General features: G+C 38.2%; 1 protein-coding gene across 2 annotated transcripts; it reads right to left on the reverse strand.

Moving 5' to 3' along the window:
• Nucleotides 1-15,072: 15,072 nt before the first annotated feature.
• On the reverse strand, nucleotides 15,073-44,104 carry SPTLC1 (serine palmitoyltransferase long chain base subunit 1). 2 transcript variants are annotated; one of them, XM_070935669.1, is made up of 15 exons: nucleotides 44,025-44,104; nucleotides 42,949-43,056; nucleotides 41,570-41,664; nucleotides 37,693-37,786; nucleotides 35,720-35,792; nucleotides 32,004-32,136; nucleotides 30,169-30,298; nucleotides 29,439-29,528; nucleotides 27,258-27,365; nucleotides 26,092-26,187; nucleotides 23,839-23,935; nucleotides 21,077-21,131; nucleotides 18,070-18,187; nucleotides 17,701-17,774; nucleotides 15,073-16,517 (listed from the first exon to the last, which is right to left on the reverse strand). In XM_070935669.1, exons 1-15 carry the CDS (start codon nucleotides 44,085-44,087, stop codon nucleotides 16,424-16,426), a joined length of 1,428 nt encoding a protein of 475 aa, XP_070791770.1. In that variant the 5' UTR covers nucleotides 44,088-44,104; the 3' UTR covers nucleotides 15,073-16,423. The 2 variants fall into 2 exon arrangements, with proteins under 2 accessions (XP_070791770.1, XP_070791771.1); XM_070935670.1 differs by lacking the exons at nucleotides 15,073-16,517; nucleotides 17,701-17,774; nucleotides 18,070-18,187; ... (3 more) ...; nucleotides 30,169-30,298; nucleotides 32,004-32,136 and having other exon boundaries at nucleotides 27,280-27,365.
• Between the last annotated feature and the right edge of the window lie 27,985 nt (nucleotides 44,105-72,089).

Genomic DNA, 72,089 nt, shown 5'->3' on the forward strand with positions numbered 1-72,089 from the left:
ATAATGATAATTGATGCATACTCAACTTTATTTTATTTATTTATTTGATTTTTTTGATTTGATTTGTATACCGCCCTTCTCCAGCAGGACTCAGGGCGGTGAACAGCCGAGATAAAACAGAGCATACAAAATTTAAAAAACAGTTTAAAAGGTAATTAAATAATTTCGGCCCACAATTTAAAACAACCCAATTAAAACCAATTTCAAATTAAAACCGAAACGGATGGGATGGGTACCTTTATCTTGTAGCTCAATCAAAAGTTGCCGTCCTTCCATTTTTTTTTCTTGTTGAAATAGTGTGCAAGTACCCATACAGTATCTTATTTCTGAAAAATTGCCAATTGCCCTGTAACCTGTTTCACATTTTCACTGAGGTTTTTTTTTTTCCTATCGGTTAAGGAGAGGTCAACAGAACTGATCTCCTTATGTCTTCTTCAGTCATCTGGAAAATGAAACAAACTATACCTGTGGCACGTGGAGCCGTCTCTGTGGGCACCTGAGCCGACGCCCAGATCAGCTCCACCGCGCATGCCCATGCACTTCCCGCTGGCCAGCTGATTTTCAGGTCTCTGCTGGGAGATGCACATGCCCCCCCACCCGCTTTTGGTTCTAGGAGGCTTCAGGGAGGTCTGCTAGCACAAAAATGGGGGTCGCATGCACGGGGGTGGGGGGAGCATGGGGGTCATGCATGCATGCATGGGGGGGCTGCGGGGGGCATTGCATTATGGGTGTCGGCACACAGGTGCACCTGCTTTTGGGACCCGAGGAAAAAAAGATTCGCCATCACTGAACTATACCCACAATTGACAGGGCAAGCTATAGTACTGTATATAAACACCATTCTCTTCTAGCACTGAAGATGTTACCTAGTAGGGTAATGAATTGCCTGCAAGCAAACAAACAACAAATCTCAAAGAGCACCAAGTCCTCCACAAGGAAACAATTGGCAAGTCCACTAAGGAGTTTTGGAGCCCTTGAAATATTGACCAAGTTGATTCTAAATAGTATTGCATTTTTACTATGTGTCTCTTCTCTGAAAGTTCTGTAATCTGGTTCAGGAAGGTATTATTCAGGTCTTCTTATTGCTTGGCTGTTTCTTTCATTCACACATTGTTTTTGTCTCCTTTGCATTCTCACTTAAATGATCTCAACTACACCTTTAGACTCAAATACTTAAAACTCAATATATTTATCTAGTTTCGTTCACTCAACACTGGCTTATTTGTTTGTTTGAAGTATACTTGTTGGTTGCCTTCAAGTTTCTAACCAATTCTTTCAGATCAACTGAGTTTGAGTTTATGAAAAATCAATTGTTCTTGTAATTGGGAATTTTGTGGGCTGTTCTGTAATTTAGTCTCTAATTTTTTGATTGCTTGAAGTTGGGCTTGTTGGGCATATTTTTCTTTGTTCTTTTTTGCAACATAGGATATTATAATTCCCCGTATAACAGCTTTCATAGTATCCCATAAGTTTGGGGTCGTTGTATATTGGTTATTATTTTCTTTAAATTAAAAATTTAATTCTTCCTAAATTTTCTTAATCAATTCGTCATCTTTCAATAATTGAGAATGCACTTTTTCAATTATAAGATTGTTTGGAGTTGTGTGTGAAAACTCTTTCCTAACCATTATAAATCCCTTTCCACCACCAAGCTACCTAAAAATTTACCAAAGGTTTATTTTAGAGAATGCATAGATACATAAGTTTGCATCTAAAAGTTGGCCCACCTGCAAAAACACAGAATATGCAGAGCATAATAAGAAAAGGAGCTCAGTACTACCTGCTATAGTTAGCAGGGAGCCCTGTAAGATCTTAAACTGGAAAGCAATTCAACATAGGATCTCCTCTCTCTATGTGCTCCACTTGAGATATGTCTGAAAAATTGGACCTAAGAAATTTGGTCGTGCAATTCTGCTAATGGGAATTGTAACAAGAGACAAGAGATATTTTGCCAACTCCTGCTTTGGTTCACAGGAGAGATAATAGTCTAACTTGCCTTACAGTGATGCTAAGTTGCAACTCTCACTTCATACACTGTTCTGGACTGACAGCTGTTCTGGAGGAGTCAAAAAATTCATTACAGGTAGTTTTAGACTTATTCGTACTTTTCGGAGTATAAGATGCTCTGGAGTATAAGACATATTAGTTTTTGGGGAGGAAAACAAGAAAAAAAAATTCTGCCTCTGCCTACCAGATCCATCGGTATTCATTTGGCTAGCGTCCTTGCAGCAAATAGCAAACAGCCTGGTCAGCTTCAGTACATTATTGCAGCCTGATTCAGCACAAGCAGCTGATTGGCGGGTGGATCGGCCTCCCGGAATACCCCCAATCAGCTGTTCCAGGCTGCAGGAATCGCACAGAGGCCAAAAATACATGGAGGCCAAAAACGCAAGGCACGGAGGTGGTGATGTGCTGTGGCGATCGCAGCCTGGAATAGGTCTAAAACAGCAGGCGGAGGCCAAAAAAGTGACGCATGGAGGCTGAAAACAGGCCAAGGGTATGGGCCAGTGGGTGGGTGGGACTACATTTGGTGTATAAGGCGCACCCAAATTTGCACCCTCTTTTGGGGGGGAAGTGCGTCTTATACTCTGAAAATTACGCTATAACAGTTCATTTAATGATTGTTTGAAGTTATAACTGCACTGAAAAAAGTGACTTATGACTGTTTTTCACATTTATGACAGTTGAAGCATCCTTATGGTCACATGAGCAAAATTCAGACACTTGGCAAGTGACTCATATTTATGATGGCTGCAGTGTCCCAGGCACATGAGATCACCTTTTGTGACCATGACTTATGATCATTGTTCACATTTACAACCTTTGTAGTATCCCTATGATCATGTGATCAAAATTCAGATATTTGTCAAGTGGTTCATACTTACTGTATCACCATTGCTGTGTCCCAAGGTCATGTGATCATCCTTTCCAACCTTTTGAGAAGCAAAATCAATGGGAAAGCCAGATTCATTTAACAACCGTGTTACAAACTTATCAACTGCAGTGATTCGCTTAACAATTGTGGCAAGAAATATCGTAAAATGGGGCAAAACTCACTTGACAAATGTCTCACTTAACAGAAATTTTGGGCTCAGTTGTGGTCATAAGTCGAGGACTACTTGTACTTTGCTGCTTTGAGCTGTTTCAAGTCTGGAAAACTAAGAAAGTTTTGTAGATGAATTCTGCTGCCATTGTTGTTGTTAGTTGTGAAGTCGTGTCCGACCCATCATGACCCCATGGACAACTTTCCTCCAGGCCTTCCCGTCCTCTACCATCCCCCAGAGACCATTTAAGCTCATGCTGACTGCTTCAGTGAATCCATTCAGCCACCTCATTCTCTGCTATCTCCTTCTTCTTTTGCCTTCAATCGTTCCCAGCATTAGGCTCTTCTCCAGTGAATCCTTCCTTCTCATTAAGTGGCCAAAGTATTTCAGTTTCATCTTCAGGATCTGGATATCTAAAGAGCAGTCAGGGTTGATCTCCTCTAGGACTGACCAGTTTGATCGCCTTGCAGTCCAAGGGACTCGCAGGAGTCTTCTCCAGCACCATAGTTCAAAGGCCTCAATTCTTTGATGCTCAGCCTTCCTCATGGTCCAACATTCACAGCCATACATTGCAACTGGGAAAACCATAGCCTTGACTATACACACTTTTGTTGGCAAGGTGACATCTCTGCTTTTTAGTATGCTGTCTAGATTTGCCATAGCTTTCCACCCCAAGAGCAAGCGTCTTATAATTTCTTGGCTGTAGTCCCCATGTGCGGTGATCTTGGAGCCCAGGAAAATAAAATATGTCACTACCTCTGTTGCCATACAACTGTATATATCAGATCCAACCTTTTTAATTAACACAACCAGCATTCTTTGTTCATGCCGGATGGAGAAGTTGGGGGAAGGGAAGTCAGGTAAGGCAAGTTTATGGCCACTGCATAATCAAATCTCTACTCCTTTTTAATGTGTGAAACATGTTTAAAAAAGAGTCAGAGTTTCAATCATGATACTGCAGGTGCCATCTTGATGTCTTTTAAAATTTTCTGTCTTCCCACTGTATACTTTTTGTTGCATTGTAGCAGTCCTGATCTTGGGGTTTATGAAAATGAGGCTCAACTTGGCTGTTTTTCTGCAATCTCCAGACTCCTGCTTTATACTCATATGTTGCTTGTAGAGGGAAATGCTCTGTATACATATACATAGATGCCTGACACAGAGGAAAAAAGATTTTGAGAAAGTTAGTGTTTAATTTCACTGTGACGAGGTGTAATTTAACATGTCAGCCTTTTGGCTGAAAGAGAGAGTTAGCAAGCCTGTTTCAAGAGTCAGAAAAATATTTTAGGTCTTAGGCCAAGTGGAGAATGAAATTGTTAAGGTTGTTTCCTCACAAAACACACTGCGGGGGGAAGGGGGTATCTCTCTCTCAGTTCAGCCGAAATATAAGCAGACTGGCTGCTAAAACAGCATGAAAATCGTTTTCCCTTGAACAATTTTCTGTAATCTATTTTGGGTTAGAAAATAGCACCTGTGCACTACTGACCAAATGAGCATATTTAACCTACTGCCAGTGATTTCATTGATATTTGGTAAAGCCTAGGGCAGATTGTTTCTGTTTCCTGTGCTCCTGAATGTACTAAATGTTATTTAAATACATTCCAGAACTGCACATTGCAAGAACAAACCCCCTGGAAAGGGATGAAGTGAGGAGAAGACATGGCCAAGAGACAGATTATTCCATGGAGCTCTGGAACTAATGTTCCAGCAGGATAGAATATGCACATGTGATCTCTTCTCACAGAGATCACCAGAGCTGAACTGATTCCAAGGAAGCATGTCCGTACAGTAGATCCATGCCCAAACTGTGGGCATGTGATTCCTGACACATTTTATTAAGCCAGGCTTGCTTAACCATAGCTTTTTGAATAAACGACTGCTGGCTCAGTTCATAAACACTAAACCACAAATCCTTGTTTTCTATCCAAAGGATTGGATGAATGTAGCCTACTAAACCAAAACTGAACAAGCCATAGAAGGCTTATCACAGTACTAGATTCTGTTAGGTATCTAAAGATGTGGATACCCACATACACACACACTTTACACTCAAACACATTTGGGTTAGGGATACCAGATCAAGGCTGCAAAAATATTCCATGCAGCAAGGATGAAGAAAGCTCAAGAAACAGGATAGAAAGGTTGAACTTCTCCAGAATTACAAGAAAAGGTACAGAATGAGGAAATAAGAAAAGATGGCAGAGGAAAGGGAAGATCAGTTCAAGAATATGTGCCAAGCACTAATTATTGTGACAGTTCCTCAACACAACAATATCTGCTTTCAACAAGACTTCAAGGAAGAAATAGCAAGGCAAAATGTACAGTGTGAATGATATAATATTTCTGCTGATGTTGTACCATGACTAAAGTCTACCCTTATGCTTAGTGACATTTCTATTCTCTGGAGAAACCACCATTTTCTGCTGCATGAAGGGAAAGGCCATAATAAACTATGTGCAACCTCTACCTAAGGAACCGCTCAATCTATATAACAATGATGAACTTACTGCAAATGAGTTCAAGAAGAACATCAGACAAAATAACTGCCTCTTTCAAATGACATTGTTTGGTGCCAAAGAAGGTCTTCCAATGAGGAACAAATGGAATCCTATGATTATACAAGGGGAATTCCATCATCACATTGAACAGTTAATGCCAGATCCTAACCAGTAAGCCAAATTTATTCAAATTTACTTCATGGATCCTCAAGACATCTTAGAATTGAGAATCAATATATTCTACAATGATGGAATTCAACATGAGATTGTTGAATTATTGGAGAAACTATTACAACGAAACCCCTATATTGAGTCCCTTCAGCCTGCAAAAGAACAAATTTTGAGACATGCCAGAAGTTTCCATTGTTATTGATCCTGACCAGAGAACAGCATTTGAACATGAGAAAAGATTTAATGCACAAATCGCTAACGAACTCACCATCATTGAAGCGTAGCCACATATATGTTCATTATATATGTGGCAAAAATGAGGCCTTTGGGGATGTGGTAATTTTTGTCAGCTTCTACTAATTGTGAAATGAGGAAATGTGGATGTGCAGAATTCATGCAACCAAAAAATCATACTTATGGAAATGCTTTGTCAAGTTTCAATTAAAGAGAAATATGTGATTGAGGGAGGGAGAAGGAAGATATCCTGAATTCTTATTGGATGTTGGAAAAAACAAAATTCAGAAAAATCAAAATGATGAAATAGAAATATCTGAGGATATGGTTCTGCAGCAAGAACTATGGTAAAATATGTACATTTCATCTAGCCAACATTTAACAATCCTGAAGAACTGTTCTCAAAGAACTCCATCTCAGTTTCTCTCAATAAAATGGAAAGAAAAATCAATTCCACATGCAGTAGATGCTTCTCTGGAATGCTGAAAGAATATTGTTCCTGCCACTGCTGCCAATGAAGGAACTAACACTACTTATTTTCCAGCAGAATTCTTTGATTCAATTGAACTCTCTGGATTGCTACCACTTAAGATAAGATCTCCCATATTTTAATGAGGAACTTGGATCTTCCAAGGCTTGAAATGGAACACAGACAATACAAGATTAACTCCATGAAAATCTCATTGATTCTATAGAGATATTGCAATTTTATATTCCAAATTTGTTCAGGATAATTAATATTAGAATAATTATGTCTACTATTTGTTGATTTAAAGAACACTGTAGAGTAAAAATCCAAAGCTGGTAAAGTAAATCTTGAATTTTAGATACTACTAAATCTATGAAAGCAAGGTAAAGGTAAAAGTTTTCCTGTCCAGTAATGTCCGGCTCTAGGGCACTGTGCTCATCTCCGTTTCTTGGCCAAGGAAGCCAGCATTGTCCGAAGAAAATTTCCATGGTCATGTGGCCAGATATGCCAAGGTGCATAGAATCCTGTTACCTTCCCATCGAAATGGTACCTATTTATCTACTTGCATTTGGTGGGCAGCAACTGGGAAATGAATAGGAACTCACCCAGTTGCACGGGGCTGAGGTCTCAAATCCAGGCTGTCAGCTTTCCAGCTGACAAGCTCAGCGTCTTTAACTACTAAGCTATTACATCCCTGTAAAAGCAAAAGGTATTTTAACTTAATATATTGCCATTCCTCAGTTTCTGATAATCCAAATTTGCTTGCAAAGGATTTAAAAACGTGATTGGCAATTAAGCTGATCTAAAATACTAATACTGCTACTCGCTCATAAATTCCAAAATAAGGCTTTACAGCAATCACATAACTGGGATTTCCATGCTATCTGTTGTTCATGTGAAGACATACTTCCATCCTTTCAACTTCCATCCTTTCAACTACACGTTGCAGCTCTTTATCTTGGAAATACAGCTCAATCTTTAAATAATTTGATGCGAAAAGTATCTAATTGTGCTCTGGATGGTTTCTGAACCTGATCACTTGGATTTAATCCGAACATAAAGTGGAAGGTCAGGAAAATTAAAGTCCCCATAATCCTATCGTAGCCATATTTGAGTAAAAGAAATCTTTCAACAAAGAAAAGAAATCTTTCAACAAAGAATCTATAATGGGATAGCGCAGACTCTAGGGGGATATCCTTCCCATTTAAAAAAATCCTTAATAATTAAACAATCTAATTGAAATACCTTACAGATATCCATTTCAATCAGCCTTGGAAAATAATGAGCCTCTCTAAATCAATTAGTGATGCTTCTTTTCTTTTCCAAATTCATGGAATCCTAACCCTAATCCAAGTGGATTTCCATTCCAATAGGATTTTTTTCATTTATTTATCCAGTCAAGGAGAACAAGGGGAATTTGAAATGAAAGAGCTTTCCTAAGGTCTTTTGTGCAAGATTTATCTGAGCCTATAAACTGACTGGGGATTTTAACTATATATTGATATTAAGAATAGTAAATGTTGATAGTCATTTATTATAAGAGCTGTGGTGGTACAATGGTTAGAGTGCAGTACTGCAGGCTAATTCTGCTGATTACCAGCTGCCAGCAGTTTGGCAGATCAAATCTCACCACGCTCAAGGTTGACTCAGACTTCCATCCTTCCGAGGTGGGTAAAATGAGGACCCAGATTGTTGGGTTGCAATAGGCTGACTCTGTAAACCGCTTAGAGAGGGTTCTAAAGCACTGTGAAGCGGTATATAAGTCTAAGTGCTATTGCTATTGCTATTATGAATAGTAATGTAAGAAATACATCGTTTGATAGACTTACAGTACATTTTTACAATTCACAAATGGAGAACTCTTCGCTGGAGTAATTATTCTAGGGTATTTACAAAAATTCAACCTGTCTCAGAACTGTTAGTGAGCAGCTGGTATATGACATTCTTCATTCTCAGGTTGGATCAAGATAAAGGCAATGTCATGGGAGTATGGAAAAATATTGTCATGATATACTAGGGCCGTGGTAGGGGTAAGTGGGGAAAGGCCCATCAGTTTATATTTCTCCATGTTGTGAGAAAACGAAACATATACCACATATATGCATATGCTCACCTGAACAGACATCTCCATTTTCTGTTGCAACGAACACATTACATCCATATGTGCTGAAGGCATATGCAGGATATTTCTTTTGCTGCTGTAGTACATTTTATAAAGCTTCTAAGGCTGCAACCTTGGTGTGCAGTAGCAGCCAGATATCAGCAAATGCCAACACTCCATAGGTCCTTTTGAAGTAATAAACTCCAGATGGAAAGAGATGGTGGGAGGAGAACAATAAAGACAGTCCAATATTCATCAGTGACCAGGATCACATTTCAAAAGTGCGAAAAAGAAATATACTTAGTAAACTTCCACTTCTAACATATTTTTATGAATTGAGAAAGATAGATTTCACCTTTAAGAATCACACGTTGTTTTCCAAATGTTTCTGTTGGTTTAATTTTCGGTCTTCGAGGTGGTAAAGATATGGAAGTAATTGGTTACTATCTATTTGCATAAAGACTGTTTTAGCACCAGCTTATCTCAGCAGAACAGCACTTCTTCAAACATTTTCTCTCGAAAATTCCGTTGCAAATACATAATTCAAGCACAAAATAGGGAATCTGTGGACATATTTACCTCCAGGTATCCTTTTTGAAGGCAGGTGGTCCTACTTAAGATCCTTTCAAAGCCCTGTTATTTTCTCAGAACACCATTGGAGCTAAAGGTCCTAAAGGCAATCTTTGAAATAAAGATGTTAGAGGCTGGCACTGTCCTTTTAACCTACCAGATGCACATTATTTACCTTTGAAATAAACTGATTAATGTATAATATTATTTTAGTCAGATAGGATAAGAACATCAGGAACCAGCCATACAGGGTGACTGGGATACCACATTGTCTACTCCTACACTGTCCTAGCCCATTTAAACATATGTTTTACGGTTCAGCACTATGTGGAAATCTGGCAGTGCCTATCTCAATTCCGCTTGAACTGAGGCTTTATAAAGGGTAGTAGCAATAATGACGAGGAGCAGGAGGAAGAGCCGCAACCAAGACAATGGTCGGACAAAAGAAATATGCATCCAAGACAGAAACATAATTTGAGAAACCTCTCAAGACTTCACCCTCCCGGTGAAGAATTGAAGAATTGGCACAAAAAAATTAAAAGTGCAAAACAAAATTTCTTTAAAAATGCAAGTAAGCCTGGAAGATGGTTGGCATATAAACTGACAAAAGAGAGAGAAAATTGATACATCAACTAATTGATGAGAAAGGGACTTTTTACTATCAGAATGAGGAGAAAAAAACTATTATAGAAGAGTACTATGAGAAATTGTATGACAAGGAGGAAATTTTGGAAAATAAAATACAACAATATTTGGTACAATCTGAACTCCCTAAGGTACCTGATACAGTTAAAGATATGCTGAATGAATGGATAACCATGATGGAATTTGACAGAAGTGATTAAGAGACAAAAAAAATAATAAAATACCAGAGCCCGATGGGCTACCAGAAGAATTTTACAAACAACTAGAAGAGGAATTAAGCCCAGTGATATTGGAAGTTTATAATGAAGTACTACTAGAAGCAAAAATACCAAATTCATGGATGGAAGCAAATATCACTCTTATACCAAAAGATGATTCAGATTTAACCCAGATAAAGAACTACAGGCCAATATCTTTACTGAATGCAAACTATAAAATATATGCTTTGATAGTAGCAGAAAGATTAAGTACTTGAGCAAATTTATACACCCAGATCAGAACGGATTTCTGCCAAAGAGACAGACTAAAAACAATGAGAATGATTCTAAATACATTGGAGTATTATAAAATGTACCCTGTAAAACAAATGGCATTGATGTTTTTAGACGCACAGAAAGCATTTGATAATGTTAATCGGCCATTTATATTATTACAACTAAAATATATGGACTTTGGGCAGAGATTTATTAATATGATTAAAGCAATATACTGTAAACAATCAGCCAAGGTGATAGCAAATAGAGACATGACAGAGAACTTTGATATTAAGAAACGCACTAGACAGGGATGTCCACTGTCCCCTCTGCTATTTACAGTGTATTGACTTTGGAAGTGTTAACCAGGAACATTCAGCAAGATGAAGAAATAAAAGGAATGGAAATAAAAAAGAGAAATACAAGCTACAGGCATTTGCAGATAACTAGAAGATTCCCTTAGAAACTGGATCGAAGCTAATTAGAAAAATAGAAGAATATGGGGAAGTAGCAGGATTGAAAATAAACAAGGATAAGACAAAAGATTTTAGTTAAGAATCTTACAGATACACAAAAAAAGTGTTGATGGAATGAATTAATAGACAGATCGTTAAAAAAGTACTTAGGAATACAATTAACAGCAAAATGTGCAACAATTAAAGAGGATAGTTATATGGAACTGATGAGGCAAATTAAACTAGACCTGGAGAAATGGAAAGATCCGTAACTGTCATTAACAGGAAGAATAGCTACTATAAAAATGAATATCTTACCAAGACTGTTATATATATTCCAAACAATATTAATAAAACTGGAGAAAAAATATTTTGAAGAATTAAATAAAATGATATCAAGATACATTTGGTTAAGGAAAAAAGCAAGAATAGTTTGAAAATGTTGCAGCAGGACAAAAAAAGAGGGGGCTTTGGGCTACCAGACTGGGAATTGTACTATCAGGCCTCGATACTCACATGGGTGAAAGAATGGATCAGCCTGAGACATACAAGATTATTAACCTTAGAAAGTCATGACCTCCAGCTAGGTTGGCACGCTTTCTTATGGTATGGGAAGAATAAGATACATAGTTATTTTCAAAGACACTATGTTAGGAATGCATTGTTATTAGTTTGGTTTAAAATAAAAAAACAACACTATTTGAAAATACCAGTCTGGCTTTCCATGATGGAAGTATTGGTACATCCTAATGTTATTAACATGGAAAAAATTGTAAGATACCATGATATTTTAAATGAAAAAGGGGAATTAAAACCAAGCAGGACATTGCATGGTAGCCACACATGCAGATACAATCTCGTTACAAGAAAGATGCTAAAACTTACGGTTTTAACAAAGAGTTAACAGAACTAGACCAGATATTAACTGGAACAGATGAAAAACTGATAAAGAAATTATATTGGTATTTATTAAGTATTAAACTTGAAAGTGAACAGGTAAAGGAGACAATGATTGCTTGGGCTAAAAAATTTGGACATGCAATAGAATTAGATAAATTCTAATTTATCTAATTAGAACTTTGGGATAGAAATATTAAATTGACTATATAAACTGCATATAAAGAAAATTTGTATAAAATGTTTTATAGATGGCATTTTGCACCGGCAAGACTGATAAAAATGTATAAAAATAGATCCGCTAAATGCTGGGAGTGTAATCATCTGTTTCATATTATATGCGGCGGACACGCCCAAAAGCTAAAAAATATTGGACGAAAATACATACTTGGTTGGAAAAAATGATAAAGCAGCATATAGATTTGAAACCAGAGACATTTTTGTTGAGCATTCTACCGGAAAAATATGATAAAAGGATTTTATATCTGGTTTTACATATACTAACCGCAGCCAGAATTGTATTTGCACAGCAATGGAAAAAGGATGAGATTCCGTCAGATGAGAATGTAATTAAGAAAATACTAGAATGCGCAGAAATGGATAGATTAACGTTTACTATTAAGAATAAAGAAGAAACTGAATATTTTTTGATATGAGATGTATTTTATCAATGGCTAGACAATTGGAACAGAAATTAGAAAAGAGGACACATAAAAAGAGGAAATGTTAAAGTTGAGAGTTGTTAAAGAAGATAATGTTAAGTATTATTATTATTATATTACATTATCAATATTATTGTGAAGAATACTATAACAAATATGTGGATTATGACTTCTTCTTTTTTTTTATTGCAAAAGTTTTACAATTACATTTTCACCCCTTTCCCCCCCCTCAACCCACCCCAACCTTCCCAACCTCCCTAACCCTCCCTAACCCTCTGTGGTTTTTTACAAAATAGATAAAATTTACAGAGTGAATTCTTGGGTGGCCAGACAAAGACAATTGCCTAGAGATGTGGTCATATATTTTACGGACAGAGCAATAAGAAATGATATCCTGCAAAAATCTTTTCATACTTCTGTGCAAGTGGGGGGCTCACAAATTGGAATTTACAAAGAACTACCACCTAAAATGCTGAAAACCAGAAAAGATTTTGGCTGTCTTATTAAAGAATTGCAAAATCAACAGATACCATTTCGGTGGGATGCCCCAACTGGTATAATTTTGAGATACAAGGGAGAAAGACATCGTTTGAACACTGTGGAGAAGGCGGAGCATTTTTACACTGTTATTTTTAAAGAAAGAACACCATCTCCACGTACATCCACAGTTCTGGAGATTAAGGAGAGTGATAAGAAGCAACTTCAACAAGAACCGCAAGAACAGTCTAAGCAGGAACCAGAGGAAACGCAGGGCGCTGAAGGAGGTTTTCTGGATGAGCCTTTGTTGGAATCTTCTCCAATCTTGGACCCGGTTCGGATGGTTGAAGTTAAGGATCAGCGTATAACTCGAGCAAAATCTAAGCAACTTAAAGAAAAGCAACAACAGGAAAGACAAGATAAAAAGGGAGCTAAGAGTACTACACAAGAGACTGGAGCCATGGGGGGAGCAAGACCGAAGATTCCGGAAGACATTCGGTTATTCTGCTCTTTGCTCCAGAAAGATAAAGATGACGATTAAGTGTTTATCTTGGAATGTCAATGGGTTGAATTCAGCACAGAAAAGGAAGAAATTATTTGCATATTTGAAACAATTTAATAATGATATAATTTGTTTACAAGAAACGCATATCACAACTCAAGACCAAAAATATTTGATAAATTCCAAATTAGGAACACATTTTATATCTTCAACTTTGCAAAAAAAGAATGGTGTGGTTATTTATGTAAATAAAAAATTAACAGCTAAAGTTATAGAAGCAGATGAAGATGGTAGATTTATAGCAATTGAATTGCTTACAGCAAATGGCCAAATTCTTCTGGTTGGAATTTATGCTCCCAATCAACAACTGGATTATGATTTCTTAAAACAACTGTACCCAGATCAGTTTGATGGAAATTGAATTTTTATGTTATATAAAGAAAATAAATAAAACATGGGGTGGGGGGAGACTTCACCCTTCCTAGTTACCTTGAAGATGGAGGATAGTGGTGCATTCAGACTTTCAACATTGATTGCAGCCTTTTGAGGTAGACCAGATTGGGAAACCCATGTTATGAATCTTGATGCTACTTTTATTATAAGATTACATACAGGATCTCTCTTTATCTTCCAGAAAAATAAGCAGAAGGTGCTCTTACTCCAGGTATATTCTCTGCTGTCATTTCTCAATATATGCTGAAGCATTCTTTTTAGGAATGTTGCTTTTTGTTTTTCCCACTTTCTCTTTAAAATTCTTTTGATATCTAGATATCTGTCTTTATTGCTATTAAAAGGGAATCTCTCATTACAATCTTCCCCGCATGCAAAACTGAACATTACACCGCTACTCTTGTGGTTTAGCATTAGCCAATTCTGCATTTCAGGATTTTGAGCAGAAAGAAAAACACTTTTTTCCTTAGCACTGTAGTGTTTTCTTGTTAATGGCTTTGGAGGATTTCCTTTACAATTTTTAGTATTTCAACAACCCTTTCCCCTCAGGTGTGTATTCTATTTCATTCCATTCTATCACATAAAACATTACTGTTTCTTTTATTAAAACCCTTCATCACCCTTCCCAGAAGGCTGATTAATGCGATTCAGATTCATAAATCTAAGTACTATTGATATAACATGTTTGATTTCCCTGAGCTGGATTGAGGCAGATGATTTTTTTTGTGTCACAATAAAGACTATTAGGGTTGGTTCTAATTGCAGTCTCAGATTATGCTCCCATACTATTCTGTAACTTTCACCTTTAAACAATGGTTTATAGTGCAAATATTTCCAGACAATATATGCAGGTAATATACTAGTGGCTTAAGAGATACTAGAAACACCAAATCAGGTGCTACACACTCAAGTGTGATACATAAAAATTAATTCTTCTCATGTTCTATATTGCCAAATAACGCCTGGAGGAGGTCCATTTTAGTATATTAAATTTGCATATCATAAAATTTTGATTTGGTCCATTTTAGTGTATTCAATTTGCATATCATAAATTTGCCTTTTACAGTAAGTGTCAAGTACCAAGAAGTCTTTAAGAACACTTGGTACTGTAATTATTTATCTTTACAACTTAATTAGCTTATTGAAGATAATAGGAGTTGGGATTCAATTACTACATATATTGATATTTATCTGCTGGGTTGGGGGGACAATGTGGAAGAGGAAGTTTGACAATATCATCTAATTAGGTAGCAAAATTGAAACCAATAGTTCAACTATTGATTTAAAATAACTGTCAAAAGGATAAATTTGTGGCAGAAAGTGCTCCAAATCAGATTCAGCTATTTTTTTAAATCAGAAACAATTTTGGTAATTGATGCACACAATTGGGTACAACATAACAAAGACTTCAGAAATAACTGAAATACTGGATCAAATATATGCTTTTATTAAAAAAATATGTCCAAATATAGCACTGGAATCCATTTAGCAGCAACCAAAGAAGGCACAAGGGTAAAGAATCCAACCTGGACATATTAGAAAATCTTAAACATAGTCTTAATCATGACTTTGGAACTCTACTTGTGGCAATTCACATTACATATATCACAACATCTCAGCTACCTTGAAGGTTACAAGAATATTGGCATATTGTAATTTCTTCGGTATAACTGACTGTTGTTTTACTGTAATCTCTTGCAAATCTATGCCAAAGACTTTGTGATCTCAAGCAATTACATTCTAGGTATGAAGTTTGGAAATACTTTAGTACAGATGATATGAACTCCATGCAATGACATGTACAAATTTCTAATTGGTTAAAATTTTTAGCAATAAGTATATATAACATAGATACCTTTACTAAACTAATTTATCCAGTGATTAAAGCACCTACCAAATTACTGTTGTATTCTCTTTGTGCCCTATTTTTATTCTTGCTGCCAAACACCGGCTCAAACTGTATTTCATGAAGACATCAACCTTGTGTAAAACTCTTTTAATATACAAACTCACACTCCACCTGAAGTGTAAATAGGTAACTTTATGTCCATATTATGGCTTTAAATGACTGCACATTATCAGTAGTTGGGGCACTGGTGTAAACGTTAAGTACATGGTAAATAAAGGTAAATGGCAATTCATAATGGTACTGGAATGAAAAGAGATATGCAATTTAAATTGAACAAAAAATTTTAAAAAGCTAATGTTTTCAAGAAATTGAGAAGTGGAATGATCTAAACAAAAATTCACATACAAGGGTAATAAAAGCTCCTTAAATACTTAATTCCATAGGATCCCATAATATCATGTTAAGTATCTATTTTGACAACAGGTTGTGTTTTGTTTTGTTTTTGAAAAATGTTCAAAACAGTATATTTTACTAAGAATGATTAAATTAAGAGTATTCTGTAAACTTTCATATCCTTTTTTCATGTACTTTAACTTATTTCAAAAAAAATTGTTAGGCATTTAGAAAACTAGGGAAAGAAAGACTTTTGAGAACGGAGACATCATCTTGCTCAAGTGAAATATCAGCGTAACAATGATCCCCAATTTAAACAATCTAAAAATAGAGCTAAAGTTTTATATAGTGTATGTTCAGTGTTCCAGTATTTGTATATCTGTTTTTGTGTGTGAAATGACCCGATAAAGTCCAAGTTTCAGTTCCATCAGATGATAATCCAAATAATTTAAATCTCTGAAGTGCAAGTCATCACACTGTGAAAACACCAGCATCCTAGTGTTGTGTGAGACAGAAATCGAAGCAATCCAACCTCAGTGTAGTATAGATTCTGCAGCTTCTCTGATAAGGGAGGCAGCTTTGTCCAATTCCTGCTCTGTTTGTTCAACCGTCACTACCACCCTTATGCTGGAAGGGACAAAAACAGTCAATTGACATCTATTTGCTGTTCAGTTTTTTAAAAAAATAGCTTTACAATATCTACAGATTAGTATAATTAGACCTGTACATATTAAATGAAGTTAAAAGCTGTAATTAGATTTATTACATCAATTGTAATGGCTACTGATTTTTTTCCTAATGCAATCAACAATGTGGTTATTTTCCAAGCCCCACAAGTTATTTGAGAGATTATATTTGTCTGTACCCTCAAACTCATGCAAATCTGCACGTCTTTTAAAATCAATCCTTAAGACTATCTTAATTCTATCAAGACTTTCTAAGGCAGGGCTGTCAAACTCGCGGTGTCAAACATTGTCATCACGTGATATATCATGAGTTTTTCCCCCTTCGCTAAATCGGCGGTGGGCGTGGCCAGCGTGTGACGCATCTGGCCCATGGGGCCGCGAGTTTGACAGGCATGGAGTAGCAACAAACAAGAGACTCTAGCCTAAGAATGTAGATTGTTTCCTCCATAGAGGTTCTATTTCCAGTTTAAGATTTCTCTCTTTTAATAATTTGTGTTTTTGTATTGTTATAGATATTGACATTTAAAGATTGGATAATCATTTGTCTGAGATGGTATAAAGAACCTTGCCTTGGGCAGGGGGTTGGACTAGAAGACCTTCCAACTTTATGATTCTTTGTTAGATTGGATGGGTTTGTTTTATTTGTACACTTTGTAGATATTTTACCTGTAATTATAATAATGCAAATTGTTGTAACTGTTACTATATTCACTGGACTGTGCTAGTTGCTTTGTCTGTTTCTATTGGGAGAAAGGTAGATTTAAAAATGGATTAAATAAAAATATACATAAACGGGACAGTCAATCTGTAAAGGACTGCTACTTGAAACAGATAATACTGTGATTGGCTAATGGAGTGACTCAGTATCAACCATAGCTTAACACATTTCATGATTCCATCAAGTTTGAGGGAGCTTCAAATAAAAAATCTTGTTTCTTATTTTTACATTCCATTGTTCAGCCAGTGAATAAAAAAAGAACCCTGTAATTGTCTTATATTTAATGGCAATCTAGAAACATAGTAGAAATATTTAAACTGTATAAATTCCAGTACAATCTGCCACAACTATACCATGTAACTGGACTTGAAAAATTTTATTTTAATAGAATGAAGTAGTTACTAACCTGGGTGGAGGAAGATATTTTTCTTCTTTTTCCAAATAGCGAGCCTGAGTTAAAGCAATACCTCTGTTCATACACTGGAAAAAAGACACAGAACCAGTTATCCAACCAAGTATATGAAATGCCCATTAACGTTTTTATTATGAAATACTGGCAATATAATGTGAAGTTTATTGAAACAAACCAGTATTGTGAAACAAAGCAATGTTGACATAATCTTGGTTTGTTGTCCTCTCTTTGTAAATATACTAGCAGTAATTGAAGACAGATGAACCTTAGTTTAAGACTCATGACAAAGCACAAAACTATTGGATCATGTTTCCTGCTCAAGTTCAGTTTTGAAGGATTCAACATTTTTTAAAGAAATCTTACATATTCTACAATTTTTTTCAGTAGCCTCATGTCACTTTCTCGAGATCCAGTACTTTCTTCTAACTGGAGATGTAATGCTGGGGAAAACGACTGTCCAACTAGTCGTAGACCAGGAATCCTACAAAAAGCAACCACATTAAATCAAACACAGGATTATAAATATAACTGAAAAAAACTTGGGTTTTGTTTTTTTTTGTTAAAATTATTGCTGTTACAGTGAACTGAATATAGCACACTGCTTGGTTTCGTGCAAGGCTGCAAAGCAGGAATTACATAATCAAGTCCACACTTCACCCCAAGGCACATGACCTGATCACTAAGATCACTACCCACAATCTTCCATAAGAGTAGAAACAAGCAGCATGTAATAAAGCAGGTTGTTAGTGTTAGCTACAGATAACCATGAACAGTTATTCTATCTAGCCTGCCTGATCTACTTTTCTGTTCCTGTTCAAGTTAGCTGTATCAGTATTTTTCTACATGTACTTGTTAAGCGTCAAAAGGAAAACATTCCTAGATTAGATGAATGGTAATTTTCCTAGGATACCATCTAATTCTAGGTATTCTAAGGGGCATACCATGCTACTTTTGGACATGCTCCATGAAGCAGTATAATTAGGCATTGTTCCTGCAGTTATCTCTTCTCCCACTGCTATACAAGCTATTGCTCTAGCTTAAGACAGACAAGTTGAAAGCCTTGACCTCACTGGACCACTTAAGAGTTGTATATGCCAAAAATATGCTTCTAAGCTAAAATGAGCAGAAAAAAAGGCATTTTCTAAAATGTATTTTTACTGCTACCAATTATTCACAAAAGCATTGCCAACACAGAACTGCTAATCTAATTAACTGAATTAAATCAATGAAATCAAAATTGAGAGCAAGTGGACAACGTCTTAAATGGATTATATAAAGTCAATGCAAAGGTTTGCATGAAGAGACTTGAGCACATTATTTTAGAAAGGGGCTGGGATACCTGTAGAAAATTTTATTTCCAAAGACAACAGAATAAAAAAAGCTACCAATGTATATTTATTGCGATTTTTCAATATAGCAGTCATTTGTTATGAGAGCTATTTATTAATAGAAAGCCATTATCAAGAGAGAACCAGCATCTACATTAAGACTGTAATGTAAGATCACAATGTAAGCATGGTAATATTATCTAAAATTTAGGCAATTTTGAGCCTAAAATATATTTTATTATTCAGATTTTTATAGAAGGTAAATTTCTTGATTGTTTACATATTACAATAGTATATAAAAGTATACTATATAAAGAAGAATAATTCAATAGCAGCATGGAAGCCAAGGAGCTCATAATAAGTATGTAATCAAGAGATCAGTTTGTATTAATATAGGAAGTTATAATCCCAATGGAGTGCTGTTGAAAATTATAGAAATTATAAACCTTTCCAAATTGCTACTTGGTTCAATAGATGTGATTATTTTTGATAATGAGAAAACAACAGGTCCAGAATTAAAATAACACATATGCTTAATTACTAACAAACAAGACCGTATTTTATCATGGGCCAGAGTTACCAGTACACAGCAAGATGAAAATTATGAAATCAATATACTATTCTCGGCAGCATGCATATTGTTGAATTCAGTCAGACATTTCTAACAAAACAGTCTGTTAAAATATTTCAGAAACTAAAATAATGGTTGTAAAAGGAACAGCTGGAGTAATGTGAGAAGACACCTTTGAACCTCAGCCAAATCAAAGCTTTGACATTTTCAGGTTTTGGCCAAACAACACTCTGTAATAAACATAGTCTGAATTTCTAGAGGCTGCTATACAAACCTCAAGTTGATTTCTATGTTACTTTCGTCAGTTACTTAAAATAAACTGTCATCTGACTCAAGTACACATCTCGTCAGAAAAGAATAAGCAAAGCAAAGACAGACACAGGCCCTTTCAGACAAAAGGTCAATCAATTAGAGTGCGTGAGAGAACAGCAGTTAGCTTTTTATAAGCAAGCTGATCATATTCTAATGCAGCAGTTCTCAAAGTGTGGTCTGGAAACCCAGGAAATCCCTAAGAGCCTGTCAAGAAGTCAAATAAATACATATTTTATCGTTTCTCAGTTTTAATTTCTAATACAGTATAGATCGATAGATGTAATCCACATAAATCCTCGATCACTTTTAAGAAATTTAAGAAAGGAGTCTTGAGGCCAAAATGTTTGAGAAACACGGTTGTAAAGGAACACAGTGGAAATCCACACTGTGGATTTTTACGCAATGAAAACATACGTGAGACAAAAAATGTATCAAAAAATTGGGGTTAAAATAGAGATATGCCAAATGATTTATGCCCAGATTGTTCTGTGCATGGTACAGCTAGTTTTGTGGGTGGTTAATGCTGGAACATGCATATTTAGTCTGGATGTGAAACAAAGCAGGAGTGTGTTGTTTTGGATATAAACTGCAACCCCCTTAATTCCAGGAAGAAGTGTCTGGAGAAAAGTAAAAGTGAGAAAAGCCAAGAGTATTTTGGTAACTGAGAAGAGGCAGGATAGCACAAAAGAAAAAGCTACTGGGAAGTGAGGTGAAGCTAAGATGATAAGTTCTATCAGGCTGGAACATCAGTGGCTGATGAGAAACAGGAAAGGGGAAAATGAAGATAAGAGGATATTTGGGAAGATGGAGGATATGGCCATTTAATAGGATATGGTGGAACATATATCTGAGGGGAGAGCTCCACTATCCCATAAAAATCATGAGAACATCCTTCCAGGTATGATTTCAAACATAATTGGGAGCAAAAAAAAAAATATTACAGGTGTTGTTCCTATCCTACAGTAAACTGTTTTCAACTCAAAATATTTTTGAGGTTTTTTAAAAACTACACCGCTATAGCTATAGTAAAAAGCAGTTGTTTACACTAAAATAGCTTAAATATAGAGGTAAAAACAGTAAATGTTTCTTTTACTGTAATCTCTTTAAAAGTCATTTTTCTCTTTCAAGTTTTAAATAAGATGACAATGAATTTACTTACCCTTGTAAAGCTTTGTATATTTGCTTACATTTTTGTCTTAAAACCTGAAAAATGCCTAAACAAAAAATAAACAAAAAAAAATCCTTGAATATCAGTTTAATTAGTTAAGCATGACATACCAATTTAAATAGCTATTTAAGACTGCATTGCAATTTGTCCATTCTTTCTGTCTTTTACCTTTCCAAAGTCACAAGAGAAAATATACCATTTTACATCTCTTTTCTGCCCTTGCGTCTGCCCTATGGAACATTCTTCCCTCTGAAATGAGATCAGCCCCATCCCTTTGGATATTCTGAAAAGCCCTCTGTACTATGACTTGTTTAGATGGCTCTGCTGTTGAGGGAGACATTTTTGTTTTCCCTCTTCCACGGTTATGATATTTATTAGTATGGTTTTTTTTATATTTTAGAGTTTTGTTTCTGTTGTTTTTATCTGATTGTTGTGCACTTCCCAGAGTTGCTTTCTGTAAGATGAATGACTTTATAAATTTAATTACTTTAAATATAAGCTAAAAATAAAATAAAATTTAGTTTTGTTCTATCCATGCCAACTATTTTTGGAATATGACTTCCAGTTTAAGGCTTAAAGACCAAATGTGACCCTCTTCTTAGACATTCTCTGTTCTTGCTCTAGAATCAAGCATTTTCTCCTTGCAGGAAGAGAGTGGTTTGTAGTTTCAAAGGAAAAATGGTCTCTCTATGAACCTTTTAACTGCACATCTTCCATTCCATTCTCATTTCCCCCATATTCATTTAATAATAGCCACAACACCTAATTTTGTATGATGCCATCCTAAGAGTTTTTAATGTTATTAATTTTATGTACAATATTTCAACTTTTTGTCATAGATTCTAATGCTGGATTTGATTTTTTTAAAAATCACTTTGAGCATAGTGGTTTGATTTTTTAACTATAGTTCCAAAATAATTTCCTAGCCAATTTCTTTTCATAGATGCCTTTCTTTAACAAATCTGAAAGTTAAGCATAGATATAAAATACTGATGGCAGTGAATCCTCTAAAGCTCTTCTATCCATTGTGCAGCTGAGACTACACTTAGTGCTGCAAATCTTTTAGATCTGAAAGCTGAACTTTTAAAAATCATTATTTTGACAAACAAGGAGTGCTTGGGATGCGATGATGATAATATAATGATAGGATTGGTGCCTATTGTACTACAGCAAGGGTGTCAAACTCGCGACCTGCAGGCTAGATGCATCATGCGCTGAGCACACCTCCAGGTTTAGCAAAGAGGGGAAAAAGTTGTGATAGGTCACATGACAACGCTGTGATGATGCGAGTTTGACGCCCTGTACTAGAGAGACAGGACTTCAACATGAAAATGGAATCTTTAAAAAGGAAGAAAGGATGCCAACTGGGCCCTATATAAACACTGTTTGGGTAAGAAGAATTGAGAGAAAACTAGTCAGACCCATTTATTTGTGAAGGGTGATATCTGCCAAGAGCAAGAATTAAAGACACATGAGAACAATTCCCAAGACATTATCAAATCTGGGGAAAAATGATCTCTTCTGGCTGATGCATTTTTTAAAATCAAACTTTACAAATTATAGAAATAAATTCAATATTCTGGGTATGTGTGTGCAGGTCATATCTCATCCATCCTTCATTCCCAGAAAGGGAATGAATACAGGTAGTCCTCGGCTTACAACAGTTTGTTTTGTGACAGTATGAAGTTACAATAGCACTGGAAAAAGTAACTTATGACTGTTTTTTACATTTAACAACCGTTACAGCATCCCCATGGTCATGTGATCAAAATTCAAGACGCTTGGCGACTGACTCATATTTATGATAGTTACAGTGTTCTGGGGTCATGTAATCCCCTTTTGCAACCTTCTGACAGGTAATGTCAATGGGGAAGCCAGATTCACTTAACAACCATGTTACTAACTTAACTTCAGTGATCCACTTAACAACTGTGGCAAGAAGGGTCGTAAAATGGGGCAAAACTCACTTAACAAATGTCTCACTTAGCAACAGAAATTTTGTGCTCAATTTTGGCTCAATTGTGGTTGTAAATCAAGGACTACCCTGTTTCTCCCAAAATAAGACATCCCCTGATAATAAGCTCAATTGGGCTTTTGAGCGCATGGCAATAAGGCCAAGTGCTTATTTCAGGGTTCAAAAAAATATAAGACTGGGTCTGTACGACAGATCAATAACAGGTCACATAAGTGACTTTCACAGGGGAGTTCTTATTTCTGGAAACATGAGTGTGAGTTCCAAAATGCTGAGACAATCTGGAGTTCTATTTAACAAAGATGGGTAACACTCTGACTATTGTGAAGAGTTTGAGTACCACATTTTAATAAGGAGTTAGAGAAAATGGTCCAGGTTCAAAGACAGGGTGATGCAGATGTTCATAGAACTAAAAATTAACCTCTATGAAGAAAGACAAAGTATTTGGGTATATTTAATCTTGGCAAATTATCGAGTGGAGGACATAATTGTATTTTTCACATATCACTGTTCTTCTCTCTTCTATGGTGCAGTGCATGAAATGAAGCTCTTTGAACATTTCTTAAAGTCAGTTAAAGTGCTAGGAAGTCTTTTTTATGTAAACATGTATCATCTGTAAACTCTGTTACAACATTATGCATTCCTCACTGCAATTAACATAGACTAAGTGAATATAAGTTTGTGTGTATGAAATATAGACATCATTCTGAAAACTCTCAGTTCATGTACTTTTCTAAATGTAACTTGATTCTCTAAAATTATTAAATTCTAGAAAAATTACCTGGATTTTCTTGCATGATATTGAGAGCTTCAATGGCGGCAGCAGCTAGGAGGGGAGGCAGAGAGGCTGAAAAGCAATAGCCTTGACCAGACAGCCTCTGAGAACAAAAGAAATAATATTAAAGGAGCAAATTTCCAAGTATTATCTATATACAGAACATACTGGTAAATATACAACTATTTGTTTAATTGAAAGGAAGAAAAATCTAAATTTAAGAACATTTTATCCAAAAAAGACAGCAATCAGTTAATTATGTATTTTATCTAATTTGGCTCTTGCTAGTTTAAGCAACATATACATAATAATAATAAAAAAAAATGTCTTCCGTTCAATCATGTCTAATTCTCAGTGATTGCCAGGACAAGTTCCTCTAGATTTCTTGGCAAGTTTTTTCAGAAGCATCCCAGAGATGCTTTTTTCAAGAGGCAACTGGATTTTCTTGTTTTTCTCTGAGGATGTTTCATTTCTCATCCAAGAAGCGTCTTCAGTTCTGGATGAGAAGAGAAACTTCTTCAAAGAAAAACAAGTCCAGTTGCCTCTTGAAAAAAAGCACCTTTGGGACAACCATGACCTGGATGACTGAGAATCCCCATAGACATTTTTCAGAAGTGGTTTGTCATTGCCTCCTTCCTAAAACTGAAAGAGAGTGACCAGTCTAAGGTCACCCAGCTGGCTTTATGCCTAAAGAGGAACTAGAACTCACAGTCTCCTGGTTTCCAGCCTGAACCACTGCACTAAACTGGCTCTTATATAACTGCATTAACACTTAATAAATCTAACTTAACTTTTCTATTTCAAAGCTATTTGAGAAAACAATATTTCTCTTTGTAAATACAACAGTTAATATATAGCTGTGTCTACATTCTTATTGGCAGTATCTGCATGGGCTGATGGTCTGATTAATTCAAACTGCATCTTTGCCAACACTGGCAAAAACTACATGCATAACATGACCTGATGGATCACTTTCAAACATGCCAAAATAATCTTGATGTGCAATATTTAAAAATTCTATGCAGTTACAACCATATTCTACACAGACAACCTCCTTGTCATTGCAAAGGGACTATAACGAGCCTAATATCTATGATAATTGAGGTCATTAGATCAGAAAAGAAACAGAACAATTATCTGTTATTCTAATATCCTTCTAGTGATATTTTCTCCCCACCCGTCACCTGTCAGCTACAACATGTCAAGGCAAATTCATTCTTGGCAAGGAAGGTGAATCTATTCTTCAGTACCAAATAAAAGCTACTTCTCAGCATCTGATATTAATACAGTATTTCCCCAAAGTTCAATGCCTGCCAACAATTGATATAATTCTGAATTGACAACATGCAGAGCAAGCAATTTGTAGCAAATATGTGCAAGACTGACAGGATGTGTATTCATGTTCATCTAAAACTTCTATCTGGAATAAGCCTCCTCAAAAAGGTTATCTTAGGAGAAAACATCTAATAGTTTCTCATTTGTATGAAGTGCAGGTAGTCCTTGACTTCGTTTAGTGACTGTCCCAAATTACAATGGCACTGAAAAAGACTTATAACCGTTTTTCACAAGACTGCTGCAACATCCCCCTAGTCATATGATCAAAATCCAGCCACTTGGCAAGTGGCATGCCTTTATGATGGTTGCAATGTCCTAGGCTCATGTGATCGCTTTTATGACTTTCTGACAAGAAACTTCAATGTGGAAGCCAGTTTCACTTAACAACTGTGTTACTGACTTAACAACTGCAATGATTCGCTTAACAACTCTGGCAAAAAAGGTTATAAAATGGGGCAAAACTCACTTAACTGTTTTGCTTACCAATGGAAATTTTGGGTTCAATTGTAGTTGTAAGTCAAGGACTACCTGCAAAGGAGTTCAAGCTAAATGATGCTGCTTTTCAATGGAGGCCCCTGGGGCAACCTTCTAGCAGGCTAGCCACCTTCCTAATTCATGAAAATATTAAAACAGCTATTTTATGGAGCGCTTACAATGCAGAATCAGCCATTAGGTATTTATGTGGCTCAACATGACAATATATGTTTTCTGGGTTTTTTAATTGATTACACATGTTTTTATTTAGATTTACCATAATCCCATTATTTTTTATAGATCTTGTGAACCACCAAGGGTCTTATTTGATTGCAGTGTGGTATAATTGTTATAATCAATAAATAGGCATACAAATAAATACCTGTATTGGCTACAGAGCTCCATAAAAAGATAACTGTCATAATTTGTCTTTCAAGGTCTTTCACATACCTGGTGGTCAATAACAAAGGTTCGTCCACAGCAAAATCCTCCAATAGAAGCCAGGGAATTTTCCATATTTGCACTTATAAGATCAATGTCATCAATCTAACACAAGAAATGCCAATTGCTTAATGTTAAAAAGTGAAACATAGTTACAGTCATACAGCTGTAAGAAAATAAATCCTAACTCTCCAATGGGTCATTACCAATAAGTAATACTAAAAATACTTAATGAATGAGAGTACATTACAAGAAAGAAAAATACAGTTCACATTTCTGTTACCACATGTATCCATTTGAAGTTTCTTATTCTACCATCAAGTTCTAAAATAGCTAAGTGTAGTTGAGACTATTCTAACCTGTTTATTTTCCTCTCTCCTTTAAAAAAGATTATATATAGAAAAATCAGAGACAATGAACAAAAACATGTTCATTAGTACAAGACTGAGGAAAATTCACAAGTTCAGTGTTTTTATTCTGTCCCACAATTGGACAACATTTGTTTTATGAACTGTTTAAACATAACATATTGTAAACCATGGGTTCCACAATGTCAGTTAAACAGCATGAGGTAACAGGATTTTCTGGCAACTTGTAGTGTGCCATTTCTTACTATTGCAGAGCGTAGAATAATTTAAAGTTATCTGTCAGTTTGGGGTGCAGTATAGCGATAATGCCAGCTTAATAACTGTACTCCAGATTGCCCAGGTGAGGTTGCTGATGTTGACCTAATATTTGGAGGCTGTTCAGGTCTGAATGTGATGAGCAGACTTTGACTGAAACCTGGCAAGACTGAGTATATGTGGCTGTTAGACTCCTTGGGTTGAGGACATTTTCATTGCTCAACTTTTGGATCCTTCTGAAATGCAGTCCCCTAAAGGATTTCCACTCTGTGCATGGAGTGGGGGCTGAAATCCATCAGTGGGCTGCAGGAATGTTTGAGAGGGCAGGCAGCTCCTTTGCTCTGTCTGCATAACAATTGGGAAGACTGCCTAACAACCACAATCAGAGTGCAGGATGGAGGTCATTGAGCAACAAACAAGACTACCATCTACATGTTATACCGTTCTTTATTTTCTTTGAAGATATTACCATAAAAAGATACCAGATCAAAACTTTACCTTCTGGTTGCTAGCATTAAGTTCTAATATCATTTACATATGACATAGACTTACACTTATTCCAAAATGTTCTGTAACTCCTCGTCCATGTTCTCCCAATACTCCAAAGGAGAAACTTTCTTCCAAAAACAATCTCACTTTGTATTTATACTTTAACTTTACCTGCAGATTATGTATTAACAAATGACACAAAGCAATGCATGGTTAATGAATGCTCAGGAAGGAATGATTTATCAAAATAGCAGTAGCATTTAGGCTTATATACCGCCTGATAGTACTTTACAGTACTCTACCGGTGGTTTACAATGTGGAAGCATGATTTGCCTATTGCTCCCAACAATCTGGGTCCTCATTTTATCAACCTCGGAAGATGGAAGGCTGAGTCAACCTTGAGCCCCGTCAGGATCGAATTGCAGGCTGCGTTTGCCTGCAATACTGCATTTTAACTATTGCACCACCAGGGTTCCTCAAAATATTCTACTGTTGACTATCTTCAGCTCAACACTCAACATGTCCCAAAGGTGCTTTTTTCAAAAGGTAATTGGACTTCCTTGGTTTTGCTTCTCATCCAGTTAGAAGTAAAGAAGCTTCTTGTATGAGAAGTGAAATGGTTTCAAAGGGAAAAAAAATAAGAAAGTCTAGTTGCCTTTTGAAAAAAACCACTTTGGGACAACTATGATCTGGATGATTGTGAATCTTCCTAGACACTCAATCTTCATGCATTTTAGTTGCTACATGTAGATTTCCACTGATTATGTGCCGATAGATTGAATGTCATCTAGAACCATTTTTTTGTTTGTAAAATAATATCAAAATTACTTGCTTAGTAAGTAAGACAAATTGCCTTTTGTGTTGTTTATACTTTTAATTGTTCTATTTTGCAAGTTACCTTGAGGATTGAGAGGACATCCTTCAAAATGCAGATACATTTTAACATATTTTCTCACTAACATGTCATGTAATGGAAAAAAAGTAGCATTTTGAGTAGCTAACCATAGGAAATGTTTTTAAAAGCACCATTTATAGCCAACATCTTCAATATAAAATGACCCCAGGAATGCAGACCTTTCAATGTTTATATTCTATGAAGAAATATTCCTTTGCCAAGAAACTGAATTTATTTATATTACATAAACTTGACAATTGTGAAAGCATTTTCTTAATTAGTGGAATCTGCTGCTGCTTCAAGATGGTGGAAATTGTACTAGGCTACAGAGGCTACTGACACATTCTCCCATTACTATACAACCCTTAGTGAAATCATCCTTTCAAGTGTCGCAGTAGCTCTGATTTTAAACCTGATTTTTCAAAATCAGAAGTAGATTTTCTAATTATGAATGATTTGATGCTGAATTCTTTGACTTTTCTTCAGTGGAACACTTAGCATATGATTCAGTGGTGGGTTGCCCCCGGTTCGCACTGGTAGTAAAACCGGCACGAGGCTCTGCCCACCGACCCCAACGTCATCAAAATGCTTCTGCGCATGCACAGAAGAGTGTGCGCGCGAGCGAAGCAAGCGCACGCGCGTGGCCCCTCTGCGAACCGGTAGTAAAGGTAAGTAGAACCCATCCCTGATATGGTTGTAGAATAGGTTTACTACTTTGCCTACAAGAGTAGCAAGTCCAGGGACTGACCCTCATAATCCACAGAATGGGACAACTTGCCACAACTCGCTATGGCCACCTTGCCATAGCCAACACACTGTGGGACAATTTGTGACAACCAACTGGCTGCGAGCCAACTCACCACAGAACAATTTAACAATTCAATGATTTATAATGAATAAATAATATTTTAATTTTTGTCATTCTCATTTCATTTTGTCCCTCCTTTTGCATCCGTTATTTAATTATTCTATTTCACCATTTCTTTGATGTTAGTGTAACTCTTGTCCCTGGCAAGTCGGCTGTGGCAAATTGTCATAGACCCATAATCCCAGCCTTTAAATTATGGCAAACATCTGAACTTTAAATAATGTTTTCCAACAGAAGAGAATGAAATACAGCAGAACCAGGACAAGAAATATTATCTTCTGACTTGCCATTACCAAATCTCTTTTTCAGCCCTCTGCATCAGCCACCATCTTATTGGCAGCAGCATCAAAGCTGGGAAAGGGAAGACCACACTTAATATCTATTTATAGAAGATTGATTCCATTTTTAGTAGATTGATTTCCATTTTTTAGGTTTACAGTCTGTAAAAGTTAGTTAGATATTAAAAGAAGGAATTACTTACCAATGCTGGCAGAGGACAAATATCCCCAGTATTAATAAACAACCCCTCTACTACGATAAATTTTCGTGTTACACGGGCTTTTCGAGGGTTCTGCAGAAAAACAAACAATTTAGTATAAATATATATAAATTTTTATGAAAAACAACTTTTTAGCTTACTTTTCAAATGTTATCATAAGCAGATAGAATGTTGAAAATCAACTTGTTTACTTTATCAGAAGTGCAATAAGCATATTTGTATCTGAGAAAATGCTCTATATATACAGTAAAACACTCCTTTAACATTAAAATGGTTACTGTGTTTTTTTCTTGATCTTGTAAAACAAATATTGATGGAGTTTTATTTCAATAAACATTTTACCCAGAGGAGGAACATGGTACAAAGAATTGATATCGACTATTTTTCTCAGGACCAAAACAATTTACTGAGCATTTTTACACTGCATTATCAATGGCACTTTGGCTGAGCACATGCATTCACGTATAAAATAAAAGGAAAACTGCATCCAATTCTACTGGCAGATTTTTCTCCTGTTTTTTATGCTAGTGCCTTTTCCAAGTAACGCAATCACCAAATTAAATACACTACCTAAATGTAGTGTATGTTCAAATGTTACCATTCAGGATGGTTACCATTGGAAAATAAATAATGAAAAATGAAGTTATTCAAATATGCTATCTAGTTAAAAATGTTGTTTGTTATACACTAATTTTTTTCCAAAACCCAATACCTTTTGATCTTCAATCTCTTGCTCTTGTAGTAGATGCTCAAGATCAGCCATATCATTATGCTTAAAAAACTTAATGTTACTTCTGGATGCCTGTAACCCTTTCTGAACAGCAAAGCAGGCTGCTTCATCACTGTAAATACACAATAAATTCTCTCAGTTCACTCATGGTTAGGCTAACTCTTAAAAGATTAATGTTTCCCCACAATGCATGCTTTGTCTAACTATTTTCTATACTTGCATTCCTACTTTTAATTGAACTATGTTCAGGTGTTAAAAAATTATGAAGTATTGTTATATTTTTCCAAGCCATGTAGGTAAGTTTTCCTTCTTAAAGGAAAACTTTTGCCCATGTTGGCATGTTAGAGAGGCAAATCAGAGTGTGATCTAGTTGGTTAAAAAAAGGAAAACCTAGAGCTTATGGTTTCAAGAATTGTTAAGGAAACAGTTTTAAAATTCCTTTTATAAAACCATATTTTTTCCAAGTTTTTGATGTGATATATGATATTGTACCTCATATCATGAGCGGGCATGCTATGGGTTATGCTATTTAGGGAGCTAAATTTGGTGGGCCTTACACAGCAGGCCTTTTCATCTGTGGAACATTCTTCTCCCTGACGTGAGAGTGGGACCTCACAAACAGTAAATTAAATGTATACTTTAAAAATTATTTTTAGTCTCCTACCTTGCTGACTATGAGCAAGGATGAATTATTGTTACTGGGTAATTCTTGCATCATTCAATGCAATGAACTGCACCAAGGGTCACATTCTGCCTCCAAAGCCCCTAAGGGTAGTCCCTCAAACTTTCCCCAAATATAGCTACAGAACTGAAATTCTAACAAAGACAAATTAAATCTATTAGAAGTAATCTTTTGAACTTTAATGAATTTTAATTACAGTGAAATAAATCAAACTTACTTTTTGTCCTTTCCTTATTAATATTTTACCATGCCTTTGGGCCTAATTTTTTTTGCAATTTAATTCTAATTTTAATCAACTTTACTGCTAATTTTAATTGATTCATTGATATTATATTGGATTTTAGTTATATAGGTATTATGTTTTATTGTAATCTCCTGAGTCTATTGCCTTTGATAGGGTTTGAAGGGGAAAAATGATTATTTGACTGGCTTCAATACTTTTGGAATGAGGTTCCCTTCAACATTCAAATGTTGCCCTTGGGCCCAGCAAAGTGTGTGCGCTCTTAGGTTTCAGAAATCAGAAAATAATACAAAAGCTGCAATCCTAAACACCTTGAGAACAAATTTGATTGAACTCAGTTGTATTTACTTTTGAAAATGTGCTAAGATTATAGTTACAGACTTGGGACAAACATAAGTAATTTAAAAAAAAATCCTAGATGAAATTGTCTGATATTAATTTATTTTAATCACTCTTGTCAACTGCACTTTTTCCTTGGCTATATCCTATGGGAATACTGACAAAGCATTTGAACAGCTGTTAGTAATTTTTAAAAGAGTATTTTGAAACAGCAATCTATTCTAAGAAGTAGTCATTTTAAAAGTATTCCATAAATGATTAAAATTGTAGTTTAACAAGCATCTGAAAACATCAAGGCACTGCTTTGAAACTGACAAGATCAAATGAGTTCTTAAATAAAACTTAAATAATTTAAATGAGCTTTGAAAAATTATCCATAATTTCACTAAAACCTTTTTTCCAATGAAAAGGTTTATTAAATAACCATATGCTAATTAATACATTCAGTAATCTTACTTGATCATAAAAATTAATGTTTAAACATTTAATCTTTAACAACTAGAATTCTTTGTAGATTTTGTTTTGGTCTTTTTAATATCAGGAATGTGTACATACACAAACAAAATGTCGCCCCGTTTTGAATAGGCAGGAATAGCACTGGCAATTGTAGCAAATCCATAGGAATATAGGATAGCTTCCTCCGTCTTCATAAATCTGGCAAGTCGCTCCTCCAGTTCCAAATGCACATCTATTTAGGAAGTGTAGTTCACACATTTATGAGCAGAATTTTGGTTTTAAACTCTCACAAATACTATATTAAAGATTATTGACACAATGAAAAACCCATTCAAGTTTCAAAGTTCTTTAGTATTGGAAATGCTAAAGATATGCTTTGGGATAATATTGGAAATATTATCCCAAAGATAGTTTTCAAAACTGAAGAAGCTTCTTGGATGAGAAGTGAAACATCTTCAAGGAAAAAACAAAGAAAATCCAGTTGCCTTTTGAAAAGCACATTTAGGGCAACCATGACCTGGATGACTGAGAATCTTTATAGATTATTTATTTCCTACAGAAAGTAGAGGAACATATACTCACTAATCCAATTCTTCAACTTCGCAGCAAAGTCCTGATCACCTTTTACAATAACTAGAGCATTCACTGTGTGAACATTCTGTTAAGTGCTGTCTCTATTACAAAAATGTTTTCTGCAAACGTTTCTATATTTAGAGGAAGCCTATGTGCATATTATTACTAATGCAAGGTCCAGGCTTTGTTGAAGTCACCTATATATGCAGCTATATTTATGAAGGCCTTCTTTAAATATTCCCCCATGCAACAATAGCATAATTATTTATTTATTTTTATTTATTTATTGAATTTATATTGCTGCCTATACGCCCATGGCTATTCAAGGCGACTTACAGAATATAAAACCTCATTTAAAACAATAAAACTAATACAAAGAATCAAATAAAGTAATATAATGTAATATAATAAAATCAACCCCCACCTCCTGCCCCGGTGACAGCAGACCATGATCCAGACCATTCACATACTATGAGTCACAGTTAACAAAATGCTTAACAAGGCTAAAATTCACTGTTCTGTTTTTGTCCCTTAAACTCCACCACTAATAAAATAAACTCCAGGACTGCAAATACATATATAAGAAATAAAGTTTCATGTATCAACCAGAACAATACCCAAAATTCGAGATGCGTACGTATCATTGATTTCTGTAAGGAAGTAGTTTTATTTTCACTTCCTTTCCTAATGATTCCTAATAGGAAGAGGATTTTCCCCTTACAGTCATTAACCTATTTACAATAAAGCTAAGACCTTTTTTTTAGTTAAAGACAGTCCGGACCCCAGAGCATGTGAGAAGTTTGATGAGACTTTTGTTTGTATGTACTGCAAGGAATGTGGGACATGAACATGCCAGCCAATTTCTTCAAATACGTGGAGGGGCTTGAACTTTAGGATTTCTTTACACTTGGCAACTGCATCGGGGCAAATAGGCCTGAATGAGGCATGCAATATATATCTGGAAGAGGTATCCTGTGTTAACAAATCCAAGTGACTTCAGAAATCCAAAACAATCACTGTTGTTTCTGCACCTTTTTCAGATGCTCAAAATAAATATACAATCCTTTATTTCAGTTCCAATTTGGATTGTAAACATTTCTAAAAAATATCTGCTATTACATATCAAGGAAAAATCTGCACACTTCATATTCCACTATGGAACTAACTTATGGAACAAGGACCCATCAGAAGTTGAAAAGATGACAATTTACATTTAAGAGATTAGATAATTTCTCACCTCAGAAGGCACGTAAGTCATTCCATACTGAAACTATATAGTTTTAAAGTTATCTATACAGCCCAGAATGCAATCATGTTGAACATAGTTAAAAATCAAGTTTCATCCCAAATTTTAACCTCAACAAGTGAATTCAAATGAGTTTTACTACCACCTGATTTGACAAAATCAACTTCTTAATGACTTCACAAACACATCCAAATAATTTTCTTGGCAAAAATATGGAAGTGATTACTCCTGCCATTTTCTAGGATTTTTTCCCCACCCTCATGACTATCCCTGATATTCTTCATAAAGTTCTATCTACGAATTAATGAGATCTGAACCTTGCTAGCTTTCAGAGATCAGTTAAGGTCCATTAGTTATGAACACTTATCATGGCAGTTCTTAAACAATCAATAAACAATCAATTCATATGTAGTGCCAAAATACTATAAGGTGAATAACTCCAATGTAAGACCTGAATGAGATTGGAGGCAAAAGGAGAAGCATAATGAAATGGTTAGATACTGTCATTGACGCAATGAAGAAGAATTTGGGCAAACCTTGAGAGACAGGGGAGAACAGGGGAGCCTGCCATGCTATGGTCATGGGATCGCAAAGAATCAGACACAACTTAGTGACCGAACAACAAGACCTGAACATTTCTGCATGACATAATGAAAACCATTTTAATCATGTATAAAAACATTCGCAAGACTTATACTTCCAGAGAATCAGTCCATGAAGATAAAGTGAATGCTTAGTCCATAGTATTATCTTTAAAGAGATGTACAGTGGATTTTATGATTAAGCATAGATTGGGATTTTCATATTCGGATTTCAATTACAAAAATCTTATGTTTTAGGCCTAAATTAAAATACCATGATCATCAGAAATATATATTATTTTAAAGTATTTGCATTATTGTGTAAAAAACTAATTTAAAGCCAGTCAGTAGACTGCCCTCTTGTGGTCTCTCTGAACACAACACTGCAATATTAGAGATTTCAATCTTCAACACATTTAAATCTCCCTATATAACACTTCCCCAGCCATGGAAATTAAACAAAAAGCAAATAAATCTTCATCAAGATCATAAGGAGGGCATAATTAAATTTCAGCATGCTATCCAGCATTTTTTGGCTAAACAGCAGGATGCAGAAAGTTACATGTCAACTGATGGTGGAATGTGTATGAATCATTAATCTTTTTAAAAAGCCTCGATAAAGTCTCTCTCTCTCCACCCATCAACTGCTCTTGAATAAACTTAGAAATCATAGGAGAAGAGTGCATGCCCTTTTTATGGACTGATAACTGGCTAAAGAAAATAACAATTAGGAATAAAAAAAACCCAGTTTAGTGTTGTGGTTAAGGTCTTGGCCTTGAAACCAGAAGACTGTCAGGTCTAGGACTCCCTTAGGCATGAAGCCAGTTGGGTGACTTTGGGCCAGTCACTCTCTCTCAGCCCAATACATCTCAAATGATTACATGGTTGTTGTTAAGGACAAAATAGGAGGCAGGAGTATTAGGCATACTCATCACCTTTAGTTGGTCAAAATATATAAAAAGGATAACATCATCATCATTACCATCATCATCCCAGGTCCTTGGGAAGACTCGATAGTGGCTAAAATATCAAATCCAGTCTAAACTTCAGGCTGATTGTGTGACCAACTATAGTAATAAATAGGAATAGGTATAAATGGACAATTTTCTAAATGGAGGGAGGTTAATTAGTTAATTAAGCTTCTATGCTGCCTGACTTAAGAATCTGAATAAGGACCAATGCTTATTAGTTTGCTCAGAAAAGATCCTGAACTTAGAAAAAGCAGCCAACTGCCCAAGTTTACAAATACATAAATTATTCAGCTTGGTTAAAAACCAAGATTATTGTAAAGAACTTCAGAAGCATCTCTTTAAACTGTATGAACAATTTAACAGCTTCAATTCTTTCTTGTAAAGTTAAAATCAAGGTAGTTATTATTACGTTCAAATCTATATTGAAAAAGATGCAATACTTACCAAAAGTGCCATAAAATCCTCTAGGGCCACATGTGCCAACACCATATTTTGCCAGAGATGCCTGCGCTGCATTCTTTAAAGAGGTATAAGAAGAAAATCATATTACATGTAATCATATTGTAGAATAAAATCATTACCACATTGATCTCATACATTACATTGTTTCTTTCATAACACCACTATTATGCTATGCAACTTCTCTCTGCATTGCCCAAAGAGTACAGTAATCTCCTGGGGCTCATACAAGGTAATATGTGAAACCAGAGAGACTTTATTTTCATTCTGACATCCTATCACAGTGATGGCAAACCTTTTCGGCACCAAGTGCCCAAACCGGAACATGCATACATGTGTACGCGCCAGAGAACCGGAAATGCTGGCCGGCATTTTTTAGCCAGTTTTGGAACCGTTTTCAGGCCATTTCCAGGCTGTTTTTCAGGCCATTTTTCAGGTCATTTTCACACTGTTTTTTGGGCCATTTACAGGCTGTTTTCAGGTGCTCCAGCATCCACAAAGACCAGCTGGCTGGCATCCATGTGCACACCGGAAACCAGAAGAGCATGAATGCCCACAGCGCACGTGACCACAGATAGGGCTCTTTGTGCTAACTCTGGCACACGTGCCATAGGTTTGCCATCACGGTCCTATCATCTCACATAATGGATGGAATTTTGACAATCTTAAGAAAAAGATGATGGTGAAGAGATAATATTCTTTGCTGTGATTCTGAGAGAAGTAAAAATTTATCTGACAAAGAGAAAAGGTAATAGTACTACAAATTAAACAAATGAAATAATTTGGCATGAAACTGAAGTGAAATTGCTAGATGTATTTTTAAAAATTGTGAAGGGTATTCTAATATTGAAGAGTAGAATTAAAATGCTGATGAAAAGGAAATGTTTGAGAACACTAAAATGATAAGGTTGCAGGTATAGAAGATGTAACTGATGACATATGCAGTAATATACAACTTATAATTTATGTATGTAAAGAATAAATGTTTTGCCTGATGCCTTAAAGAGTATCATTTTCATTCTTTCATTTTTTCCAGTCTTTCTCATACTATCTACATATGTAGACAACTAAATAAACATTTGCAAAATGGATGGATAAAGCTAATATTCGCTCCTAATATTTTTAAAGTATATTTTTTTTCCAAAACAGGTTGTATTTGTGAATACCTTCCATTTTAAAGGTCTTTCAACTACCAACTTGCTAGAGTTAAGAATATTGTTCAATACAAACATCTGAATATTAAAGGATGAAGACTGAATGAATCTCCAACACAATGAAATCCCATTTTTAGGTATTCACCACTGTATTTTCTGTTTACATTTTTTTAAAAATTACAATTGCATTATTTTATGTATGAATCAATATAGAGACACAGCAGAAGCAAGGCGGGTTTGAAAAGACAAGACATATAAAGAGGTACAGTGAATGATGTTGGTATAACTTTAATTAAACAGTTTAATTACATCATAAAATATAATTAAACTGTTGGTTTAATTACATTTTTTTTCTTTTATCTTCTATATTTAAATTTTTTTTGTTTACTACATCTAACTCCTTTTCTCCACTTCATATATTGCTTGTCCAACAGGGACTAACATGGTGATTATATATGTATACAGGCATGCATGCTATGGACATTCTCACTGCCACAGGGCTGCTGGACTATTTTGAAAATGAGACTTGATTTACCATAATCTAAATGGTGATGTGCACTCTAATTTCTCTTTAGTTCAGCACAATACTTCCTATTACTACAAATCATCCTTGTTTTTTCTGGGCATGTGCACTCTAGAGACCCTCTTGTAAATGAATGTAATACTAAGAGAAATCAACACAGATTTTATACAAGAAGAAATACTAGTCACAATTACATTCTAAAAGATTATAACCATCCATGGGTCATTCAAATAGTTCTTTTGACACAAAGGCTACATACTGAGATCTATGGAGGTACTTACTTTAAGTCTTTCATTATCCAAAAGCCCAAGAAAATTAAATGATGCAAAGTTTATGCATTCCTTGTCATTCACGATAATGTTGTGAGTTGGAGGCCTTAAAGTATGAAGAAAAAAAAAAAGGAAAGTGAACAAATTTGGAAGACTAGCACAGATTTAGAAGCTCAAAGTATTGTTGAATACAGAAAACAATGGTAGTATTCTCCAATCTGGTATTGTATCTAAATGTGGGGATACTGTTTGATGTAGAGATTTATATCTTAGTTAAGAATACTTGTTCCTTATGCTATTAATACAACTTTGTTCTAATGAATCACTTATCTATTGTTGAATTCCAAAGGAACCTCTTCATTGCTGATAGTGATACTTTATACTTTTCTTGGAATACTTCTCAGAATTTTGGGAACATATTTCATTTTTTTATTTTTTTTGAAAGAGAAGTATTTTAGTTGAGCAACAATAATGCTATCAGAAAATATATATCAAAATTACATCCTAAGGAAAAGTTTTCCTGCCACTTAAGAAAATTCAGCGTGTTTAAAAATTTGTTTCACTGCTTAATTCAAGGATTAAGGGAAGAATTAATTTTAATTAAATCTCTAAAGAATCAATTCAAGCTAAGATGTTAAATAGAGTCAGTCAAATAAACTAGAGAGAGAACTCATTCTAAAGCAGTCATCTAGCAAGAGACTGTGACAAGAAGCAGTCTTACGAATATTCCACATTAATTTATTAAAGTGCCATTCAATACATATTGCCACACATTATGGATTAGATCCCAAGGAAAAAAATTCATCCCTGCCAGTCAGTTTTGACAGTCACAAGAATCACTGAAATTGGACATACTTGTGCTCAGAAGAAAGTTTATAAGGCAATGCTTTTGCCTAACATTGCAACATCTCTTTTCATTATTTACATAGAAGCTTGCTGAACCAATCCAGCATGCACTTGCCTGCAGATATTTAAATGTGATTTTTCCCCCATCTGGATTTTATGGAACCTTCAGAGTTCTACAAGAACCTGAATGTCTTCCATTAGAATAGGGCTGCACACAGATTTTAGGTTGAGAGCCATATATTACCTTGAATATTGTAAAAAAAGTAAAGCCAGAAAGGAAGAAATGAATGATCAAGAGAAAAATAAAATGTGATGTATCTTGCATTTACTCTTAACTAATGTAAAGTAAAAATTATCCATGGGCATTTAATATTTGTCCCCTTCAATCACATCAAAAAGCATATGGCAACTGATTGGAAGTTCTGGTTATACATGGAGTTTTATGTTATTCATCTCCACATTTAGTTGATGAACATTAGCATGTCAAAAAATTATACAACATAAATCATAACCCAACTTCCTTAATATTAAAAACATATAATAGTACAGCAACTTCTCTTAAAACATAAACCACAATTTTACTAGCCCAGCACTTATTTTGAACTCTTCTTTTAAATAGAAGTCATTTTTGGTGCAATAGCTTCAAATAACAGCACATCAAAAAGTTCTTCCAAATGAAAGGAAGATCAGATGCACAATAGCCAAATTTCAAGCCACCTATCAACTGCTATTAACAGCTTACTTTCTCTAAACCAGCATGTTTCATTATTTATAATGGTTGACTATTTTTCATTGACATATTTCTTTCCAGATTATGTTCAGGATGAGGTTCTTAATATTCCTAAGTAGCATTTTAGAAGTTCTAGAAGCTGCATTTCCAACACATGTTAAATATTTTATTATTTTCTTGTTTGGTTTCTATTATTTTTACATTAAGTTGAAAGATAATTTCATTTCACTTAGTGTTTTAGTGTTTTTTGATGTTTGTCAGTTATCTTTTATTTTGAAATACAACAAAAATAAACTAAATTTTAAGTTTGGTCTATTTCACTATTCAAATCATTCATGAACGTTTAGGTACACCAATCTCATTAAAGATGTTTGGAAGATCGCAATGCTTGAATTCCTGTGTCATAAAATATGTCCATGAATTTTATTCTCTATAACTGAAAAAGATTATAGTATGACTGAAAAATATCACTAATTCAGCAAAGCAATTTATAAAGGTATGCCATATAAGTGCAGAATTCTTCAAAATAATATAATTTTGTCATGCTGTCATTTGTTTAAGATCATTTATACACTGTTTTAAAGAATGTACATAAAGAACATGATGCAATCCTGCATCAAAAGGCACTTTTTCTGCTAGAGTAAATCTAGCCACATACTGTACTCAGAAATAAAACATGTCATAATTAATATTAATATTGTATTCATCATGCTGATGTATTCCATGCATATCATTTACTATATAAAATGGCATTCTCAAAAATACTTTGGCATTTATTTTAAACAGTGACTAAACCATGAATTGCTCAGAAATTTTTCAGACTTAAACATAAGGAAATACAAATATAATATGGTATCCTTATATAAAGAATGTGAAGAGATAAATGTTACTTAGAACAGAAAGAGTGCTTAGAGGTATACTGAAATTCCTGTGACTTTTTAAACTTCTGGCACAGTCAACAAGCATCCTCAACATTTAATGTTTAAAGGAATAATACTTCCTATGCTTAGTTATGCTGAAGCTCCATTAATTCAATTGGATTAAGTTCTGAACTAGGAAGCATAGCATTTAAGCATTTTTTTCAGAAATTAGATTCGATTTAAGTGGGCATATATAAAATTGAAAGAAAAAAAAGAGGACAAATTAAATATTTGATGCCTATGGTAGAGAATTAATTAGTTTAAGAAAAGAGCAGCAGTTAAAATCCCCCTTTATTATAGAAATTATCCTTTTAAACATTACTGTAAATAGATTTTCCCTTTTCCATATTTATTAGAAAAAAAACAGGAAGTTACCAGTCATATTGTTAATTCATCTAGCCCAATATAGTCTACGTTGACTGACAGCATCTTCCCAAGACTGTAGTAGTTTTTGCAGTGTTATGTGCAAATTCTGAATCTCAGATGTCCTGCAGGCAAAGCACAGGCTTTACCACTCAATTAACAGGGAAGCGTTGAAGTAAGGATGGAACAGAAAATACCATTCATGAGTATCTAAAATTACCTGTCTTATCCTGAGATTTAATACCCTTTAAATGGCTAATGTCTGTTATTACTGAAAATTTTAATAAATTAAGTAAACCTGGAATTACTAGTTCTAATGTTTGAATAAATTAATAACAGGAACATGTAAATTGTTTTATGCACTCAGTGTCCACAACAGCTGATTCCAGGTGACCAAAACAGATCCAAAATATATGAATTTTAGGCAGAAGTGTTTCAGAGGATTGGCATCCAATTGGCCCACTTGATCTCCCTTAAAGGGACATACTAGAAAGGAAGATTGAGAGGGGAGCAGGCAGCTAGGCACCATGTTTGAAGCAAGGCATAATCGATTAGAAAGATTGTGGAACATACTAGGGTGGTCTTGCTTGCCCTGTGAGATCCCTGTGTTTGGTTTTAGTTTAACCAAACCACAGCCTACCTCTAACAATTTAGCTCAACTTCTGAGACAATCTGTTCAACTCCAAAGAAAACAGATTTTTTTCATTTCATCAGGGCTTCTAAGGACCATCAGGCATGCTTATTTTATCTGTTAAGCAGAGTGATAAAAATGAAGTAGTTTACTATGCCTACTTGGTATCTTACAATTCAAGTCTACCATTAGAATTTAAATTTGTGCTGAACCTAGTTCTCTGAACTTGCAAAACAACAATCCATAATTATTCTACAAAGTAATCAAGCTCACAATCCTAAACACATCTGCTAGTAGTATATATACTTTCAAACGCAGTCGTATTTCATGAAACATGTTAAAAAAAACAACAACCCTGGGCTGTAAGTATAATATGAAATTATGATAATCCAAATTTACCCTTTAACAATATTGTAGTTCAGTGCTGGGTGATCTTTTGGTACTGGAGGAACAAGAGGTTCTGGCTGCCATTCTTCAATCAACTCTTCCTTTTCCTATTACAAATAGAAACAGAAGTACTGAGCAATGTATTATTCAATTGATAGATATATCCTGACTTTCCTCCCCCAGGTCAAGATGACATATATAGCAGACCCGCCTTTAATTTTCCTTTATAACAACAATCCTATGAAGGAAGTTGGCCTGAGAGAGAATGACTACTTGTCGGGTGAGAAGAATCAGGATCACATGTTAAATTCCAGCTGAGCCAATTTATTGCTCATGCATATATACAAGACTCTACTAACAGCACTAAACTGACACTAGATAAGGGTTAATGGAATTCAAGGGGGGCTGCACTTAGATTGCTTGCGAGAATGTAATAACTCCAGGCTGATTCCTCTCGACACTGTCCTCATGCTTTGCCTCTTCTTCTCCTACATTACTGTAGTCCAAAGTCACGCTCTGAGCATCTATAGCTCAGAACTTGAACTTTGGTTTCTCTTGTCCTACTCCAACAATTTAACCCCAATTTATTATGAAAAGAATGAAAAGTTGGGTCTAACCAGTTGAGATACACACACACAATTTGTAAGAACTAAAAAAGATTAAGCTAATGAGATTGAAATCGTGTTCATTTTAAATCTACTAAAGGTAGTTTTATGTCATTTGCTTACCGGTAAATCAAATTCTCCTTTACATAATTCATAGTTTTCCTAAGAATATTAGGAACACTGACTGGTTGTTACATCAATTACAAAAACTTCTTTTTGCACAACTTTTACACAACTTCAGAACCCATTAGTAAGTTAACTAGCCAGTATGCTTTTGAACAGAACTAAATATCTTCTACAGCAGTCTTTGATGAACATACTAAACAACACATAAAATTGTAACATTAAAATCCAACTATGCCTAGAAACTATAAAATAAATAATTATACTATAAAAAGGAGATAATCCTCCTTTTTAGATGCTTGGCACTGACTGGTCAATGATACATGCATCTCTGTTTATATCCCCAGGGCTTCTTGCAGCAATTATAATAAATGTACCTTTCTTTGGCATTACTCATATTTCAATTTGTTTTTCAATTGAATTGTTCAGCTTATATATTATTTTAAAGGTCGAAATAATTCTGAAGTGATTTATCTTGGTCTAATTATTTTACATTTTAAAAACTTGGCATTTTAACAGGGGTGTGTAGACGTTCTACAGCCACTACATATATGTTTGTGTATCTGTATGAATGGGTGAGGGGTGGGGGGGGGAGGGAGGGAGGGAGAGGGAGAGGGAGGGAGGGAGGGAGAGAGAGAGAGGGAGAATTTTAGAAATTCAGACCTTAGGTGTAAGATCAGATCGCTCCTGAAGTTTGTATGTTTTAGAGAAAAGCAGTCTGATTATCCATAGGATCAGAATACCTTCTAAAATAAGATGGTACGCTGGAGCCTAGAAATTAAACAACAAAAGAGAAATAATTAATGAACAACCAAAGTTATTTCAAAAAATACACATAACAGGCAATTTCTGCAATGCCGAAGCTCTATTTGAAACACAACTTATATGACTATGCAAGAATGAGTTTTGAGACAGAATATGACTGAGAAAAATTCAATAGGGATACTGAAAAAGGACTGCATCTATTTTTATGCATGTCTCACTGGGATGCAAAAACGTCTATAACTTTGAAGCTGCAAACTAAACTGCCTATAATTGGAACTCTAATTTGAGGCTGATAAAACTAATATGATTTTAAATTTTGAATCATAGAATTAGGACCCTATGATCCTGATGGATTTTATTTCAGGCTGGAAGGGCAGAAGATAAAACTTCCTAGACATTTATCAAAATCTAACCCCAGAAACGGACGATACCGAACATCAAAACTGCAATAAGTGGGTAAATAAATCTTCCTGTTCGCGTCATTTGTTGGGGTCACGTATAGTGTAGTGCAGGGGTCCCCAAACTTGGCAGCCTTAAGACTTGTGGACTTCAACTCCCAGAATTCTCCAGCCAGCATAGCTGGCTGGAGAATTCTGGGAGTTGAAGTCCACAAGTCTTAAAGCTGCCAAGTTTGAAGATCTCTGGTGTCATGAATCCCCACAATACATTTCCCCGCGCCATACATAAGCCAACATCACGATGCCTTCGCCTCCCAGCCCAAGTCCCTTTCTTTCTTTTTTTTTTTTACTCCATCCCTCCTTAACAGGGACTCGACCATCTTCCCTTCCTATAAATCCCGAACCTTTTGTCAGCCACAGCCTTTATTTTGGGCGCGGGGGGGGGGAGGGGGAGAAGAGAAAGGTGACATGCAATTCCGCCTGAGCTTTCGGTCTCCCCCTCAATGCGGGCGGGGGGGGGGAGGGGCTGAAGATGACCTTCCCAAACCCCTCAGTGCAGCCATCTTAGCCGCTCACCTCATAGAAGGCCTGGACCATCTCCACCAGCACCCACTGTTGCCCCATAGGCTCCGCCGCCATCGCCCTCAGTTCCTTCCGGGTAGGAGGCGGAGGGTAACGTCGCCAAGCGTGAACAGGAGGAGGAGGAGGAGGAGCCGTGACGTAGAGCGCGCGAGAGCAGGCGGGGACGGTTGGAGCTGGTCTTGCCGGCTTTTTTTTTTTTTTTTTTTTTTAAAATCAGCGAGAATGAGGCGGCGGTTCTCGTTGCGCGCGAGCGTGGAAAATGATGGTTTCTCAATCTTAACATGCATGGAGGAGGGCGGATATCGATGCCCAATAATAATGTTTCCTTGGATTAAGCATGCCTAGATGTCAAATGTTCTTTTTTTTTCTGACAAAGGAGAAGCTTTTCCCTCCCCCCCTTTCGTTGTACCGAAAAACGAGGCTTGTTTTCCCCCACGATGGTCTTGTGCAGGTAGTCCTCGACTTACGACAGTTCATTTAGTGACCAAAGTTTCAACGGCCCTGAAAAAGGTGACTTACTATGACCGTTTTTCAGAGTTACAACCTTGGTTAGCATTCCCCGTGATCATGGGATCAAAATTCAGATGCTTGGCCATTGGTTCACACTTACGACCGTTGTGGTGGGATGGCTTTTTACAACCTTCTTGACAAGCAAAGCAGAGGTGGGCTTCAGCAGGTTCTGACCAGTTCTGGAAAACCGGTAGTGGAAATTTTGAGTAGTTCGGAGAACCGGTAAATACCACCTCTGACTGGCCCTGCTCCCATCTATTCTCTGCCTCCCGAGTCCCAGCTGATCCGGAGGAAATGGGGATTTTGCAGTAACCTTCCCTTGGTGTGGGGAGGGAATGGAGATTTTACAGTATCCTTCCCCTGCCACGTCCACCAAGCCACACCCTCAGAACCGGTAGTAAAATTTTTTGAAACCCACCACTGAAGCGAGAGTCAATGGGGAAATGAGATTCACTTAACAATCGGGTTACTAACTTATCAACTGCAATGATTCACTTAACAACTGTGGCAAGCAAGGTCATAAAATGGGGCAAAACTCACTTAACAGATGTCTCACTTAACAATAGAAATTGTGGACTCAAATCTGGTCGAAAGGTGAGGACTACCTGTACTCAGCTCTAATGGGATTTCCCAGACTCTCCTCCCCAGACAACACTTAAGTCAACAGCCCAGAGTTGTTGGGAACCGGCATACATGTTTAATTAAATACCTTTGTGACTAGTCTAGCAATGTTCAGACAGGTGTCTCCGAAGTATTAAACCGTTTGAAAAGTACCTTAGCCTCAAATAAAGATCATGATGTCCTGCATACAGTAGAAGTTGAAATGTTTCCCAAGTTTTCTCCAAATGACTTAGTATGACTGGATGAATTTTTTTTTCTTTTAATAAATAGGAAAGTACTGTTTTAAAGTGGTGATTCCGCCCATAATCTTGTACATCCCTAGTAAGCATCTTACTTGGCAGTAGGCAGTAGGTATTATTTTCATTAATATAAACAAGACCAATTTAGAAACCCCATAGTTAAAATGTCATTCTCACTTTCAGCATTGACTTTGATTAATTTGCAAATACATGTTGCAACCATTTATCTAAACAACAATGATTAGGGTTTTGTTTTTTCTTTTAACATAAAAACAGAATGTGGCCTCATCATTGTTTGGTCACTTGGTTCACCTATGCACCATTTCCATGTCAGATGAGAGCTAAAATTTGGAAGCTTTAGCTGGTTCAAAGTGCAATAACAAGTGCAGTCTTTGAGGCCCCTAGAATAGCCCATATTATACCTCTGCTGCACGAGCTACCATTCTGCTTCTGAACTGGGTGCAGTTCAAGGTGTTGGTTAAGACCAAGGGTGAAATCCAGCAAGTCCTGACAGGTACTGGAGAACCGGTAGCGGAAATTTTGAGTAGTTCATACAACCAGCAAATACCACCTCTGGCTGGCTCCAGAGTGGGGTGGGAATGGAGATTTTGCAATATCCTTCTCCCAGGAGTGGGGAGGGATTGGGGATTTTGCAGTATCCTTCCCCTGCCACACCCACCAAGCCACGCCCACAAAACCGGTAGTAAAAAAATTTGGATTTCACCACTGGTTAAGACCTGTAAAGCCCTTAACGGCATAGGTCCAGATGAATGACTCATCCCACTAGGACAGCAGAGAGGGCTCAATGCGGATCTTGTTGGTCAAAAAATTCTGACTATCAGGATCCCGAAAAAGGGCCTTCTCTGCACCTATCCTTGGAACATCTTATCCTCCAAGGTGAGATTTGCCTCTATCCTCCTATCCTTCCACAAGAGCCCGAAGATCTGACTGCTGGTTGGCCTGGGGACCCAATGAAGGTGGCTACTACCATAGGTTGATAGCAAACCCCATCTTCACCCTCGCTGCCTGCTTCCTCACTCGCCCACCTTTTTTTCCCTCATATCGTCGTATAATTGGTGTTTTGTTTTTGCTTATTCTATTGTTCTATTACTTTACCACTGTTACATTTTACATGTCATTTTCCCATTTTTGTTCCCTAGAATAATCCCACAGTGAGATAGATGGCAAATAAATTTAACAATAATAATAATAAATACATGGTAAATATAAGTGTAAACCTCATACATAAAACATTTGGCAATTTATGAGATACTCTCATTTCAGCCACTCATAATAACACCAGATGTGTGTGGAAGGAGGGGCTGAAATAATGATGCATTTTGCCGAGGGCAAAGCAAGTAATGAAACAGGACTGCAGTTTGTGGCTTCAGAACAGCCACACCCTTCCATGCCTGGTTTTATAAGTAATATTTAAATAAATCTGGTTATCATTAAAAGAATACCTTCAGAATGTTCACATTCATCTGTTTAAAAGGAATAGTGCCAGGGCAGAAGCAAACTGATGCTGCTTTGGTCTACTTTGTGGAAACAAAATCAGTTGTTCCTGAATTGCATAGCATAAGATTCGGATGCCCCTGCAGCAAAACTGATTTCTATCTGAATAGCAAGAGTGACAGTGAAGAATATTGGTATAAAATGGATGGCATAAATAACATGAGTGAGGAATTTCACCCAGTAAAGAGATCCTATACCCATTCATCAATGCAGCATCTCACTTATAGAGACACTGTGTATAGTATTGCTATTCTCAAGCTGCAGTTTAGCTGGGAAGATATGACACACATCGCATTCCCTCCAGCAATCCAACTTATTATCTGGGATGAGCGTTCAGGATTGCACAGTGTTAGGAGTGCTTATTGGACTATATTTATGATATCACTCGTTGTTGTTCAGCCTGCCTTCCCAAACAGTTTGGCTAAAACGAACATAAACAGAAAAGGCATTGTGTCAAGAGTTGTTATTCTGTCTAGTGAGACTACATTCTGCCCTAAATATTCCTGCTTTTCAATGACTGGGTTCTAAGTAGGTACCCTTCCAGGTTTCTTTCCTTTTTTGGTTGATTTTTATTCTTACAGACTTCGTGTTTCTATTTAATTACTTTTTATAATTTGTATTTTCATTTTGCAAAACTGAATCACGAAGCCAAAAGGGGAAAAAGATCTGTTGAAAGAAAAAAATCTAAGCCAGTTATGTGCCTGGTGGATGGTATTCTTTTCCAAAACATGTATACTGTGCACAAACAATTCACACATGATATTGGTATATGACTGACCCAACCATGTTTGTTCTCATGCTGATTTCTGTACAGGTGCCCTTGTTTAGCGATCACAATTGCGATCTGCAACTCGGTTGTTAAGCAAGGCGACTGCTAAGTGAAACCTTGGCTGTGCTTATGATCTCACTTCAGGTTCCTTTGTTTTAAAGATGTGTGAAAGTTATAAATGCAAGGACTGATCACAAAGTTACTTTTTTATTGTAAGTGGGAATGATTGTTAAATAACTACATTCAGGTATAATTTAAGATTTCCCAAGAGGAGATGTTTGCCGATATTTCTGTTTTCAAACACCAATGGTAGTTGCCCCCACCCCCACCCTCATGTACACCAAGAGGTTTAACTTCTATTTTGTGAGACAGGAATGTAAAAGTACTCTGATAATTAGTTGTTGAACTTAAGCCATCACATATTTAGAATCTGAGCATCCCCTCTGATGATCAATTAGAGGCAGATCTGCATTATTTACACTATTGAGTCCTTTCAAACTGTTTTAAAGCTGGTTGTGTGTCTATCATCATCACTGGAGGCATTAGAATGACTCAACCAGAGCAACTTTTCCAGAGAGCTAATAAAAGAGCACAAAAAACCCTGTAATTTAATCAATGGCCCAACAATGCGAATCTTGGTGCAACAAAAATTCATAAAATTCATAGGAGCCTGGATAGCTCAGCAGACTAATGCATTGTAATTTAATTCCAGCTGTCTGCAATTAGTAAGTTCGAATCTTGCCAGGCTCAAGGTTGACTCAGCCTTCCATCCTTTCTAAGGTAGGTAAATTGAGGACCCAGTTTGTGGGGGCAATAAGCTGACTTTGTAAAAATATACAAAAGTATGAAGGCTATTGCTTAACGCATTGTAAGCCGCCCTGAGTCTCCGGAGAAGGGCGGCATATAAATCAAATAAAAAAAAAAAAAAAAAAATAACCTTAACTTCCTGGAAAAATTGCTTGTTTTTTATTACATTTAGAAACCACCCATAACCTACCCAGAGTGGGTAGTCACCAACTTACGACCACAATTGAAACCATCACCATTACGCTCCCACCAGTGATAATCTAAAAGTGTGACCAATGCTCTTTCTGTTTCATATCCATGCCCGAACCCTAACAAAAAAATGTAATCAAGGATCGTCTGGAATTTCAATCATCTTCAATCATCTTCAATCAACCTATCAATCATCTTTTCTAAAAAGAGGTGAGAAATTGGATGTAAATTGTCCAGAATGGTGCATTCTAGAGATGGCTTCTTGAGGAGTGGGCACACTAGCACCTTTTTAAAAGGGGGACAGAACACACTACATGAAGGATGAATTCACCAGTGCATGAACATCTCTTGGATGGCCTTGACCAAACAAAACTCACAGGTTAGATCTTGCATTTACCGGTACATGCATATCCACATTTACATTCTGGAGGAACCTGTCCACTTCTTCAGGGCCAACAGAATCAAACCGTTTTCAGATAACTAGATAAGTCTGCTCCTGGGGCAACTCAGTGAGACTTATATCATGCTTAACATCCAGTTGGAAACAGGTACAGATGATTTTATCCTCCACAGAAAATTCCTTTGTTCGGCCCTGCAGATAGGCCTATGGGATTTCCATGAGTCCTGAGAAAATCCAAACAAACAGCAGCTCAGTCTCATATAGGTTTTAAACAGGTATCTGCAGGGTGCCATATATTTGTCTGATCTTATGCACTCTTCTCCTTGGCAGTTATTTAAAGGGAGAGCTGTGAACAGGATGCTATCCACTTGAGGCCTGGAAGGTAGGGTGAACCAAATGTCCTGCTTAAGAAAACAGATTGCAATTAATTCTGTAAATCATACAGAAAGACAGGGTTTTTCAGATATGTGCAACTGAGCTATAAATGAAAGCATAAATTAATGTATTTAGCTGCTGAATATGGACAGTGAAATACTGAAGACATCATTATGAAAGGACCAGTTGAAAATTAATTGAAAAATGGGCTAATCTAGGAAAAAATCTTTTTTAATGTAGTTAAGCATTGGACTTAGTCTGGAAGAAGATCTGAGGGAATGTCTTAATTCCTGTTATCTCTTCTCTGTGTTTTGTGGGCAGAAAGTTGGCAGAAATGAAGATGACTGCAGATCAACTTCAAATTGGTCAGTGAGGGATTAGAGAGTGGAAATCCTGTGGGAGTGCACAGTAGGGGAAAAATAGTTATAAGAAGGCAGAGAAATAAATGATCTTGGTAAAAAAGGGATTATTTTCATTGCACTGAAATCTTGGAATTTTCCTTTGATTGCTATAAGCATTTCTCATTTCCACCTCAGAAGGAATTATGTTTAACGTTCTACTGAAACCAGAAGCAAACCACATTTATATTTCTATGACAGTTGTTGGGTTTGCAGACTGCAGGGTATTTTAAGGCCCAGTTTGCCTTAGTACAGTTAATCAGTTTGTATTTAATTTCCTGTTTAATTCACTAAGAGTCATCATCAAGACAAATTACTATGAACAGCCCAAACAGCTGATGCGAGTGGTGGCAGCCTGTTGAAATTTCATCTGCCCCACTCAGGAACTTCCTCAGCGGTCCCTGGAATCCGGGAATGGTGGCGTGGATATTAGCGGGGGTGGTGAGGCCAGCCCCAACATTAAACTGGGCCATGACACACCCCATGGAAGTACTGGAGCTGTTCTCAGGCACTATTGCCGGAGAAGGGAGGCTTCCTAGAAGGTGAAAACTGAGAGGAACATAACGGACCGGAGAAGAAAGACCCCCTCCCGGGATATCTTGGCAGCTGTAGAGGACCTGAAGGCCTCCTGTGACATCCAATGGAGGCTGGGGTTCGGATTTGTTATCCCGGAAGAACTGAACTATCTGAGGAATGTAGGGCTGGGGGGCGACGGAGGAGTCTTCCGTCACATAGATACCAGCCCTTTTCTCCTCCCCCTCCCAGGTACTGTGTCTGCCTAAATGGGCTTATTATTCACCCTAATTGAGGGAATTTTCTCTCTCCCCCCCTTTTTTTCTTCCCCTCTTCCTTCTTCCCCTTCCCTTCTTTCCCTTTTTCATCGGGACTTACTCGAATATGATCTTGAGTTTAAGACTTTGCCAAGGATTTTCCATCTTCGCCCCTGGCGTGACTCATAGACTGACTGATAGACTGATAAATCTTTCTTCCGACCATGGTCAGCCAAACTGATGCAACTGTTGAGGGGTCCTCTATTACATCATGACTCTTGTCTGTGGGAGAACTTTTTCAATCTACGGCCCCATGGGGTTCTGCCGTGAGAGGGCGGGCCGGAGGTCGCCCCCATTGGAGGAGATAATTTAGGACCCTCCTGCTGTTGTGGGAGGACAGTTGAGATACCAACAGCACATCGATGAACAATTGGCTGTGTTACATCTTTTGTGAAGTCCCCTGTCTGAGCTTTGGGCCTCCATCGCTGCATTTTGGAGATGTATACGACTGCAGATCTTCTTGCGCTGCGAGATTCCCCCTTCTCGCAGATGTGGCCCTCCTCACTATCGAGGGCCCACCTCAAGGAAGGGTTTTGGGACCCAGAGAGGTGGCATGTGAAAACGAGGGGATTGAGGGGTTTTCTAACAAAATTTTTAGTCAAATTTTTAAGGGGTCCTAGAGAGGGGGAGGGTCAGATTGGAATTCGGGCTGTGGGTATGGGGGATAACCCACAAGGGGGAGGGTCGGGTCTGGCAGTGAAGCGTGGCGTGGGGGATGGGGGACCCGGGATCGAGGGGGGGTTAGAGCTTGTCCAGATAGTTTTTTGATCATCAGTACTGTAGGTGGGAGGGGTAGATATGGCGGGAGCAGGGGGCCATATCGTGTTAGGGGAGTGCGCACTCACTGTCTACGAGCGGTGGCGTGCTCCGGCCCCCAAGGCTCTACTCACTCCTCAGGTTGCATAGACCCTCAGGACCCAGGCCTTCGGTAAAGGTCCGTAGTAAATAAAGCCCCCCTCATCTGTGATCTTGTTCAGGAGGGGGGTGCGGACCTGGCAGGTATTACGGAGACCTGGTTGGGCCAGGAGGGGGGGTTCCCCTCGTTGAAATGTGCCCGCCAGGTTTCCAAGCATTCCATCAGCCGAGGTCACAGGGGAGGGGCGGGGGGGTAGCGGTTATCATTAAAGAAGGTCTGAGACCGAGGGAGGCCACTGTTCCTCAGACGGCCGGCTGTGAATCCCTTTTTGTGAAATGGGGTCATGGGGTTCAGATGGGTTTGCTGATCATGTACCTGGCTCCCTGCCACGTGGCAACAGCCCTGCCCGAGCTACTCAACGTCATCGCCGCGATGGCGGTTGATACCCCTAAGCTTATGGTCATGGGGGATTTCAACTTGCCGTCCGTGGGTGAGACGTCAGAGATGGCTCGGGAGTTCATGGCTTCCATGACAGCTATGGACCTGACCCAGTTAATTCATGGCCCTACCCACACAGGGGGAAACACGCTGGATCTGGTTTTTGTCTCTGGACAGTGGTTGAGGGATCTTGATATAGGGGATATAGTTACTGAACCCTTGTCATGGTCAGATCACTCTCTCCTTCGTCTCGACTTTCGAACCGCTGCACCCCACCGCAGGGAGGCGGAGCCGGTAAGATGGTTCCGCCCCAGGCGCCTGATGGAACCTGACAGATTCCAGACGGAGCTTGGGCCATTTCCTGAGGTTCTGGCACACGCCTCGACTGGAGACCTGGTGGCCGCCTGGGATAGGGCGGCTGCTGGTGCTCTGGATCGGGTCGTGCCTTTGCGGCCTCTGACCCTGCGCCGATCTCAATTGGCTCCTTGGTTTACCGAGGAGCTGAGGGAGTTGAAGCGCCGGAAAAGACACCTAGAGAGTAGTTGGAGGGCCAGTCTTTCTGAATCTGACCGGACACTAGTAAGATCCCACATTAGGAATTACTTAGTGGCGATAAAAGCAGCGAAATGTAGTTATTTTGCTGCTCTTATTGCGTCATCAGATAATCGCCCGGTCACCCTCTTTAGGGTGACCCGCTCCCTGCTCCACCAGGAAGCGCGGGAGGACCCCTTGGAGGGTAGAGCCGAGGATTTTGTTCAGTATCTGTATGACAAAATCACTCAGATTCGGGAAGATTTGGACTCCAACTGGGTAGTCTCAGGGGGAGAGACAGGGGCAGGTCTTAAGAATGTTATCTGGGATGAGTTTGATCCTGTGACCCCTGAGGACGTGGACAGGATTCTGGGTAGACTGAACGCGACCACTTGTTTATTGGACCCGTGTCCTTCCTGGTTAGTACTGGCTTCCCGGGAAGTGACACGAGGCTGGCTCCAGGTGATTGTAAACGCTTCGCTGAGTGAGGGTGACTTTCCCGCCGCCTTGAAAGAGACGGTGGTGAGGCCTCTCCTCAAGAAGCCATCCCTGGACCCGGCAATGTTGGTAAATTATTGTCTGGTCTCCAACCTTCGCTTTGTTGCAAAGGTTGTTGAGAGTGTGGTCGCGCAACAGCTCCCCCAGCACCTGGATAAAACGACGTATCTGGATCCATTCCAGTCGGGCTTCAGGCCCGGGTACAGCACGGAAACGGCATTGGTCGCGTTGGTTGATGATCTCTGGAGGGCTCAGGACAGGAGGTGCTCCTCTGTCCTGGTCCTGTTAGATCTCTCAGCGGCTTTTGATACCATTGACCATGGTATCATGCTGCACCGGTTGGAAGAGTTGGGGGTGGGAGGCACTGTGTTGCGGTGGTTCTCCTCCTTTCTCCCTGACCGGTCGCAGTCTGTGTTGACAGGGGGACAGAGGTCGACCCCGAGGCCCCTCATATGTGGGGTGCCGCAAGGGTCGGTCCTCTCGCCTCTCCTGTTCAACATTTATGTGAAGCCACTGGGCGAGATCATCCGTGGTTTCGGGGTGGAGTACCATCAGTACGCTGACGACACCCAGCTGTACATCTCCACCCTGGATCACCCCAACAATGCCCTTGAAGTGATGTCCCGGTGCCTGGAGGCCGTACGGATCTGGATGGGGAGGAACAGGCTCAGGCTCAACCCATCCAAGACTGAGTGGCTGTGGTTTCCGACGTCCCGATATAGTCAGTTGACGCCATCACTGACTATTGGGGGCGAATCATTGGCCCCCACGGAGAGGGCTCGCAACTTGGGCGTCCTCCTGGATTCACGGCTGTCTTTAGAAGAGCACTTGACGGCCGTGACCGGGAGGATTTTTCATCAGGTTCGCCTGATTCACCAGTTGCGTCCCTTTCTGGATCGGGACTCGTTACGCATGGTCACTCATGCCCTTGTCACCTCCCGCCTGGACTATTGCAACGCTCTCTACATGGGGCTCCCCTTGAGGAGCACCCGGAGGCTCCAACTGGCGCAGAGTGCGGCCGCGCGGGTGGTAATGGGAGCGACATGGCGTTCCCATGTAACACCTCTCCTGCGCGAGCTGCACTGGCTCCCGGTGGTCTTCCGGGTGCGCTTCAAGGTTTTGGTTACCACCTTTAAAGCGCTCCATGGCTTAGGACCCAGGTACTTGCGGGACTGCCTACTACCACCAATGGCCTCCCACCGGCCGGTACGCTCCCATAGAGAGGGGCTCCTCCGGATGCCGTCAGCCAAACAATGCCGACTGGCGGCCCCCAGGGGGAGAGCCTACTATCTAGAACGAGCTCCCCCCAGAGATACGGAGGATCCCGGATCTGCACACCTTCCGCCGCGCCTTAAAGACATTACTATTTCACCAGGCCGGCCTGGCCTAATTTTCCCCCCCTTTTATAAAGATTTTTAAAATTTTAAATATCTTTTAGTATTTATATATTCAATTTTAAATTGGTTTTAAAAGTTTGGGGTTTTAAATTTGTCGGGGCCAAAATTATTTAATTTGATTTTATTCTATTTTTTAAATTTTGTATTGTATGTGTTTTTATTTTTTGGCTGTGCACCGCCCTGAGTCCTTCGGGAGTAGGGCGGTATAGAAATCTAATAAAATTAAAATGAAATGAAATGAAATGAAATGAAATGAAACAATCAAACAGCAGTCTTACAGAATTGTATCTCTTGTTTTACTTTTGTTCTTGGTGCCTTTTTTTAAGGACAAAAACTTTCAAAGGATGCAAGTATAATAAGGCTGCGGAAATGTTATATAATTATTAAAAGATGCAAATCTTCTTCAAACATTTTGTGTTAATCTACACACATTTTGAATTTGTTCCACAGTTTTACCAATGCTACATCTATTTAAAGGTGCATCTTTCTTCATTGGAAAATGGTAGGAAATTGTGACATCAAAGTCCAGCAACCTAATCTTAAGGAACCTAGGGCCCTAAAAGGGGCTCTAGAGACTTTAATGTGATAGTGGATAAACAGCAGTGAAAAGAGAAATGATGCAGGAGCAGAGGTGGGCTGCACTTTCTTTAACAAAGGGTTCACTGGTTGTGAGCACATGCACACTTGCTTTGCTCGCACATGCCCCTTTGGGAAAGAAACGGAGCTTCAAACAGGCTCCTAATCAGCTCAGGCAGCTATGGTGAGAACAGCAGGGGCGGCACAGAACGCAGCTGGGCCAGCAAAGAGCCAGAAAGTAAGTTATAAATGGATAACATAGAATAGAGGTGGGTGGGCAAGCCCAGCCAGCAATCAGAGCTAAGGGTTTGCCCAAACCCTTGCGACCATGCAGCAGCCCACCACTGTGCAAGAGTACAAACCAGGGGTGAAATGCTACTGGTTCGGACCGCTTATGCCTTCTGGGTAGGGAAAATTTTGACTGGTTCGGAGAACCGGTAGGGATAATTTTGATTGGCTCCGCCCACCTGCCCTCCCCCTCCTCTCACCTCTCCTATATTCTATTGTTTATTAGCTCAGCTGATTCGTGCGGCAGAGCAATTTCCTCCTCAGCTGAGCTAAGAAACAACAAATGAGTCAGTCTCATTTGCCCCCAACTAGAATAATAAAGGGACACTTTCTGCTGCTTTTTTTCTCCCCCCCCTTCCCCCCAGCAGGGAAGGAATATTAGCTTTAATGAGATGTCTGGGAGTTCAGCCAAGAGCAGTTATCACCTCATTAAAATGTTGTGGAAACTACAAACCACCTTGCCTGAATTGAGAAACTGCCTCAAAAGAAACTGCCTTTTGCTTTCTCTGGAGCAAAAGCAGAGCGCCTCTTCCAGGGTAGATTTCTCTGTGTCTTCTATTTTTCTTCCACAGCAGAACAAAAAAGCCTCTTCCTGTGAAGGCTTTTCCAGTTCTTCTGATTTTCTCCTGGAGCAAAAGAAAGCCCTTTCTAGTGAAGCAGTTCCACTGGTTAATTGTTCTCATTGTCAGGAAATTTCTTCTTAGTTTTAGGTTGCTTCTCTGTTTCTTCAGTTTCCATCCATTGCTTCTTGTTTTGCCTTCTGGTGCTTTGGAAAATACATTCCCCCCCTTCTTTGTGGCAGCCCCTTAAAAGCCTGTTGCTATCACACTCTTGGGCAAAGCATGTGAGCCATTTCCTCCTTTCAGTGGCCCATGAAAGTACAGCTATAGTATATAAATAATAAAGTTGAAAAAAGGTGAACATTTTTACAGAACTATAAATATGTTGATGCTGGGTGTGACAAGGAATGGCTGGGACGGGAGGGGCCAAATGAAGCACCCCTTGATGTGAGTGACATTGAGTTGGCCATGCCTACCCAGTCACATGACCACCAAGCCACGCCGACAGAACCGGTAGGGAAAATTTTTAGATTTTACCACTGGTACAAATCACAAAAAGCTTACTCTTTAAATAGGAAAGAAGTAGTTGTAATGGCTATAAGTGAAGGGAGATTAAGATTGGATTTGTACTGCAGAGCCACACATGGGCTTTCCAAATATTTTCCATAGAAGCTTTGCATTCAGAAGGGTCCCAAATGGGTTTCAGGAGCTGGGCTTTATAGCTGAAGATTTGCTGAGGTGTCCTTGGTACTCTTTGAGCTTGATTGTTTTCTTGTAGACATTTCATTACCTAAACTAGGTAACATCATCAGTGCTAGTGGTCATGCATGGTCCTACTGAGTCCCTGCTCGCCACCTGGAATAGGGAGATGACTGGGACTTTGGACAGGATTTCACCCATGTGACTTTTCCTGTCCCATGAAACTTATTGCCATCTGTGATACACTGAGGAATTGAGAGGAATGAAATGATTTAAGGCAGGGGTGTCAAACTCGATTTCACTGAGGGCCGCATCAGGTTGTGTTTGACCTTGAGGGGCTGGGGTGGGTGTGGCCAGCTCAACTTCACTCGTGTTGGGAGCACCTGTGGTGGCCCAAGTGCTCCGCCAGCAAAAATCGGCTCCTGATCTCCATTTCGGCTGTGACAGCCTCCTGCAACCATCTGCCAGCGAAAATGGAGCTCAAGGGGATCACATGCAGCTTTCCTGAGCTCCATTTTCGTTGGCAGAGGCACCATGGGCCAGTCCTTTGCAGTTTCCAGGGCAGCCTCACGGGCCAAATCTAAGCACTCGCAGGCCGGATCCGGCCTATGGGCCTTTAGTTTGACATCCCTGGTTTAAGGGATGTTTAGAGAGCCATTGGCAGAAGATGAACGAACTCAATCTAACATGGGTAAGAGCCAGGGGTGAAATGCTCCCAGTTCGGACTGGATCGCCTGATCTGGTAGCGATGGAGGCGGGTGGTTCGGAGAACCGGTAGCAAAAATCCCTGCGCCTCCCACCCCATGCCCAGCTGAGCCGCGCGATCATCAGAGGCTGTTTTTTTTTTTTTTACTTTTAAAAGCATTTTTTCTACAACCTCTTCGGCCGAAAAAAAGCCTCTGATGATTGCGTGGCTCAGCTGGGATCGTCAGAGCCTTTTAAAAGCATTTTTTTCTACAACCTCTTCGTCCGAAGAAGTTGTAGAAAAAAAATGCTTTTAAAAGCCTCTGATGATGCCAGCTGAGTTGCCTGATCATCAGATGCTTTTAAAAGCATTTTTTTCTGCAACCTCTTCGGGCGAAGCAGTTGTAGAAAAAATGCTTTTAAAAGTAAAAAGAAAAAAGAAAAGGTTGGCCACGCCCACCTAGTCACATTACCCACCCACCCCACCAAGCCACACCCACAGAACTGGTACTAATAAATTTTACATTTCACTACTGGTAAGAGCTACTATTAAAGCCTACCTTGTGATAATTAGGGTGGCAAAGCATAAATACTTCTCCACACTAATTGCATCTGCAAAGAAACACCCAGTAATTTTAAGATGACATGTTTCCTCCTGGGAAAGGAAGATATAGAGGGCATGCTGAGGCATTCACTGGTTTTGTGGAATGCAGTCACTTAAATTCATTCCCAGTTAGCTGATCTGGTGGAGGTGTGGGGCAGGTTCTTGTCTGGGAATGATTCGATCCTGTTGCTCTCGAGGAAGTGGACAGGGTCTTAGGAAGTTTGAGCATAATCAGCTGTATTTTAGATCTTTGTCCCGCTTGGCTTGTGAAAGCCTCCCTGGAGATAACAGGTGGGTGGGTTCTGGTGATTCTCTGAGGGAAAGGATGCTGTCGCAACCTTTTAAGGAGATTATGATCCCTTCTCTTCTTAAAAGGCTATTGCTAGATTCCAGCCTGTTGGATAAATTTCATCCTTTTTTAGGAAGGTTGTGGTTGTGCTGCAGCTTCAGAAATTCCTGGATGAAATAGATTATTTGGACGCTTTTCAGTTGGGTTAAGGTCTGAATGTGGGATGGCAACAGCATGGGTCATACTTTTTAAAGATCTTTGGCAGTAACGGGATGGTGATAGTAAGTCCATCCTAGTCCTATTGCACATCTCTGCAGCCTTCATCAAGCGTGGTATTCTTTTGGAGAAGCTTTGTGAGTTGGTAGCAGAGGGAACACTGTATTGTCTTGGTTCACTTCCTTCCTCGGTGCCTATTCCCAGTCAGGGAGCAGTGGTTGGGCCTTTCTCGCAGAGCTTGCTGTGGCAGCAGGACAGGGGTTCTAAATTTTTTTACTACCAGTTCTGTGGGCATGGCTTATTTTGTGGGTGTGGCTTGGAGGTCATGTGACTAGGTGGGCATGGCCAGCTGGTCAGTCATTTCTGGAAGGTCCTCGCACTTACGACCAGTCCTCGCACTTACGACCTGACTCATTTGTTTGCTTTTAACACTGATCAGCTGTAGGACGGCCCTTTGAAGCCCCGGGGCAAGAGTTTAAACAGTTTTTTTCCCTCTAGCCATCAGCTGGGACTCAGGAGGCAGCAATAGATTGGGGGTGGGACCAAATAAAAGGTAAGAATAACATGCGGGGGTGGGGGGGGAGGGCAGGGGGGAGAACCGGTTCAGGGACGTCATATCGTCACCGCTACTGGCTCGGCCGAACCAGACTGAACCGGGAGGAACCCACCACTGCAGCAGGAGCGGCAGCAGCATGATGTGTGAAAATGGGATGCTCCCAGCGCTGCTGCCTCCCCACCACTTGCCCTTCCCATTGCTCTCACCGCCATCCCCTGCCTTTGTGACCCAGAGTTCGGTGACAGCAGTAGCAGGGTTTGTGTGAAAATGGGAAGCCCCCAGCCACTGCCGCCACTCTGCGCTCTTCCAACCCGCTTGCTCACTCAGCTCTCTCTTGGGCCGCTCACAGTGAGTTGTCCCTCAATGAATTGGCCATGTTGAATTGTCCTGTGGTGACTTGGTGGCTGTGAGTTGGCAGTGGCGAGCTGGTGGCAGTGACCTGGCTGCACCGAGCTGGTCGCGCCAAGTTGTCCCATTCCAGGGGTATCATCAGTATGCTGATATAATTAGCTTTTATGTCAGGTCATGGAGAGTTAAGTGATGCTCTTACAGTGCCTAGAAGCTGTTAAGGGCTGGATGGGGAGCATTGGACTGAAACCATTCTGGCAAGACAGAATGGCTCTAGGTATCGAGTTCTTTGGTTCATGGAGAATTGCCATCTTTGGTTTTGGATGGGTTTGCATTGCCCCAAATGGACCCCATGCATAATTGCACTCATTACTCCTGTTTGATGAGTAGGTGGCAATTGTGCCAGAGGGCCTTTGCACAACAAAGGGGTTGTGCCTTAATTATACCCTTTCCTGAACCAACAAACCCTGCTCATGGTCACCCATGCCCTAGTTACCTCTTGTCACGACTACTATAATGCGATCTATATGGGCTGCCCTTGAAAAGTATCTGGAAACTTCAGCTGATTCAAAATGCAGTCATCTGCACAGATTTACAAACGTATCACCTCTTTTGCAGAAGCTGCATTGGTTGCCAGTTTGCTTCTAGGTGCAATTCAAGATTCTAGTTATTACCTTTAAAGCCCTCCCTGTATTGTGGTTACCTGAAGGATTGTCTTTTCCCAGTTACATCTAGCCAACCCATGAGATTGAGAGTCAGGGAATGTTATTTTTTCCCCCATTAAGATGGTTCATCTAGTGGAATCAAGAAGGTTTTTTCCCTTGGGGGCTCCTCCTTGATACTCTTCCAAAAAGCCTGAAAAGCACGGTCTTGCCAGCAGTGAATCAAGTGGTTTGTTTGAATGTTGCTGCCAAGGGGGTGTGGTGTGTATTGGGTTTTATATTTGGAATCTTATTTCTGTAAGCCACTCGGGTTACCATGAGTTGGTTGGGCAGTTTATTTATATTTATTTATATATCTTAAATAAATAGCGTTCAATTCTCAATAGTTTTACTAATTAGAAAGCACGGTAGAGCTACTCCCTCTTTTCCTGAGTCTTTCTCAGTAGTGGGTTTCACTTACCTTCGCTACCGGTTCAGAACTGTGAGTGTGCACGCTTGCTTCACTTGCGTGTGGCACTTCTGCACAGGCGCAGAACCTTCTGCATGTGCGCAGAGCGTCCGTGGTGATGTCCGGGTGGGTGGGCGGAGCCTCCCACCACCGCCACTACTGGTTCACCTGAACCGGGGCGAACCGATGAAAGACCCACCACTGGTCTTTCTTCTTTGTTGAAACAAAAAGGCAAAAAGAGCGATAGGAAAATATTGGAAAGTTGTAAGCCGAAAATAATATCTGGAATTTCCATAATTTATGAATGGGGTGAGTTGTTTACTTGATATAATCTTAGAATTACATTTCATAAGAAAATGCAGAGAAAGCATATTAGCATTGTTGAATATAAAGTAGGAGATTAATTGGAAAGATAAAATTAAATAACAGATGAAAATATTATTAGTATGAAAATTCCCCAAGGATAAGAAAGATAGATTTAAAAAAAGGAAAGACAGGCAAAGCTAAATGAGATAGTAGAATGCTTGTATTAAAGAAATCCAGAAGAAGTGCAGAGTATTTTTAAAAATGAGAAAACATTAATATGATTATTCTCATATTCACAAAAACTAGTTATATTGGGAATAAGCCTAGTTTTATATTATTTTTGTAGCAGAAAGGGAAATGAGAAATTAAAATTTGTATGGCTTGAAAGGACCTAAATCTGAGTTCCAATTCTAAGTAAGTTTTTTTTAATTTACAATTTAATTATAAAATATATAATCTAAATATAAATTAAGTTGATATATTATCTTTTTGGAACAGTTATTATAATTATGGATCAATTTAATAGAAATTTGAGTCATGGCTGCCATCCATGTAAAACCCTGTCATTATAAAGAGCTTTACTGTCCCCATGTGTATTTCATCACAGCAGAGTTGTGCTAAAAGGACTTAGTTTTTCCCTTGTCGCCATTACATCAGCCTCATCCTGACCCCATCCCATAAGTGAAATAGCTTTAAATCATTGTTAGTTATAGAATATACAAGTAATGTTTTACCCTTAATTCTAACAGTATATAATGATGGCTTCAAAATATTTCAAATCTATGGACCACTGTCACTCTTTTTCTTAGGGGGGAAATCAGATGACTTGGCAGTAATTGACAATAGGAACAGGATATAGATCAGAGGTGGGATTCACTTCACCTTCCCTACCAGTTCGTAAATGTGAGCCTCTGTGCATGCACATGCAGTAGTCACACATTATGTCCGGGTGGGTGGGCGGAGCCTCCCACAGTCACCTCTACCGATTTGCGCGATCCGGACAGAACCAACTGAATCCCACCACTGATATAGTTAGTCCTTAACTTATGGCCACAATTGGGACTAGAATTTCTGTTGTTAAGCAAGGCAGTTGTGAAATAAGTTGCATCCAGTTTTAGGACTTTTTTTTGCCATGGTGGATAAACAAATCATTGCAGTTGTTATTTGAATCATGCAGTTGTTAAGCAAGTACAACTTCCCCCGTTGGTTTTGCCTGTCAGAAGCCAGCTGGGAAGGTCACAAATGGTGAACACATGACACCAGCATGCAGCAATTACCATAAATACATACTGGTTGCCAAGTGGCCAAGTTCTGATCACATGACTGTGGAGATTTTACAACACTTGTAAATGCAAGGACTGGTCAGGAGTCTTTTTTTTCCAGTACCTTCATAACTTTGAATTGCTGTTAAATGAATGGTTGTAAGTCAATGACTACCTATATAAATTGACAATGAGGACAAGGTTTTTTTTGCCAGATTAGGTAGGTACCACTTTAACTTACTAGTAATGAAATGTCCTGGGGGAAAAAATTGGAGAGAATTGCAGAGATTCCTGGGCTATATGAAAGAGAAAACATAGTTAAAAGAATTGGGGAGTGGACAGTTCTTCACAATACAGCATCTTTTTAAATCTTCAAATACCACTATGCAATCTCAGATTTTTCCACAGTATTAATACTCTGTAATTTTCAGTATTGCTGATTTGTTTAAAATTTGAATTCCAAAGAGCTGAAGCTCAAACCACCAGACCAGACCAGAGTAGCTTTGGTCTCTGTAAAATCCATGTGTCAACTGGAAAAATGCTGACCAGTGGATCCTGCCAGGTTATTTAAATTCACAAGACCACTGCTTTTATTTACAGATCCATATAATCCAGACCAGAAGGCAAACCGGAAGTCCTTCAAGTTATAGGTAAAACATATACGAAAGTATTGAAAGAACAGTCCAATCTAGCAGGTTATTATTTACATCCATTGTACTTCAAGGTGCAAACATCATAACTGTCTTCCCCTGCCTGGTGTCCTCCAGATGTTAGAGCTACACTTCCAGAAAAGCCTGGAATAATCTATATGGACACAATTTCTTTATCTTTATTTTTAGTCTTATGAAATATACATGAAGCAATTCCTTCTACATTTGACCCCAACATGGGTTTAATCCTTATCCTGAAAAGTGAAGGAAGTTTTTATTCATAGATTTGTATTACTCCATTAAAGAAACATCTTATCTTTCGTAACAATGGTCTTTGCTGATACTTCTTAGATATCAATTGCCTCCTGATGAATTTTCTTGCAACTAATTTTTTTTAAAAAAATAAATTTACTATTATAGAAATTGTATTAAATACTGCCAGTATTCAACAACAATAACATTATAGTCTTAGACCAGAGATTCAAGAACAAAATTGTCAATATAAACAGTTTATTTGCACACTATTGTAAAAAGGACTTAAATATCGTAGTTAATGATACTTAATGAACAGAGTTTTGTAATACAAACTAAAAAATGTAAAAAAAAAAAACCATTCAAGCAATATTAAAAGACTTAAGAAACAAAAAAGGATTTTCTATTTGAGTGGAATAATAATGAAAAGTCATTATCTTTCAATATTAATATTAGATACTAATGAAAAAGACATTATTTTCTAAATTTCAACATAAGAGATTTGATCAAAGCATAAAGGACTTGAATTGGTGCTGGAAATCAGAAATTAATCAGAAGTTAGGCAAGACAGGAAAAAAATAATGTAACATGGTTATTGCATCTGATTCTCACAACCCATTCTGCATTAGCAGAAGTTTTGGAATTGTCTTCAGAAGTAATAAATGCATTCTAGCAATTTAGTGTATTACCGTAGCATGGGTTGTAGTTGGTTTATTCATACCCAGGGCATGTGAAAAGTGTGGTATTCTACTTTATTTTTAAAAAAACAAAACCCCAGCCCTCTCCTTGATAACTGTCCTTTATTTGAAAGGTCATTTGTCTAATTTAATTGAGAGGGAAGGTGCCCATTAATAGGCCATGGAAAGCAAAATGAGCATACCTGGTTACTCTCATATCCATTATGGTAAGTTGCATTGTGTTTATTTCTCCTAAATTACAGCTATTACTCTTAAATTTATTTTAAAAATATGATCAAATTAAAATAAGATCAACTTGTAAACAAGTAACTTGTTTTATCCTCTTATTGAACTTATTTTTTTTATTGGAGTTTTCCTCTATTGTACTTTCAACAAAGTCCTTAATTGGCATTGGCATTATTCAGTTATTAACTCAAAATGATAAAAGGCATAGTGCCAATAGTGCCTTTTGGGAAATAGCTCTTCTGGAATAAAACGTGGAAAATGTTAGATCAGAATTGGTTATTGCTTTGATTTTAAAAAATATTCACTAGGGGTTTCTACAGTTGCAAGCAGGACCACTAAACATTTCTTACATAAATTGAATGAGAAAAAAAATCCAAACTCTTCTACAGAAATGTATGCAATATTGGAAGCATTCCTAAGTACAGATTATACAAATAAGAAATATTTTTTTTTAGAACATGATTAAAAGTTATAATATGCATGTTTCAGAACTCCTGTAAGCCTTCACTGTGTCTTAAAGTCAGAATGAATGTGGGTAAAAAAGGTTTTGATGGAATTCAGAATGTTTCAGTAACACAGTATACTTTACCATTCTTCTGCTGCAGAGTGCAGTTTTAACTTTTTAATTCTTTGCAAATATAACTGAGATGGTCACAAGACTGGTGACCAGACTTGAATACAAAATGTACATGATCTTAATGTTGACCTTCTTTTCCCAGTGAAATCCTGTTTGCATCACTAAGCTATTGTTGCAGGATAGAAAATTGTGCTATGACTCAGTATTCCATTTAGAATGTTAGGTTTATATTCTAGGTTCTATAATTTCATAATAAAATATCCAAAACTAAAAAAAAAGAATGCCATGTGAATTGTTTTGCAAAAATCGTGGCTGATGTAAATCATCCCATCAGATGGAGCATTTTTTTCCCGTTATCTACGCTAGATACCAGTAGTAAATAAACAATAAATTAATTTGTGCCACCTGTTAATAGAAATTATAAAATAGTTAATCTGTGAAAGCTTTTTCCTGGCACCAAATAATAGCTTGTTTTTTCTTATTTCTTTGGGGAGAGGGGGAAAGGGCAATGGCAATCTTGACATTAGAACAAGATGAAGCTGTATCTTCATGTTTTCATGAACTCCCCTAATCCCTTGAAATAACTGAAAATGGTCTTAAATTGGATTATGTTGATATCTTTATATTATTTTAGCTGTTTGTAAGCCTTCCAGAGTCATATATTTGACATAGGCAGCTATATAAATTGGAAAAAATAGACCAATGTATGTATTGAATGATATAAAATATTTATAACATTAGCTGAATAAGTGAACACAAGTGAACAAGAGGAAGTGCAATTATAAGGAGTAGGGGGCACCGTTTTGCGGTGGTTCTCTTCCTTCCTCTCCGGCCATTCGCAGTTCATGTTGGCAGGGGGGCAGAGGTCGACCTCGAGGCATCTCGCATGGGGAGTGCCACAAGGGTCGGTCCTCTCGCCTCTTCTGTTCAACATTTATGTGAAGCCGCTGGGTGAGATCATCCGTGGTTTTGGGGTGAAGTGTCACCTGTACGCTGATGATACTCAGCTGTACATCTCCACCCCAGACCACCCCAACGATGCCCTTGATGTGATGTCTCGCTGCCTGGAGGCCGTGCGCGTCTGGATGGGGAGGAACAGGCTCAGACTCAACCCTTCCAAGACCGAGTGGCTGTGGCTACCGGCATCCCGATATAGTCAGCAGGTGCCATCGCTGACTATTGGGGGTGAAGCGCTGCCCCCCACAGAGAGGGCTCGCAATCTGGGTGTCCTCCTGGATGCACGGCTGTCTTTAGAAGAGCATGTGACGGCCGTGGCCAGGGGGGCCTTTTATCAGGTTCGCCTGATCCGCCAGTTGCAACCCTTTCTGGACCGGGACGCCTTGCGCACGGTCGCTCATGCCCTTGTCACCTCCCGGCTGGACTATTGTAATGCTCTCTACATGGGGCTCCCCTTGAAGAGCACTCGGAGGCTCCAGCTGGTCCAGAATGCGGCCACGCGGGTGGTTATGGGCGCACCTCGTTGTGCCCGTGTGACACCTCTCCTGCGCGAGCTGCACTGGCTCCCAGTGGTCTTCCGGGTGCGATTCAAGGTGTTGGTTACCACCTTTAAAGCGCTCCATGGCACAGGACCCGGGTACCTTCGAGACCGTCTTCTGCCACCAATAGCCTCCCACCGACCAGTCCGTTCCCACAGAGAGGGTCTCCTCAGGGTGCCATCAGCCAAGTTATGTCGGCTGGCGACACCCAGGGGGAGGGGCTTCTCTGTGGGAGCCCCAACCCTGTGGAATGAACTGCCCCTGGAAATACGTAAGATCTCCGACCTCCGGGTGTTCCGCTGCGCACTGAAGACCCTGTTGTTCCTCCAGGCAGGGCTGTCAATATAATAATTTTAAATTGGGGTATTTTAATTTTTGAGGTTTTAAATCAGCCAAATCTATTTAATTATTTTAATTTTTAATTATTGTTGTGTCTTGTGTTTTTAAATTGGCTGTACACCGCCCTGAGTCCTTCGGGAGAAGGGCGGTATAGAAATAAAATTATTATTATTATTATTATTATTATTATTATTATTATTATTATTATTATTATTACTATTACTATTACTATTACTATTATTATTATTATTATTATTATTATTATTAAATTATGCATTCAATGCAAGCAGGTTGATGAACCTGTTGACCAATAGAGCATCAGCAGCTTTATAATAAATGCATGTGAATAAATTAATAACAAGAAAAAAAAGGCAATGATAATATTCTTAGACATGGAAAAAAGCTTTGGAATGGACTTTCCTGCTAGAACTTTCCTGAACAAAATAAACCCTGGAGAAGAATTCAAAACTTGGAGGGAAGCAAATTCAAAAAAATGTTAAATATAAATGTTTAATTGAAACCACACATACTTTTATTAGGAAAAATTCTAGACAGCATAAATGAAAGGTATCACCATCAATTAAAGTAGATGCTGTAAGAACTAGTTTGGCACAACGTTGGAAAAGTGAAACCTTGCTGACAATTAAAAAATGAGAGCCAAAATTAGAGAGCACAAAATAATGGCAATACTGATTGTATATATTTGTAACAGAAGTTTAACTAAATTCAAGCAGGAATGGTTTCCTTACATACATTACATCACACAGCAAGGTGGGTTTAGATATTTGAAATACACTTTAAAAAAAGGAATTAAGAGATCAGTTTTAAAATATGTGATGAAAGGAACATTCCCCAATATATCAAAAAAAAAAAAAGTATAAATATTCAAATACTGTAGCGATTATTGGCTAGGGAAGGGAAGGGTTATTCAAAGTTCCTCATTGTGATTTTTTAATATTTGTAGTGTGTTTTATTATCTCATTTTTATTATCAACTTGACGAATGTAAAGTGACTATATGTTTAAAATAAAGTTTGTATTTAAAAAAAGAAAAGGACACCTGACTGGTTTAATTAAAACAGAAGAGCTAAACCAGAAGCAGCCCTATTGCAATAGTCAAGCCTGAAGAAGGTAGCATATCTTCCACATCTAAATCAATAAAAGTAGAATTAACGCAGCCCTCCCCACCTGTGCAGATTGAGATGCATCAAGATACAGGCTACCATGTTTAGGGAGACTAGATTAAAGGATTTCAACTGCCTCTGAGTTTCAATAGTTTGGAAATAACAATTACCAGATTTACAGATTATATCATTCGAATTGCAACTTCTCTCTCTTTTCTCTTACATGAGAACTTACAAAATGTCTTTTGGTTCTTGTATTGTGAGCATTGAATGGGATCCTTTCCTCCCTAGGTAAAATAGTTTTGCTCTTTCTCAGCTCTGCTGTGAAAAGGCAACCGTCACTGAATGCAGATCTTGTTTCGTTGCAATTATTAGTGACATCATGCCCCAAATATTAAACTAAAGCTTCATTTAGTAGAACAAGTTGCCATAGTCGTCATATTTGTTCCCTTTCCTTCAGAAAACATTTTTAAAAGATACTTTATAACTTGTAATGTTATACTGTATCAAGCTCCTGAAGGACAATAGCAAAAATAATCCTTTGTATTGATGAATATATGATAAATCACAGGCTTAACCCAACAGCATAAATTTTGGATTATAAACCAAGCTGCACATGTTTTTCTAGCCTCAGAAAATACTTAGTCTTCCATATTAATTTATCATTGATGATAATTTGGGCAATCTGGCTCAGCAGTAGTATACTAGCAATGAGATCAAATATTATTTTCATCGTTTGTCAGGAAAAGGAATGACCTGATAATGTTAGATAATGTGTCTATTTAATAGATGTCTGCTAACTTCTCCATGGTATTGTCAAAGTTTATCATTTGCTAGAGAGTGATGGATTCAAGAATATAAAACATTGTTTCTCATATTCCTGCATGCCTTTGTATGGGTTCATAAGCTTATCAATGCAGAGCACTCAAAGTGGAAACTCACCGAAGCTGGTGCAACAATTAATAATTATATTAGATTATAGTTAATATAATTAAATAATTAATTATACATGATTTCCCCTTTCAGATTCATGCTTATCTACTTCTTGCCTAAACACATAGAACATTTCCATGCTTCTAAAGTCTCCCAGTGTGTTAGAACATACATGTTTGTCAAGAGAAAAGAAAAGCAATTCCATCCACCCTACTTAGTTAAATATAGATAAAACATTCCTTTAAAAAGTAAGCGTTACATTTCATGTTGATAGCATGGTTAGCTAGAAATATGCTGCATCATGGGCATCCATCTGAATACCCTTAAGACACCTTCTGTTTAGATTAGAGAGGTATTCATCACAGGTAGTGCAGGTAAATGAGACAAGAAGTGCATTTCACAGAGACTATTAGATGGAATATTTCATCCGTGAGTTTCTGAAGTTATGTTTCTTGAAATACTTAGAAAAGATAATGGTCCAAATACAATGCTCTGCTTCAGGTCCTTGTAATGCGTTCCTAATACATATTATTCATAAAAAAAGCAGCCATCAGAACTCAGTGGTGCTCAGTACTGCCCTGCAACCTGGAATTAGATATCGTTCTTTTGAATATGACTGCTCTACAGTTCATTTATTACAATAAATTGGCATATTTATAACTATTTTATTGTCACTTTCATCTTTTAGGGTCTGTTGTTAAAACAGGAGAGAAAAATCATATTTTAAAAGAAAGACGCATTTAAAACCATTGACAATAAACAAGATTTGATTTTTAAAAATATGCCTTTCTCACTGCCAAGTTAAAGTGCTATTTCCAGTTTTCAAGCCAGCAGAAAATAGATGCATAAAATTGCCTCCTCCATTAGCAATCTCTGTGTCTGTTCTTGGTTGCTGCCAAACAGTGGCATCTTTATCTAGAGGGTTATGGCAAGTTTAGGAAAGGAATTGGTCTATTTCCCCAGATTTCTTTCCCTCAGCTCCCAATAAATGTCAGCAGCTGATGGGTCTGTGTAACATGGGATGTGACTGGGGCTACATTTTGACATTAAGTAAGTTTAGCCATCTGTATAACATGCTCCCAGCTGTCTGCCAGTCTTTGCATGGGAACATTCCAATGAGCTTAACAAATAGTTGTCAAATTGGCTGTGAGAACAACCTTGGAAAAGAGGAGGAAGACAGCCAAGGCAATGGTCAAATAAGAGATATCAGCCCAAAGGAGAAGAGGGATGAAATTTGAGGAAGCATCTCAGACTTGACCCTTCCAAGTTTCCTTTAGGATAGGCAATGGAGTAGGGGAGGCACATTCAGAGCTGCATGTTTCTGTTACCATAATCCTCTAATAAAAGTGGTTTTAGTCTTCATGACTTTGGTGTCCAGATCAGAGGTGAGTTTGACATAATTTTACCGCTGGTTTGCCGTGCACCAAAAATGTGAGCGCATGTGCGCCTTCTGCACATGCAAGTGGCCTTCCACACAGGCCATTTTGCTTGCACGCGCGGCTTGCACGTGTGCACATGGCTTAGAAAACTAAATAGGACAGCATATCGCTGGGGCGGGGGGGCGGGGGGGCAGGCCCACCTGCAGGTCGCCACTACTGGTTCACCCGAACCAGTCCGAATCAGCTGAATACCACCACTGGTCCAGATCCAGTTTACCTCAAAGGGCTGACAGTTGAGTGGTGGTCTGAGGAGTGTGCAGTGAAATAGGAGAGAACACCATAGAGTTCTCTTCTGCATCACTTTCCCTACCTACCAGCGGTTGATTGGTTTTTAATAATAGTACGGTATGTATACAGGACAACAAGAGGGAGAGCTGACTCCATCTGTTGCATCATACAATTCAAAACTCAACTTAGGTACTACAATCATGTCCACTTGGACAAAACTTTTGGCAACTCTTAAAGTTAAGGTTTTCCTGTCCAGTGATGTCCAATTCTAGTGAATGGTGCTCATCTCTGTTTCTTACCAAGGGAGCCAGCAATGTCCAAAAACATTTCCATGGTCATGTAGCCAGCATGACTATATGCCAAAGTGCATGAATGCTGTTACCATCCCACCAAAGTGGTACCTATTTATTTATTCACATTTGTATGCTTTTGACTGCTAGGTGGGTTGAGGCTATAAGCTCACGCAGTGTTTGGACCTTGAACCTGGCCTGTTGGTTTTCCAGCTCATAAGCTCAGCGTCTTTAACTGCTGAGCCATCACACACCCATTATGGTGATGGCACCTCTTATTTACACCTAATCGTGGGACAATCATGCAATGGCATCCTTTTTCTTCAGACAGATTCCCAAGATATTGCCTTAATCTTTTCCTTTAGCTTCATGTCTGAAACAGGTTTAAACTATCCTCAGCTGTTCTTATTTCTTTATTGTAAATTTTCAGATGACCCCAGGAATGGCTTAAGGCAGCAACTATTGGCCACTTGAATCAGATGTTAGTTGGGCTCCTTTTTACATATAAGTTTCGTAATATTCTGATAGAAGCTCAATTAGTGGACTAGTGAAAAGCTGTGGACATAATATACTTGGACTTCAGTAAGGCATTTGATAAAGTAGACCACAACCTATTTCTTGGTAAAAATGTAGGAGAGGCAGCAGATGGATTCATAACTGGCTGATCAACTGCACTCAACATGTATTCCTCAATGGAACTATATCTACATGGAGGAAACATGGAGTGGGTTACCCCAAGGTTTTGTCTTAGATCCCAGGATTCTTTAACATCTTCATAAACAATTTAGATGAGGGGATAGAAGATAAATTCATAAATTTTTCAGATGATACCAAGCTATAAGGAATGGCCAACACTGTAGAAGATAGGCTCAAAATTCAGAAGGATCTTGAACACAGGGCCCTATCCAATAAAATGCAATTCACATGTGATAAAAGTAAGGTTTTACACTTAGGCATGAAAAAACAAATACACAGGTATAGTATAGGTACTGGTACTTGACACATTAGTTCCAAAGAAACCAGAGTTCTCCTCCAAGGAACTTACTGAATCACTTATGACAAAATAGAGTTCTCCAAGATGAGTGGGTAAAATCCTAGGACCATTTAGGAGCTTTTCTGGAAAAATGAAAAAGAAGCAAAGGGATAGGTAGGAAGCTGGGTTTAAGCAGAAGGATGGATGGGAAAGTCCAGCTGGCTGTATTGGATCTCTGGGCCAGAGATTTTTCATCCCAACAATAAGGCAATAAGAGATTCTTTCAAGTTTAAAACATCTTTTGTAATATAGCCAACATTCCTGGGATTTCCAAGTGGACTTGCATTGAAAGAGTAATCAGGTGACCCAAGATCACCAATATGAACTTGGAGCTCTTAAAAATTACTATTCTTTAAATTGTAAAGGTGTCAAACTTGTTGTTTAGTGAATTACTCTAAACTGACAGACTAGCCTTCCATTTTTGAACCAGGCTCAAAAACAGTAACTGTGAGAGGGACCTTGGAGTCCTAAAGGACGATCACTTAAATATGATCCAGTAGTGTGTGGCAGCAGCCAAAAAAGCTAATATAATCCTTGGTTGTATACACAGAGACATAGAATCAAAATCATTTGAAGTATTAGTACCACTTTATAAAACTTAGTAAGACCACATCCGGAATACTGGATGGAAACAAATCAAGGCGAGAAGCAACCTGGAATTAAGGAGAAACTTCCTAACAATGAAAACAACCAATGGAACAGCTTGCCTTCAGAAGTTGGGGGTGCTTCATCACTGGAAGTTTTTAAGAAGAGATTGGACAGACACTTGTCTGAAATGGTATAGGGCAGTGATGGCTAACCTTTTTGCCATCACGTGCCAAAAGCGGGGAGAGCATGGGGGGTTGCGGGTGCGGGTGCCCACATCCGTAATTCAATGTGCCCCGCCCTCCCGCGCATGCGCACGT

This window comes from Pituophis catenifer, unplaced genomic scaffold, assembly GCF_029215685.1.
Source record: "Pituophis catenifer annectens isolate HBS135680 unplaced genomic scaffold, rPitCat1.0.hap2 SCAF_2, whole genome shotgun sequence".
NCBI lineage: Eukaryota > Metazoa > Chordata > Lepidosauria > Squamata > Colubridae > Pituophis > Pituophis catenifer.

Excerpts from the sequence above, each read along its gene's own strand:
- SPTLC1 (XM_070935669.1), bottom strand. The coding sequence starts at position 44,087 with ATGGCGGCGGAGCCTATGGGGCAACAGTGGGTGCTGGTGGAGATGGTC. Across the intron at positions 35,793-37,692 it reads TGGATAATGAAAGACTTAAA|AATGCAGCGCAGGCATCTCT; the intron begins GTAAGTACCTCC and ends ACCTCTTTAAAG. Across the intron at positions 27,366-29,438 it reads TTTGTCCTCTGCCAGCATTG|GTAAAGTTAAAGTATAAATA; the intron begins GTAAGTAATTCC and ends CATAATCTGCAG.